The following is a 72089-nucleotide window of genomic DNA, read 5'->3' as shown; positions in this document are numbered from 1 at the left end:
TATATATATATATATATATATATATATATATATATATATATATATATATATATATATATATATATATGCCAGCGAATACGATGAATGACGGTGGTCGCCGACGCCGGCGGCGGCGAAATTCAGTCGAGAGCGTCCGTATAATTGCTATCGCAATAAAAAAAGGCGTAGTTGTACAGTTGAAAAAGGCGTGCATTCAGACGCATTCACGAAAAGCACACATCTTACAGTGACGAACAAAAAGCCTCAGCTGTAAAATCGACAACATGCAAATCCAACTTATACTATTCGTGAGTAGGAAATAAAGAGAGAATTAGAAAACACACCGGTACCACGCTGACTCACAAACATTTTCGAGTGATCGTTTCTATGAGACTTGTAGAATGGGCTGATCATGTACAAACGTTTGTGAATGCAAATTTTTTGTGACAGAATAAATGAAAAAAAAATAACTTTATTCGCGAAAAAATTTCTGCGCTGCTCGGAAGTTTTCATCCTAAGTCACTTTTAATGCAGGCTGGAGTTGAAGTTGCAATGGTCACTGACAAAGCATGCAACGTGGTTTCTTATGCATTAAAATTTATATATTAGAGTTTGACCATGAGGATCTCGTACTGGGCAAGCAGATTCAAGGATAAGTTGGACATTTGAAACATACAAAGCATTTTTCAGATTTTTTAGGGCAGACTTCAAATTACGTTTGATAAAATTTAACACACCATTGGCTTTGCCAGTTACGTAGCCTATATGCTTATTTCAAGATAAGTCTGCGGGCAATCATGCACCAAGGTATTTAAAATGTTCAACACTGTCAGGTTGTGCTCCTGAAAAACTAGAATGGATTTGCGTTTTCTGGTCAAACTAAGAAAACAACCCTCGTTTACATTCGAACGCATCTCCCCTTTCTCACACCAGTTCTCCACAGTGTGAGGATTACAATTTAAAGCACAGATATTGTCGATATTGTGTATTGATTGATGAATGATATAATCATCGGCGCACAGCCGCACGTTCAATCCTAGTGGATCTGACGAATATATAATACAAACCAGAAAGAGTAAAAAACCCAGCATCGAACCTTTCAACACCCTGGAAGTTACGCTTACGTATTAAGAAGAACCATTTGCTCGAACTGAGTGTTTGTTTTTTTTTGTAAGATAAATACTCCATCAAGAAACTAGGACCAGATGCGGGCAGACTCAAGAAAGATGACTTGTGAATTAAAAGAGCGTATGGAAGGGTGTCGAACACTTTTCGAAAGCCGGAATATACCGAATCGACTTTATAACTTTTAATACAAGAACTTAAAGCATTATGAAAAATTCGTGCAGTTGTGCTACATATGACAGGCCGGACATAAACGATGCTGAACTGTACAAAAAATACTTGTTTCCATGTGCTTTATAATACTGCTATTTATCACGTGTTCATTACTTTCATGGAATACACTGGTCAATTAAAGTGGCTGGCAACTGGCGACATTATTTTTCTTGCCAGACTTTGCCATTGGAGTAACACTTGTTATCTTCCAATGAGATCAATGTTTCTGACATTCAAGTAATTTTCAAAAATAAAACAGCCAGGAAGAACGCCAAAGCACTCGCACAGCTCTTCAATGCGTGATTAGAAATAGTATCAGGCCAAGGAGCCAAGTTAACAATATCATCTATAGATTGAAATCCTTGTGCTGTCATATAGTCAATGCAGGCTGCCTAACCTGCATTCGCCGAAAATGTTGCCTTGCCATCATTTATATCGGGAATGCCAACAGAATCCCCCTTATTTAATTTCATATACTTCCATACCTCATTGCGATAAGTAATAAGCTTTTCTTCCAAGAAAACAAAAAGCTATCTTTCGCTTTTTAATTGTTTCTTCAACATGCAACTTAACTCAGTGAGCTTTTTATGAACATAAGCAGGTCTTGATGAACGAAAACGTTTGAAAGTGTGATTATTCTATTCATAAACTTTCTTATCCATGCTGTAAGCCAAGGTTTGTCAGGTATTTGCTTTCAGGAAATAACCTTGAAGGTTACCACTACTGGCCAAACTAGCTAGCTCATTTTCAAGAAGTTACCAGACGGGGGATATTCATGATCGAAGAACACTCCTGGAACTTGGTGAAAAACAAAGATTGAATTATATATATCGCTTCATAGTTATCATAGTTACCGTTTTTAAGAAAAAAATATTGTTGGCGGTGGGGAAACTTCAGCTTTAGGTTGAAGGCCCCGCCTCCACTCAGGGGAATCAGTGAGCCGGAATTCGCAGGACACGTGCCAGCAACGCCGGGAACAAGAACGGCTTTTATTTCACAATTCAAAATAATCACAACCAGCTTGTCGGACTGGTATAACACGGCACTAACGTACTATCAGCGTCAAATGAAACCCGAACCGCAGCAAGCCTTCGTGATGCTATAGTGTGAGCCGTCCACTTATCACTACGAACAGGCACGCATATATGCGGAAAGCTGCTGAAAAGGATGCGCGCGACTGTCAATAATGATAACTGAACAGCACGCACTACACTATCACAAAGGCTTGCCTCTGTTCGGGTTTCATTTGGATGACAAAAAACCCGGAACGACCGATCCCCGCAGACTGGCGGTCAATGGAACATATGGTGCGAAACATAACGGCACGAAAGCACGCAACTCGTAGTGGAATACGAGCTATCCACTGACCTTAGCGGACGCCCCAAACCGGCGTGGCCTCTGCTCACAGCACTCGCGGAGAAAGAGGAAAATCGTAGTGTCTTGTGCGGCTGTCCTCGCATCCCATCGCCCAGCTGCCCAAAAGACCGTGGGCCTGTCTCACCCTCCTTCACATCGGCTAGCCATGTTCCAACCCTCGTGGCTTTTGCGACGCTGACGATCGTCACGCGGATGGACAATGCACATGTGTTCTCCTCGCCCTGCTTCCAAGGTGCGTGCTGCAGATAAGGGCCCATCTGCCCCATACTCCACGTCCCCTCAAGAATGGATACTCCAGTGAGTGTCATAGCCCACATACTACTAAAGGCAATAATAACCACCCCGAAAATAGAAGAGAGTAAACTCAGAAGCAGTGGCTGATCAGTCCACACAGTTCTTTGGGCCCCAAAGCACTTTGAAGTTAGTCGCATGTCCTTGTTAAGCGTTTTGTCAGGCACAACACATGCCCATCCGTCGCATGTATTTGCCCTTATGTTTACATGGAGCGGAGCCACCTCACACGTCACGTAACAATTTGTGACCTGTCATTGTTCCACCGATTGCACAGAATAGAACGTGCGTTCACAGCAGCACGGCGTTCACAGCAGCATCGGCGCTCACAGCAGCACGTGTCGGCGTTCCATGACGGTGTCTGCCTTGTGCTTTGTCGCGGACTTATTCACACTAAATTTGCTCTAGGGTTCTGCGAAAAGCAAGATTACTACGGCAGAACAACAACAACAAAAAACACCGTATCCCGCTAGAGAAACAACGCATTCGCAGGACAGCAATGCCGACGATAGTGGGGACATGTGTTCACGCGTTAGTGGGCGCTCGTAGTACGCTTTGAGGTAGCACGGGTTTACAGGGCCTGTTAGTCAGCCACTGCGTTTGTTTTTAGGACGGTATGCCAAACTGGAAATTTGCTTTACAATCACATAGGGACCATCCAATCGTGGTGCGAGAGAGGCAGTTGCTGAATCACTGAGTGAATGTGTGCGGCGGAACACTTCCTCACCGACCACGAACTCTAGAGGTCGCCTGCCCATGTTATAATGATTTCAATGTTCTAGGCGGGCTAGTCCCAAGTTCTAACTGGCTTTCCGCAAACTTTCGCTCCAGCGACTGGAACGATATTGCGCGAACGTCGCGTAGCGGCAGCGCAGTGATTCGGAGTCTTGTGTGAGCGCATGTTCGATAAGAAATTTGAGGGGACGACCCAATTAAATGACTGACAGAGTAAAGTCAGTTGAACGATTTAATATTGTTTGCGTGGCGACTGCCATATCCTGTACGCGGGCCTCCCAGTCTCTACACCGGTCAGTAAAAGGCACCAATATTGTTTTATTGTTGCTCTTGACGCGCTCAGTAATGTTGGCCTGAGGGTGGCGAAGGGTCGTTCTTTTGTGGTGTACACCAAGAACTTTGCGAGTGTATGTAAAGATTCTGCCTGTGAAATATGTGGCATTGTCAGTTATTGGCTGCTTTGGAAAACCGAAGTGAGTGAATGCCTGCAACAGACAATTTCAGAAGAGTTTTGAATCCAGCCGGCGTAACGGGTACAGCTCTACCCTGTTCGACAAATGATCAGTGACTACTCCAGTATCGACACCCCTTAGCTTATCTGGGTGACGGGCCCATTGCATCACAGGCAACGACTTCCCATGGGTACCTGCTTTCCACATATTTCATGAGGCCCGGTCATTTTATTTGATTAATATGTGGGGTTTCACATCCCAAAACCACAATATGTTTATGGGAGACGCCTTAGTGAAGGACTCCGAAAATTTCAACCACCTGGGGTTTTTAGTGTGCACCCAAATCTGAACACACGGGCCTACAGCTTTTTGCCTCCATCGAAAATGCAGCCGCCGCAGCCGCGATTTGATGCCGCGACCTGCGGGTCAGCAGACGAGTACCATCCACTATACCACAGCGGCGGGGACCCGGTGATTTGCCTCCCCTCGGTTGAGTGGTCTGGCAGGTAGGGAAAGTACGAACGTATGTTACGACGTCATTTCTCACGTGCGGCTATGTCACGCACACAACTTTTCAAAAATTCGCTTGCTATCATGTGACCAGCAAAGCGTGTGTCGTAAAACTACGCCAAGAATGTTTTGCGTAGAGTTCCAGGAATCAAAACGTAGAAGGGGGACTCGTCATCATGCGTCTCAAGTGAGGGTCCGTAACGCCAGAGCAGGCCATCATCGGCTTGCAAGTAGCTGCCATAGGCGTTAGCGGACCATGTGTTCCCGGTGGTACTGACCGCGCCCATGCAACTACATATGTTCTTGCACTTTTCGTCGCTTCTCTGAGCGTCAAGGATCCGCTGCCGTGAGACCAGTGTTCCCCAGACATCTTCAGGCACTGTCACAACCAGGAATTCGGTGGCTGGTTCCCCATCCCCAGACAACGGTGCTCGGGAAAGCACGTCAGCCCCTTTGTTGCTGGTGTCCTTGTACTCCACTCTGTAATTATACTTTTAAAGAGAATGGGTCCAGCGGGCCAGATGATCGGATGACTTTTGTAGCTTTAACGGCCATGAAAGCGCCTGGTGATCGGTTTGAATTGTAAAGGCAGCTTCATTAAGATACATGTCGAATTTCTTCAACGCGAATACGATTGCGACACATTCTTTCTATGTTATGGTGTAGTTCCTTTCTGCGCCTGAGAGCGTGTGGCTCGCAAATGCTAGCGGGTCGAGCATGCCTTGATATTCTTGGAGCAACGCTTCTCCAAGGCCATATTCCCTTACGCAGGTCTGCACAGTGCAGGGTCAGTTTAGGCCAGGGAGGCGCAGCCATGCTGCATCAGTGATAGTCGAGCTGTGCAACGCGGCACTGGCCACCCATGCTGCCCTCAGCTAACATGGCTCGCATCAAGGTGTTTCGGCCGCGTATTCTTAAATGGAACGTTCGTTCTCTCCGCTGCCGTCAGGCTGAGCTGTCTACCCAACTAATCTGACGCAAGTACGGTGTCTTGCTGCTGCAAGAAACCTATGCTTTCGCCGGAACCCTCAGCTTGCCCGGCTTTGTCGGCTATCACAGAACCACGCCGTGCGAACTTGAAAAGTGTTGCGCCGTCCGGTGCAGCACTCCCTCGCATCCTCCCGATACGTCACGGGCTTCGGTGTATGTGCGCACCGACCTCCCCCACTCTGCGGTGGACATCGAGGACATTTTCTGTGACAACCTCGAAGCCATCGCCTTGACTGTACGCATCGGGAACACAAACACCAGTGTCGCGAGCATGTACGTGCACACATGAAACTACTTGGCACGTGGGGACCCCAATTTCGTGTGCCGCTTCGCAGACCGCCTAAATCCCAACGTGGTCATCAGTGGAGACTTTACCTCTCCACACACCTTGTGGGTACGTTATGGGACTAACCACTATGGGCACGACCTCCTTAGTGCTGTGCAAAGGACCCTACTGCTCGTTCTAAACACGGGTAGCTGTACTCTCGCGCACCTTCGTGTGTCCGCAGTGCCATCTACCTGACTCTCGTGAGTGGTACGTGTAAATATGAGTGGCAACGTACACTGGACTCTCACTGCTCCGTCCACTACCCCATCGTGGTCAGACCTCTCTCAGCTAACATCAGGTGCACTCGGACCTACAGTGTTGTGAAGTGGACGCGCTTCAAAGAACTCTGTGCAACAGTGTCAGTCTCTGCAGACTTCTTCACCGCGCTGGTCGAGTACAACAACGCAGCTACCACCCGCTGCACCATGTTTGCGGGCCCCACCACACTGATCATGTGCCTCCTCAACCTTCATGCTCCGTGACGCGGGGCGCAGATTGTGGCGGTGCGATCACAAAGTCAGGAACATTGGCGAGTGTACAAGTGCATTAACGTTGTATGTCGTACGCACGCCAAACGTTGCCGCGATCAGAGGTGGGGGAGCCTCTGTTCTTCTCCGGATTACCCACAGAACAATCCTCACGCCTTTCGTATCTTTGAAGCCGTAGTCCACATTATAGAGCCACGCTGCCCGGCCCTCTGCGTTGTGGTTGCTATGAAAATTCCCACACCGGAGCTGGCTGAATTGCTGACGGACAAATTCACCCCTCCGGTCTGCCCAGTTTCACCCCAAAAGCTGCCTTTCTCCTCTCAAACAACGGGCCGGCGCTGTTTACTCCCGTGCGGTTTTCAACCACCGAGGGCATCCTCCTCGAGATGCGTGCACTGTGCACTGAGAATTTCCCACTTCGTGAGCTGAAGGTAGTGCTAAACATCCGCACGAAGCGATCTGCCCAGGAACAAACGGCATCACTTACCAGGGGCTACGGAATATTGATCATTCCACGTTGCCCCGACGGCTGCACGCCAACAACATGGTATGCCACTTTAGGAAGCTCCCTCCTCGCTGGCAAGAAGCGCTCGTGGTGCCTATCCCGAAGTGGAAGAAGCCGATGACGGAACTCTCTTTCTACCGACTGGCTTCACTCACTTCGGTTGCAGAAAAAGCCATGGAGGTCGTGGCACTACGGCGCCTTCGTTGGTTAACCACCGCGACACACAGCTTTCCACCCGAGCAGAGTGGTTTCCGGCAAAATCGCTGCACCTTTGACTCGTTCGCCGACGTGGTTGCCACCTTTTAGGAGGTCGAATTCCATGGCGAGTACCGCAATTTAGTGCTTCTAGATGTGAAGAACGCTTTCGGCACTCAGCCCCACGCATCGATTTTGGGCGCTCTGCGCAACCTCAGTGTGGGTGGGCGGATGCTATCCTACATTAAGGGATTTTCGAGCAACTGCTTCCTTCATGGTGGTGTGGGTTCCGTATTCAGAGGCCCTCATCTCATTACTTCGGGCGTACCAACGGGAAGCATACTCTGTCTCTTCCTGTTTAACCTGGTTCTGGCGAAGCTGCTGAATTTTATCGCGTGCGACACGCCCTGTAAAATGCGTGCGACAATTTACACTGATAACATTTCACTGTTTGCCTGCGACTCCGGCTTCAGGTCACCGTCGTCGCGGTTGACGCATTTCTCAGTGGAATCGGACTGATGCTCACCACCTCCGAAACTGAGGCTCTGCTCGTACACCGGTGAGCATCAACACCCTCCAGCACACCACGGCTCTCACTCCGGGAACTTCCTATCGAATGGAGCAAGACGGTGCACTACCTCGGAGTGATAATCGACAATCATCTCAGCTGGCAACCTGCTGTCGACGACCCGAGGAAGGACAACCGCAAGATACTCAGTGCAGCTCGTAGTCTGCTTGCGCGTGGCCGCGGATGCACCCTGGCTCTTGCCCTACGGGTCTACAACGCTGTCGCTTCAGCCCGGGTCTTATACCGCGCGCCGGTGGCTTTGCTAAGTGTCTGCGAGCTGGCTGCCTTGGACGCCGATTATCGGAACGCCGTACGGGAGTACTACGCACTCCCTCACAACTCCGAAGTGGGCCCTGTACCCTCGCTGAGGCAGGTGAAACGTCTTCTTGTCTGCGGATCACCGAAACAGCTCTCAACCACTTGTGGCACTTGAACAACATGGTGCCAGGGTGTCACCTGCTCCACCGGCTCCACTCTCTCCCTCACTCATCTCTAGGGCAGCAGGTGAGAGAATACATGTTGATCGTACCGGACATGCCTTGCAGCTGCTGGCCGGCCATCCTTTCGTACCGCCCCCCCTCCCTGGTCCTACACAAGATTCTCATGGGCATCAAGGAGAAGGCGCGCACCCACTAGCAGCAATGAGCGGCAGCCATTATCTGCGACTCCTGCGCAGCCTTGGCTGCCATCTCTCCGAAGGAGGACGGCAGTCTTCTGGTGCAGAGGGTAGCCAGGCAACTGCATGCCGTGAAGCGATATGAATGTGACCACTCACTGCACTGGGTCCCTTCTCACGTTGTTATGCCAGGGAACGAGGCAGCCGAGCGAGCTGCAAAGGGCACGCTCGACCCCAGCACCCACAAAGTGCGCGAGCTTCTCGGACATCGGTCGTCTCCTAATAGCCTGCTACGTACGCAAGTGACATCCAGATCCTCGCGTAGCAGCCGGTACGCCATCGCGCCTGCTCCTTCACAAGGGACTCTCGCGATGGGAACGCGGGTTCTTTTTCCGTCTCCGCACTGGGGACAACTACACCGCCGAGCACAAGCAATGGCACTCCGGGTGTGGCAATCCATACTGCATCGACTGTGGCGACTTGGAGACACTAGACCACCCACTGCTCGAGTGCCCAGCTAGTGACGCGAGCAGGCAGGTGATGCTCCCCGTTTACAGCCAGCTCGGATTTCCTCGTGCAACAGCGCAGCACCTTCTCTTTCCAGCGTACCGCGGCGACCACGCCAAGCGTACTCTTTTCGCCCTGCTGGAATTTGTTGATGGCAGTGGACTGCGTGAGCGCCTCTAATTAGTTCTCTTTTTGTTATAGTATCGGAAGACGATTTGGTGAACCCCCATCCCCTCTTTTTCTTCTCTACTGTCGCTCCTTCCTCTCCCCTTTCTAGCTCTACTCTTTTCTTTTACATCTCCCCTGTGCACTACTGCTGAGGTGTCCTAATAAATGGAGACAGTTGCGGGGTGCATTTTGCTCTTGATTTATTTCTTCTTTAAACAACCGCTCTCCGCCCCCCGACAGAGCTTAGAATGCTGCCTGCCTCGTGTTAGGCCAAGACCAACGGGCACCTTTGCACAGGAGTTGGTGAAGTGGTCTTGCCCGATCGGCGCCGTGAAGAATAAGGTGGTGGTAGAAGCCCACCAAACCCAAAAGCCATTATAGGCTTTTAACGCACGTTGGTGGGAGAAAATACAGGATGGCCTGAATTTTCTGTTTATCTGGACGTATTGTACCTTGATTGATTGATTAATATGTAGGGTTTAACGTCCCAAAACCACCATATGATGATGAGAGACGCCACAGTGTAGGGCTCCGGAAATTTCGACCACCTGGGGTTCTTTAACCTGCACCCGAATCTGAGCACATGGGCCTACAGCATTTCCGCCTCTATCGGAAATGCAGCCACCACAGCCGGGATTTGATTCCGTGACCTGCGGGTCAGCAGCCGAGTACCTTATCCACTAGACCATCGCGGCGGGGCACGTATTGTACCTTGCTTGACAATGAAACGCAAGAAATTGATTTTCATTGACACCAACTGAACTTTTCGGTGGTTGGTGGGGATTCTTGCGCCTTGCACGAGGTGGCGACCAGGCATGGCCTGTCAGCCCTCGCCACTTAGGAAACCGTCAGCTGCCTCAATAAAGTATTTCAGTACTACTCGCATTCATTATAGGAGAGTGGTTAAGTGGATCTGGTGCTCCTCAAATGTTAGTGAAAAGACTACCAAGTCGTCCATATAAGTCATTGTATAGCTGAATTTGGCATATCGAAACACAATGTTCATGACGCACTGAAATCTGGACAGTAAATCGCACAATCTCAAAGGTAGGCTCGGAAACTCGAACAATCTCCTGTGGCAGGTAAATGTCGTTTTCTGAGCATCGCGCTCTGCTAGAGGAATTTACAAAAATATAAGTGGTTATAACAGAAGAAAAGAAAAGTGCCGAACCGTAACTGTCTCTCCTTACAAGGACACCTCAACAGGTCAGCACAGGAATGGGGTATGGGGAATAAAAGATATTGGGAGGGAAAGATTGGAAAATAGAAAAAATAGAGAGGTGAGGGTCATTCGATCTGCTTCCCGCAACACACTCACAAGCCCCCACGTACCATGCGCAGCTGACTAGGAAAGCTGCCAAGGGCCGAAGAGGTATCGTCATCGAGAGGAGGACAACGGGTTGGATTGGCGCGTCCTAGAAAGCGCGTGAAGCACTCGCTGAAGCACGTAATCTCTGCATGGAAAAAAGTGTGGTCCGTAGCACTCACTAATAGGATTCCAGTGGACCTCGATGGGGTGGCACTAATGTTCCTTCAGGTTACAAGCGCTCAAATAGCGCAGAAGTCTTTAGGAAGGTGATGAGGGCAGATTGCGCGCACTTCACCAGGCATGCGTGCCCATGGAGAAAAAGAATCACATCAACAGTGCCGGTGGAGAATCTCAGTTTGGTGTAAGCATCGAATAGTGATATGCGCGCGTTCAAATACTCCTCATAATTGAAGATATAGTGATGGAGTGGTTTTGGCTGTGGGCAATGACGGCAGTTTTGGTCTCCCCGTCCCGACTGTCTGTGAATCCGTTCCGCCAGAAGCACGTGAGTCCGAGAGAATGGCAGCCGACGGAACTCTCAGTTGAAGGAAGGCATCGGCGGCGAGGTCAAGCGCGGTGAGTTCGGCTATCGTTGACGATGTCTCGCATGCGAGGCGGCACTGATTATGAAGCTCCAGCGAAGGCACCACACGCCGCCGCGGCACAACCGTCGTTCAACACTGAACCGTCAGTAAAGACGAGGAGTCGCCCCACGAGAAGTTCGTCGAAAGTGGCGGCAGTTTCGTGCCGAAGCGCACACTCTGGCGTCGTCCGCTTGCTTGCCACTCCCGGTAAGCGTGTCCGAATCTTCAGAGGGCGATGGTGGCAGGGCGGGGCACTATAGTCATTCACATCCGGTGAGCTCCGGAAGAGGGCGTAGAATGCCGCAGCGTATTGCCCCACCCGTGAGTTCAGAAGTGAGGAGAGCCAGAATACCAGCTGCTGTCCGAGGCGCGAGCGTTTCATACGCTCCATGTGATTTAGCGCTCGAAGATCGGCCCGGATTGACAGCGGCATGTCTCCCGTCTCAGCGAGTGTTGGGCCGATTTGAGAGGATCTGGGCAAGCTGAAAAACTGGCGAATCGCAATGCGTTCAGTGTCTCCCAGTTGGAACGCGTAAGCACCGCGAGAGGAAGGCCGTACAAATTGCGCGCCGAGCTAAGGACGGTGTGCATCTATTGCCGCGAGCAAGGAGCGCTCGAGCGGCGGGGGCGACCCTTCGCGCGTTTCGAAGCTGGTCGCTGATCGCTGGTGAGCAGTTGAGGCGTTGGTCCAGCTGCACTCCGAGGTAGGTCTCTCGCCTCTTCCAAGGGAAGCTGCACTACGAGGTAGGTCACCCGCCTCTTCCAAGGGAAGCTGCACTCCGAGGTAGGTCACTCGCCTCTTCCAAGGGATGGGGATTGTTTGGAGAGTGAACCTCGGTGTGTAGCTCTGGGCGCCATAACTTGGGTACAGCAGCATCGCTTCCGTCTTCGCCGGTGAATGACTCATCCCCTTGCCCGTGATAAACGCGTCAATAGAATCCCGGACGGTTTGGGCACTGGTACGTATACACCAGCCACTGGGCCCAGGTCCCGACGCGACCACCGCAATGTCGTGCACGTAGACCACCACGCGCACATCACAGGGAAGAGCACGGGGAATGTAATCGTCGATGACAGCCAGGGCGAGATTGAACAAGAAGGGGCTAAGTAAACTGCCCTGCGGAACACCGACACTCATAGGATGCGGCTCACTAAGGACTCCACCGAGGCGCACACGCATGGTTCTGCCGCCGACGAAAGCAGCGATGTACGTGAAGAGGAGACCAGTCACTCCGAGATCGCGCACCACGTTCAGGATGATGGGGTGTGGCAGAAAGTCGAATGCCGCCTTGATGTCTAACAGGATGAGGTACCCGGCCTCTCCTTTGTGCTGTGCCTCCTCTAGCGTTGCGATGACGTCGGCAAGGGTGTCGGCAGTGGTACGCGAAAGGCGGGAGCGACACGGCGAAGGCGAGAAAACATCCAGTGCCTTGGCAATTCATTCAAGTCTCTTCAGTGCCATGGCCACGAAGTGCTTGCCCGCTGCGGAGGTAAGGAAAACAGGGCGATAGGATACTGGCTCCGAGGCGGGTTTGCCCTTCTTGAGCACGGGGACGACGATGGCTTCACGCCACTTTTGCGGCACTATCTCCGTGTGCCACACGTCGTGGTAGGCGGCCAAGAGCACTATGAGCTGGGACTGATCGATGTTGCGAAGCATCTGGTATGTCACGCCGTGAGCGCCGGGTGCTGAGCGCCGTTTGCGCGATGCCAAAGCCAGGCGCAACTCCCTGAGAGTGAAATCCTCAGTGCATAAAGCGTCTATACTTGATCGCGCATGCCGGTGGTGAGGAAAAAGTGGCGAGGTTTGTACCACTCTCGGCGATGGTGCAGCGGGAGTTGAAGAACCTCGGGTAAGCTTTCGGGAGCACTGAGGCGGAGGGTGTCAGCCAATAGCTCGGCCAATTGCTGGTGAGACAATGTGCAACAGCAATGGCGAGGGCTGGGAAACGTAACTAAACGGGGCAGAAGACGGCACTGAATATCCTCCACGCTCGCGCAGAGCATCGCGGGTCGTCCAGCGTGACGCATGGACTGCCCCAGGATCGGTCGCGTCTTTGCCGTGCGTGTCGGCGACACACGGCGGCAAGGCGATTATAAAGTGCCCAGGGCTCCTTGCGGTCGCTTTTAGTCGCGCGGCGCTGGAGCCTCCGACGAGCCACGCGTAGATTGAGAAGTATTATGTCCGGAACTGGTGTTCCCACTGGCACTGTACACTTGCGCGAGTCGGCTTCGACGCAGCGGGGGACGTGCGAGAAGTAGGCGACACCGAAAGGTGGGGAGGCAGCCGAGAATTGCCGAAAATGCGGCCAGTCAGTAATATTGTATGTGCGCGTGCCCGCGCGGCACTGATGAAGTGGCTCTAGGGGGGGGGGGGAATAATGATCTGAATTTCACGTGTCTGCCTCCCTCTTTCATTGGTACCGGCAATGGTCACTCACAAGTGAGAGGCCTATGGCACTGCTCTTTACGCCGCGACGGATGAAAGTCGGACAGCCCGTGTTTATAATAAGCAAGCCTGTCCTAGCAATGGTATCCAACAGGTCTCTGCCTCTGCAGTCTATGTGGTCACTCCCCCAAGCCGCATGGTGCGAATTGAAGTCTCCACAAATTACACAGTCACCTTGTAGGCGTCGCACCAAACGGGTTTATGTCCACCTGTAGACAGGATGGACATAAACACACGCCACTGCCGTGTCGCACTGCCCGAGACGTACTTTAACCACCACACATTCAACCTCACAGCACAAGGTGTCAGAAACATCAACAGTGCAATGTTCTATTCCATTGCGCACGTAGATGGATGCATAAGAGCGGGCGGGAGGATGTGTGGGGTCGCAGCACACATCTAAGTCGCAATCGCGCACTTGACACCTCGCTGTACCATGGTAGCTCGAGTAACTAGTAAGCCTACATTCGCTTCCGCGTGCATAAGCCTCCTGTAGTGCGACGATGTCGTACTCGTTGAGCCGCAAGTACTCAGCGAGCTCACTGTGACGGTGGTGCAAAGAACGACAGTTCCCCTAAAGGATGCGCGGCCGCGGTACACAGTTTTTACTCGCCATGCTGTGTCAGAGCTTGTTGTGTAGCCAGCGCTGCTATGCAGAGCGGGCGAACCGGACAGTCGCGAGGGAGAAAGTCCAACGCGGCATGAACTGCGGCCGCAAGCACCGAGATCGCCGAGGCGTTGTCTGGAGCGGTGGCGGTGTTCGTTGACGCATGAGCTGTAAAGCCACCAGCGGCCACCCCATATGACAACCCCTCTCGAGTGGTGGAATTCTGTTCCCTGAGGTTATTCTTGCGAACAACTGCAAAGGCCTCGCGGCGTGTCATGGGGCGGGCCGATTCTACGCGGACCTCTAGTAGCTGACGCTCTTGTTACCAGCGAGGACAGCGGGGTTCTGTGGCCACATGGGTGGCGCCACAGAATATGCAACGCGGGCGCTGCGCGGTGCAATCGGCACGCGGATGTGGCCCGCCACTGCGCACACAACGTTAATGTGCGGTGCAGGTGATGTCCGTGCGGCCGTAGCGACCGCACTGTTCGTACTGCACAGGACGAGGGCAGCGAACACGGACCGGGTGTCGTTGTTTGTAAAGCTCGTTGTCTTGTGGAGGTTTCCATCCAGAGAACATCATGACGACATTGCGTCCGGATCACGTGCATTGCAGTACATGGAGCTGCGATGCGATGTCGTGTATTTCCTCCTCCGTGACGTTGTGGATTACTCCACTGCAGGTGTTCGTTGACGCCTGCCTGGCAGGCACGGGAATCTCGCAGATGTCGGAAACTGCGAGGAGGGGCGCGAGGGGTGCTCCCTCGGCAACGTCGACCGCAATAACATTGCCGCCGAAGTTAATTCGCACGCGTTGTGCTCCCTCAACTGCCGCTAATTGTGCGGAAATCGCCTCTTGTGTTACAGACCGAAAGGAGTTTTTCCTGGCGGTTGGCCTGTAGAGGATGGTCTCCAGCTGGAAGGTGGACCCAGGACTCGCAGGTAGCTGAGAGGGTTGGGTACACTTTTGGGTTGAAACCACAGGTTTTTGTACCCCCTGATTCTTCTGCCGTGTGTTGGTGGTAGAAACCTGTGGTTCGCCGAGTTCAGTGCTGTTTGGAGCACCTGTGGATGGCAGTGAAGGAAATGGTTCCCCGGGTGGCCCCAGGACACAGCTGTTGCGTGCAAGGGGGCGCGGCTGCGTTTCTTGAGATGCGCTGGATTTCTTTACATCCCGGCGTGGCTGAATAGACGGTCTTGAAAGAGGTGTAGTCGAGACCCAGAGGAAAACTTGTTTTTCTCCCTCGGCTTGTGGGGTAGAGAGGGCTGCCTTTTTAGGTGTCCATGTGTCGTCAGTCACCAAAGGGGAGAAGGAGCCCTGCTCCTTCTGTTCCGGGCTGCTCTCTTCTACAGAAATGTTGGGAGATGAGGCCGGCGTGTTGTGTGACCACGATGGGGATAGGTGGGGGACGACGTTTCAGTGATGGGGGAAGAACCACTGCTGGCTGCGTCGCTCTTCTGAGGGGAGGGAGACAGCTCACACTCTGTCTTTTCTGGGTAGCCAGCCTCATTACTGCTGCTGGCTTGAATTTCTGTCTCCTGGCATGGAGACCGGTTCTGCAGGATGGTGGGCGTCCCTAAAATGGTGGCGGCGGCTGTCTGCCTTTTTGTTACTGGGCGCTTTTTTGGTAAGAAGTTTTTCGCCTTGCGTGCCCGGAGCCTTGTACCAGCGTTGCTCGCACTCTGCTGCGGAGGTTTGAACAGCAGGCTCGTGGCTGCCTTGAGTCTCCCTGCCCTAGTACGGGCGCTGGAGGTAGGTGAGGGACGCGGTGGGCTTGATCGGCCGGCCGTTCCTGTGTGCAAGACCTGTGCCGCGGTTTTGAGCAGTAAGTCGCAGGCCTTGGCTCCTTCTGCCAAGTCGAGGGCAAAACCTGACGGGAAACCCACAGGCAGGCCGTCTGCTAAAAGCGATGGGATTGAGGGACTGTCCATAGTGGTGCCATAGAAATAAAGTAAACAATGATAAAAAAGAAAAGAAGGGGTATTGAGAAATCACATGCTAAATCTTGGAGCCCTAGAAAGGGCTGCACTCGAGAGTGCTATTCAAGGTTTAGACCAGAAATAAATACGCCCACGGGAGTGAGCAAAAACTTCCAAAATTGAAGGACTGGGGACGGGGAAAACACGTCTGCTCCGTGCGAGGCTCTCCGCCACTCGAATTTACAAAAAGCCTCTACTACAGTCAAGGGTAGTGAAGAATTCTGTGGCCCCACGAGCGTACATATTAGAGTCGATTGATGGAAAGGGGAACGAGTTTTGAGCCGTGACGGCGTTTAACCAATGGTAGTCAATGCACAACCGATCAGTGCCATTCTTTTTGAAGCTTAAACAACTGAAAACGTCCAGGGACGGTTGAATGCTCTTACAACACCAGTGGCGAGGTCAGCGTCCAGAAGTTCACGCTTGTGAACACTCAGGAGACGCGGATTGAAACAGATAGGGCAGATGTCACCTGTGTCGATCCTGTGTTTGAATACAATAATCTTGCAGGAGCCTCCATGAATATCACTGCAAAGGTCATTAGGGCTGTTCGAATTCTCGCTTTTGGTTTTGACGGCCCTTTCAAAGATTCGATAACAGTAGAGGAGCCCCTGGTATCAAAGAATGGATTCGCATTTGTTGGAACCAGATCAGACTGAGGTTGGAGCGAAGCAGCCAAAATTGTTAATGATTTTGCATTGATCCCATGGCTGTAGGCACTCGTACGTACATCAAACACGATACCCGACGTCGCTATAAAATTGCGTCCTAAAATCATGGGGCAGGAAAGTCCGGGTAGGTATAGGAAGCGTTGCCGAAGTTTTCGCCCATCGGGTGCAACCATTAAACGAGCTGCGAGTGTATAGCAGGGACAACATGAGCAGAGGCCACGCTCAGATTAGTGTTTACACTTCGTAAGGCTAAGAATTAAATCTCACAGGAGTTCTTGATGTGATCCCCAAAAAAAGAAACAGCTGAGCCACTATCTGCAAGAGCCGGGACCTTTACTCCAACCATAGAAATCATCACTAACGCTGCTTTATCAGCGTGTGAAACGGAGAGAGTGGATGTAGATTGAAGATCGCTCACCATATTGTCGAGCACCTCGTAGCTGTTACCGGGCGGGGAGCACTTGCGGAAGCGTTGGTTGGTTGTCCCTCTGGTAGTTGTCCGAGTGGGAAGAGATGCCGCTTAGTTCATTTCGGCATGTGTTGCTTTGTCGAAGTTTTCCTGCAGATGTTTTTCCTGGCGGCTGGATGATGTGAAGACCAAAAAACCCTGCGTCGAGGCCTCTGCGATGCGCCTGGCTCCTCTTGAAGACGAGCCGTAGCCCACGGACCAGCCGCAGTAGGTTTTCGAGGACCTGCTTAAAGTGAGTTGGCCGGTGTGTTGGCCGGCGATTGGCATGTGCTCACCATCGCCGGCACCGGTCATTTCCCCGGCGGCCAGGACGTGGTCTGCTTAGGCACTGGCTCCTGTAGTGGCCTCGACCTTCCCACTGGAAGCATAACGGAGGGTTCCTGCTTGTGCCTCCAGCACTAGAATCGGTGGCGGCCACTACGAGCTGGCCTCGAGTCACGGCGCCTGGTGTGGGTGTCCCACGTTCCTGGGTCGTTGGCGGGAAGGCGAACGTAGCAGACATATTGCGGCGGCTGAATGAGTCTAGAGCCCTTGGTGGGGCCGTTGGTGAGGCCATTGGGTTGGGCCGACCATGCCACGCACATAGCGCGAGGGTAGATTCGGGTGAGGTTGGAGGTTGATATGTGAGCTGCGCCAACATCGCGGCCTGAATATTAACCGCTGCATTAGCGAGGACATCGAGTGAAGGGAATGAACGACTTCTTAAGTACGCCTGAAAACACAGAAGCGACTGCCTAACTGCCCGAGTCACTCTTTCCGCTTAAGATGCTGAAGGGTCTGCACTGTCGTAAAGTTCTTGCATGGACCATATGTATTCTTAGAGGCTTTCATCCCCAGCCTGTGTACGGCTGCCAAGTTCATCTTTCATGCAAACGACGTAGTCGAGGGAAACAAATTTGGCGCAGAATAGCTGCTCGAAGTGGGACCAACTTTCAAATGACTGGCGATGACGCTAACGAGCGGCAGAGCCACACAGGGTGATGGGCAGAACGCGTAGCAGAAGTCTCATTTGTAAGGGCTAGCGCATCGTGATAATCCTGCAAAACTGCTGCAAAAAATCTGCTACCACTTTTTTGTCCGTTTGTCCTTCGTATGTGTTCACGGGCAGTAGTAAGTGAAAAATGTCGGCTGGTGTATCCTGGCGTTCTAGCAACGCGGTCAGCTGCTCGGCGATACGGTATCTGGCGCGGACGTGCCCTGCTTCGCCTTGTCGGGCACTATATAAGATTTCAGGTCCATAGGGTTTTGGCCTTCACGAGCTAAAGCCGGGATTCCATCCCTCGGCCTTCGAGTTAGCATTCGAGTGCTAGAACCACTAGACAGGCTACCGTAGCGGGGCTAGAAGTAACAAGAATCAAAACAGGAAATTAGAGAAAGACATAGAAACGTAGAAACCAAGAAAAAGAAGCAGAAAATTGAAGTAAATAAAAAGAAAATATAGAAAGACACAAAAAGAGATGTTGATCGACACGAAAGAGGGCAAAAAACAGATAGCAAGGCAAAAAAGAAAGAAAGAGAAACACTTTAAGAAGCAGACCGAGAGAAAGAAATAGTAAAGAAAATAGAGATAAAAACTGTGAGAAAGAGAACGAAAAAGAGACAGAAAGAAAGTAATAGATAGAAACATACAAAAAAGACATGAAAAAAGCCCAAAGAGAAAGGCAAGATGAAGAGAAAAAAATGAAGAGAAGCAAGGAAGGCTCCCCACCTGCCCGATTGCTTCGATCCTCAGGAATTGTACACCCTTCAACGAATCTGATCGAGGGGATTCTACCGAGCCCACTTTTGATCTGGTAGACTGATTTTGCGCCCTTTTTGAAGACTTCTCCGCCGGGAGTCCGCCCATGCCAACGGAATTGGCATCATGCCGGAGGTGATGGGGGTAGATGGGGATCTTTTTTCCCAGGAAGATGCTAACGCGCCTGGGTGGCAGACCACTTTAGGCGAGAATGAGCGTTCTCGCCGACAACACGCGTCTGCTTCTTCTAAAAGTAAAGGAACGGCTGGCTATCGCAAGGCCACCGCGCATGGCGTCGTTCAGCGCCTTGCAGCTGCATCGAGGCTTCCCCGATTGCCGAGGAACCATATTCGAGTCATAGTCCTACCAAAAGGAGGCCTGGATCTCAAGAAGGTTAGCCTGATTCGTCTAGCCCAAGTCCTGGAGATGGCAGAAAAACTGTCCCTGGAATAAAAACTGGAGGATATTGTCTGCCTGAACATAGCTCAGAATATCTCTACCCCAGCGTCCCACAACGCGGGTGCCTACGCGGCGCTGCGTATCTTCCGCCTCGGCTCGACTGAGTATCACGTTCCGGCCTACACGGCCATTTCTGACGATACCTTCAGAGGTGTCATCAGAGGCGTCAACGTGGACATCGACGAGCGACAGTTGGCGGCGATGATCGTCAACCAGCGCCACCCTAAAGTCATGTAGGTGCATCACATCAAGGAAACGACTACCATCGTCTTTCTCTTCAGTGGTCTCAAGGTACCCGACTATGTTATGTGTGGTACGTGCATGCTACGGTGTACTTTGTACAGGAGACAGACTGACGTTTGTTATGGATGTGGAGTTCTCGGCCATCGTGCCGATGTCTGCCCGACACCGACGAAGAAAGTGTGCCGCGGGTGTGCTGTCAGCGATCCTGCGAACAATCAACAATGCCAGCCGACATGTGCCCTTGTTCGGGGGGGGGGGGGGAGTACAATCCAACGGCCGACAAGTCCTGTTAGCATCGATTCCATGACCCCTACGTAAGGCGACGAAGACGGCGTAGAAGGCCCGCTAAGAAATGCAAGCAGTACCGAGAGGGTCTGGCGTCACGGGATTTCAGTATATATATGGTGGTCTTGCAGTCCCCAAGGACTGCAAAGCCACTATAAAGATTGGCGAATTAAAATCGGAAGCCTTCACCCTTGGGGCGAAGGGCACGCCGCCACAGAGAGCGGTAATTTCACCCATTTTGTTCAACATAGCCATGAAAGGCCTCTCGGAGCGCCTCTCTATTGTAGCCAATACCAACCATGTCTTATATGCCGACGACATTACAGTCTGGTGCATGGGTGGTTCAGATGCTGAAGTGGAGGACGCGCTTCAATCTACTTTGTCTACCACAGAACTTTTTTTGTAGGATACAGGGCTTCAGCTATCCTCCTCTAAACCTGAGTTGTTTCTATATCAGCTAGTTGAACCCGGAAGAAGGAACGAGTCCCCGCTTAATCAAGTGCAGATTATTATAACCACACGGGATGGGCAGTCGATTCTTAGAGTCAATTCTATTCGGGTGCTAGGCTTTCTTCTTGAATGCAACGGCGGAAATCAGCAGGTTTTGGCTCGCATTACCTTCAAAACGGAGAACAAGCTCAGACTAATATTAAGGGTTTCAAGCCGCAGGGCAGGGCTGAGGAATCTCCTTCGTCTCTTCGACGCATTCCTCATGAGCCACATTAATTACGTGGCATCCTCGCTAAATTGGTCTAAACTCCAGGAGAAAAAAAACTCCACACTTTAATGCATAGAAGTTGGCTCGAGGACTCGAGCAGAGGTGACAATGAGGTAAGGTGTCATGAGGATGATTCTCGGAATGTATGAAGGGGGAAATCAAGGTGCCCGTTTGGAGTCAGTGCCAAACGATTTGCTCAGTCTGGGACAGTGTGTTCTTCGCGAGAAAATCGAAGAATCGTATTTTGGAAGCGCTGCATTAGAAAGTCTCGATCTGTGCGGCGAAGGCGAACTAGCGCAACGAGGATGGATGGATGGATGTATCCGGCAATGCCCTTTAGATCGGGTGGTGGCTCACGTCACCTAGCCATAAAGTTAAGTACTATCATTGTGTGCTTGAAGATTAAATTTCACTAGCACCTCGATTGTAGCCACCAATCAGTTAGCCTCCTCCTGGTTGTTTCTACCCGTTTAAAGTCTATTTTGCCTTCACTGTCTTTAAACACAATGCTTTTAAAAATTCGGCGCCATTACCTTCAACTATAGGGCGAAGCCCTTTACAGAACATTATCAAATGTTCAGCCCTTTACTGCTCCTCTCCACATGCAATACATAACATATCTGTGCCTTCTTATTTTGTTCGGTACGTCTTGGTATGCAATACTCCCGTTTAAGCCTCGAAGAGCAGAGAACTACCCCGAGAATTATCATAGATCGTTTCCCTTTCAATTTTCTGCTTGAAAGTTCGGTAGGACTTCAGTGACGATTTCGTAAGCATTCCCATCTTCTACAAGTCCCTCTCTGTTTCCTTTACCTTCTTCTTCACCTATGTTTCCTTTTGGCTTGGTATTCCGCTGTTGTCTAAATACATGCTTGGCACTTTTCGAGTCCGCTTCTTTCATTTATTATAAACATTCTTCATGTACAAGTAGCTGAAAACTTTCCTAGCCCAACGCTCCTCTACCATTTTTCTCAATCGCTCCGCAAATTTCATCTTGCTTCTAGCTTCCCTGTGCTCAAACTATGTCCATCCGATGTCCCCTCGTGCCCCCTGATTTGGAGTATTCCCGTGTGCTCCCAAAGCAAGTCTACCTTTGCCACGTTGTTTAATTTACAATCTTGCTTGAACTTCGGATTTCATGCACAAGACCGCATTGCCGAACGTCAAACCCGAGTCTATGACACCGTTCCAAATCCCTCTGAAACGAAGTTTGAGAGGCTTTAAGATTAGTGCATCTGAAAATTCATGGCTATCGGAGGCACGTTGGACACTAACACCATCTGGCAGTTATCTTCAAAAACGAAAAAAGGCGTCAGCGCCCGCGGAGAAAAATGCGCGCCTGTCTCGAAAGCGATAAAGAGTAGAACGCAAAGCGGCCGGCAGGTGCCAACCCGGTGTCGTCATAGCAAAGCGTTGAAAACAATTGCCTTTTTGAGCATCGCGTTGCACTGTCAGCGCAGAGTTATAAACGCTGCGGTCCTTAGAATTGTTTGTGTGTGCCTTCTGTAATATAAAAGGCACACATACAAAACATCGACGTCCTGTTATGGTGCCTCAGATATGCGCAATAATTGTTTTTAATTGACGATCACACAAGTATGAACGCTGAAACTTGAGCAATATTGGTGGGCCCTGCGGATTGGGTTGGCAGTTTGAGGTACCGTTTAGTGCATTTAAGAAGAGCGTTTATGGCGGACAAGGAGACAGACAGGCAGGCAGACCAAAATTTTGGCGTTGAAGGTCCCCAAGAAAGACTATCGTCTTTTAAAAAGCGATATAACATACGTAAGAACAAAACAGCAAAAGTGTCACAAGAATCAAAAACTCTTGCAGTTAACTGCTTGTTCTTCAAAGCAAGACTAGGTAAATCCCCGGAAACGAAGTTTGAGAGGCTTTAAGATTAGGGCCTCTGAAAACTCAAGGCTATTGGCGAAAAATTGCCGATGGCAAGTATTCATACGTAGTGCGCAGAAACAGAGAAAAAAATCATTAGTCTTGTTTTGCTAAGTCTGCATCAAGCCAAAGTTAAAAGAGGACGTGGTTAATCGATTTTCCCGGTGACAGGGAAATCATTATGTACGTGGTAGAGAACAAGGACAGATGGCTGTAAAATTAGTGGTATAAAGCTACAGGTTCAGCCAAACGACAACATAAATTTCTTGGTAGAAATGAAAAAAAAAGGTAGGAATGGGAAGAAGGAAGCTTTTGTTGAAAAAGTCGGCATGTGTGCCGGACCTGACGTTTCGACGGATGGGCTTGGCTTCTTCAAGCCTTCAAGGCAGTCTATATACGGCAATATCAGAATCATTAAATGCTCCGGTAATATGAAGAGAGAGAGAAAGATAGAGAGGAAAGGCAGGGAGGTTAACCAAGCTTGGCTCGGTTGGCTACCCGGTAATATGAAGAGTTTTGTACACTGAAGCGGCCGGGATTCTTCAAGTAGTACCGGCATGACATTTGCCAATTTTCGTTTTCTGCGCTGAGTGATCACTCTAGATCTTTCAACAGCCGAAAAAGTATTTGCTCGCAAGCATTACCGAGCACAGGGTTCTACATCAGGCAGAAAGGGAAACGTCCACGTCAACGCATCTATCCCCTTTGAACAAGTTAGACGGAAACCAACATTTGCAATGATTGCCCATTATGCATGGCACGCTTCCAAGGCACGTGCATAATCATTTTTTTCTACTATACCACGCAGTTTTGTGCCATGCTGCTCTAATATACGTGAAATGAGGTGTCTCAGTGCGTTATTCCAGGTGCCGCTCAATAGTGCTAAGTCAAAGAACAATCAAGTTCGACAGGATGCATATGAATACGGGTAAACAAGGGAGAATGGGCTTTTTTTTTTCTTTACGTAAGACCGCGTGACAACTGTGGCATAGCAATAACCATCCACCTATTTACCATTATATACGTCAGGTAATGCATGTCTCTGCCGGAACTTTACATGCATGTCCGGTTATGCATATGTTTGCCGGAATTATTGTGATTAAGGCTCCAGCGCACCTGCGGTCGAGATCTAAGAACGTTGTACTGAACAACAGCACTACGCAGGAAGACTTCTTTATGCTCCAGTATCCGATGCGTCTCACCACATCACGGAATGCATAACTATAGCTATAGCTGTAAATAAAGTCTTGGCATTGCTCCGAAACTGTGCAGCTGAATCCACGACCTGCCACTTTTTAACTGGACAGTGTTTTATGCTGGGATCCACCAAGATTTTGGTGATGCATTTTCGTTATGTATATGACGTTGTAAAATGAACGCTACCAAACGACAAAGAAACGTTGCACACACGGGAGCCGAACCTCTGACTTTTTGGACCACGACGAAAAGCTCCTGGTGCTCTACCGCTTGAGCTATTTCTTATTCTTGACAACCGCACGAGCCGTCATCTATACAAGGTGTTCTCACCGGATACGGAATAGACGGTTGCGAGCTCGTCTCCACGCTGACGGTGCCGCGCAAGAACTCCCAGCGTTTGTAGTGCTCCCAGCGAGAGACGTAAATGCACGACGACGTTCGAGAGCTCTCTTCCTTCTTCATCTCCTTCACAAAGTAGTCACGCAGCGTCTTGATTTTGTCCTTCACGTTCACCACTGCGGAGAAGAGGAAAACTTTGGGGTTAGACCGCTCTCTGAATAAGCTACCAGCAGCAGCCCATCAAAGTATCACAGGGAACTTTCCTGGCACCGACAGACTGGTAACACTAAACACCGGGCTCTTGCTAAAGCGAATCAGCATTGTGAACCTTGACAAGTATGCAGAGTACCTGCACAGCTTTTTCACTGAGCAGAGCTGGTGCGCCTGATATAAAAGACACAGATATATATTTCCAAATCGAGGAGTCCGACAAGTACCAAAGACGCAAAGTGGCAGGTTGGTACACCCGGCCTGAAAGATTTCGTAATAGAAAACGTTGACGTAGGCAAATCAAGCTTTACATAGTTTACTGACTTCTACGAAGACAAAGAGTTTATGTGCGGTTGTGTACAAGCATGGAAATATATAGTGGGTGTATATCGCATTGTTTTCTGCCATTGTGATTCAAAGCGCGCGCTATTATCTGGATATGATGTCTGGATAGAAGTATATGACCTAGTATAAGGAGGTCGCTTTAGAAAGCAAATGGCTATCAACAGCTGTCGTTTAGGGATTACCACCCTCTGAAATAACGAAACAACACAATCAAGGAACCCTCACTTCATGCTTACGTTCACTGCCGGATGAAAACAAGTTCCCAGCAATTTTCACTCACCATTTCTTGCTTGTCTTTAGGAACGCACTTTTAATTCAATGATATTGCCAAAGTGAGAACTTATTTAGCGGCTCAATTCCACACAATCAAGGGTTTCTAGGGGTGTTACCAAATCTCGTGTACACTGCATCGTGCTTTCTGGTGGGCTGTCAAAATAAGTGTCTCCTTTTTTTTCTACAATTATACAGCGCTTCTGTGGCCCACTTGGATCGGCAAGAAAATTAGAGGTGCACGCGTCTCTAGCCCCGGTCGGCCTAGAAGCACGACACACACGTTTACTCCCAAGCCCGGCCGTTATCCGGCCCACTCCTACTCGCGAGCACGCGCCTTTAAAAGTGTGACGCGCGCTTCAGACCAGCCGTAAAGGGCCGTGGATTACCTCAACGTCGACTAACTACACTTCATTTCATAGATCAAGCGCAACGCTGTGAAAGCTGTAGAAGAACTTCAGCCAGTGAAATGAGTGAAAGAACTGGCGTCTTGTTCGAGTCGTAGTAAGCGCTCGTGCGAGCCGAGCGCGAGACCACGTGTGACGAGTCTATAGACTGCTTACACCAAAGTGCGAGGAGAGTCGCTTAGTGGTCCATAACAACCTCTTATACTGGTATAATAGGGTTTTTATTATCTATTAAGTATACTGATTTATTACTAATCCTATGAAGAAGAAAAGGGATTATGTTACCAGTGATGAAATCATATAGACTATTTCTTGATACGAATGCATCTACTAAAAGAGGTGTCTCTAGCTTTCACAGCGCTCTATCCAATGTATGAAACGGAAGAAGCGCGCGTCATGTTTGCCTAGCGCTGGTTGGCCTCTAGACAACGTCACCTAAAGAACTCGAGGCTGGGAAACTCCTCGAGTGGCGGGTGACTAGTGGGCTGGCACTTGACTCGTGTGCGCGTCGTAAGCTGCTATGCTAGCCGCTTATGTCGTGCTGTCATGACAGTTTAAAGGGATGTATACAAAGAAACAGCATGTCATGACTGTATGGGGAAACTGACAAGCCGTGTACTTATTGTATATATCAGATTATACGCTTCATTTGCCTGGTACGTAACGAATTTGCATGCATATATCAATGACGAACATGCAGTAGTGAACTACATGGCACGACATGAACGCCTTTACTTTCCTCATAGACAAATGAAGCAATGTATCCAACTCTTTGCTGACTACTACGCATTACATTGACTACCAGTGCACGTCAAATCAGCCGTGTTTTTACTTTCGATGGCCAATACTGTTATTTACGTGGTAAACGTTCTAGTACTGAAAAACAACGTGTGCTTCGAACTACAAATAATCCGCACACACGAAAGGCGTTTGGTCACTTGATTCCCGGCAATAATTCGTCCGTGTAATTTACTTCTTGCAGTATATCGTCAGAACTGAAATGTTTTTCGCACACATGCGAATTACAATAAAAAAACAAGAATTACGCTTAGAGTTGCTGTTATTGACCTAAACGCACTTTGAAACGCGTGCATGGGATAAAAGTGACACGTAATAACACGAGATAAGGTGTAATGCCATACAGGAAACGAAAGAAAAACAGCGCATTTACCTCTGCATGTTTTGTCAGGCTGAAATTATCCCTTGATTTACCTCTGAATGTTTTGTCAGGCTGAAATTATCCCTTGATTTACCTCTGCATGCTTTATCAGGCTGAAATAATCTCCTGGGATAGCATGTATACGTCACGTAGGCTCCCTAATTTACATGCCTTCCGCGCGCCTTCTTCTGCTGGAAATCTTATTACGTACACTCTCGGATCAGATTCGTGGTTTCCACAGCAACGTGAAAAGCCACACTTCCTTGGAACTGCAGCTTCTCAAATTCTGGTTACTCACCGACGACCATACGCATAAACACAAGCCGCACACATCACAACTTCGAAAAGCCCGACGGTGCACAGAAAACGATGCAACATTTGTTTTTAAATGCGAAGCATTTCTTAGCGAACTTCAGCGACTGTCTGTCTATCTATCTATCTATCTATCTATCTATCTATCTATCTATCTATCTATCTGTCTATCTATCTATCTATCTATCTATCTGTCTGCCTACGATATTTAGATCTTCTGGCCGTTTCGATATTGGTATCTATACCAAACTTGGTATGGCATAACATGACTGTATGAAGAACATGTTTGACTATTCATAACATGAAAATCATGACATGTATGTCATGAATGTCATGATTTACATTTCACGGTCCTGCAGCTCTTATGGTGGTTTCGTTCACATGACACGTTGAAAAACTGGTATAGTATGACATGATTGCATGGCGAACACAAGCGACAAACCCTAACATGAAAATCATGACATGCATGTCATGTAACAACATGTAGCCAAGCTCATGATGCGCTCACGACTGTTTCGCTAACGTCACATATACCAAATTTAGTATTACGGTACATAAATGGATGATGAAGGCGTGTGCCTTGTGCAAACATGATAATCATGAGATATGCGTGTCATATAACAACATGAATACGTGCCACGCTAATGTGCGCTGGTGGCCGTTTCGCTAGCTTCACTTATACAAAATTTGGTATTACGGAACGTGACTGGATGACGAAGGTATGATACTGGCGCAAACATGATAAACATGAGATGCGGGTCATGTAACAACATGACTAGAAGCTACGCTCATGATGTGCTCCTGACCGTTTCGCTAGCATACCAAACTCGGTATTACGGGACGCGAACGGACGACATATGTAAATGACAGATACAAACATGATAATCACGACATGCGTGTCATGTAACAACGTGACTACATGCCACACACATGATGTGCCCGTGGCCGTTTCGCTAGCTTCACACATGCCGAATTCGGTATTACGTGACGTCAATGGATGACGAATGTTTGTGACTAGCGCAAACATGATAATCATGAGATGTATGTCATGTGAAACAGGACTACATGCCACAGTCAAGGCGACAATATATTTCGACGTGACACGATGCGCATGCTCGCCGACGTTCTTTTCAACGCGCCACGCCGGCGTTGCGACGCCAGGCGCCAGTTCTGCCATATACTCGCAGGCGCGTGCCGCGCTGCGTTGCTTTGACGCATGCGCGTTTCAGCGCGTCCGGCATCCCTTTGTCACGAAAAGAGGGAAACGCGGTGTTGTCTGGGTAACGCATCGGCGCGAAATGCAGCATGTCGCATATCGCACGCTTGCTGTCGGGCTGTGCTGACGGACGCTGGTCGCGCCAGTCCCGCCCGGAGTCATGATCATAGAGTTCTCGTGTTTTGCTAACGTAGCGTCACTGTGACCAGCGTGCGCGCGCGTCAATACTACATTGGAGTACATGATGTGCTCGCGGCCATTTTGCTAGCTACACATATACCAAATTTGGTGTTAAGTGACAACAATGGATGACGAAAGTATATGACTGGTGCAAACATGATAATCATGACACGCGTGTCATGTATGAACATGACAACATACCACGTTCATGATGCGCTCGCGGGTGTTTCGCTTGCTCCACATATACTAAATTTGGTATCAGGTGACGTGAATAGATGACTAAAGTAAATGACACGTCCAAACATGATTATCATGATACGGAAGCCATGTGCAGCACAATTCACCTCTGCCCTGTAACGCCGTTTTAAACTGACCTTCCTCATTCGTGCTTCGCATATCATCAATTCCCACTGTAGTTGGGATCTGCCGATTTTCTTATCGCACTGCTTACTGCTGTGAACTCAGCATGGGGTACCCGCCGGCTCACGAAGTCTGATACAAGGGCTACGTCGAAGCCCGCTAATGCTGCGGTGTCCGAAATGCCAATGTGATCGCGCCGCCGAACGCTGGCGTCGGTGAAGAGCCGCCACCAAGCACAGCGCGCAACACAACCAGCGTCGAGACCGCGTGCGCGCCATCGTTCGCAGACCGAAAGCGCTGCACGCGCGGAGTGTCTGTTGCGCTCACTGGCGGAAAATCACGTTCGCTGGTTTGAAGGGACAGCGCAGAAAGGAACAAAAAGGCGAGGAAGGCTGATCTGCCTCCGTTACGTATGCGTTCGTATACTCGCGCTTTGCGCATTGTGCAGACGGCATCCTCGTTCTAGCACTCATAGAGCTCATTTTCCTCACGCTTGAAGGAGACACGCCACAACTGCATCGCGCCAGAGAGCTTCGATGGCGGCGACGGCGATGGTGGGGTGCTGGACTGATGAACTTTGCCACTAAAGAATGCTGGAGTGGGACCTATCACGGTGCATTACCGGCAACGATGAAGCCACAGATAGCCACTGGTTTGCCTCGAAAACACGCTCTTTTCGTCCTTTTGATGTATACGCTAAGCTGATCATGAAGTAACTTTAGTTGTTCCTTGCAAAAGTTGACTATCGAGAAGAGCATTCATGGATTGATATCCAATAAAATATATTTATATATTGAGGCATTCTAAAGGAACATGTAAGGCAAACGCGCACGCCAAGCACTACGTGTCCCAGATAAAGTACACTGTTTCATACCCTAGTTCCAGCAAAATTACCTGTAATAAAATGATAGGGCATGTGTGAAAAACACTGCTTTTTTCTGACTTCCCTACCACTCACCCGCGTATAGAGGCGCGAAATGCGCGTTGAAGATTTTTTTTTGCGTTTCTGTGCGCGTTTGGCTATAGGGTCAATGAAGTCCTAAAGAAACGCCACGTGTCGCAGTTGGTCATATGCTTGGCGGTATTCTTGCATCGTTGAACCGATCAGTGAGCTGGGCCGCGTACTCAGCTGCTTCTTTAATGAGGGCTGCTATGCGGACCCTGGGCCGACTATTATGTTTTCGTTTGCGTTTAGAGTTCACTGAGGGCGTGGGGCAAGGGCTACCCCAGCCAAGCCGCTCACCTGAGATCCTCGTGAGACGCGGTCGGCCCAGGATGAATCTCCCTAAGTGGCGGGTTGGAGTCTTTGCAACGATGGTTTCGGGTTGTTGGGGCGGGTGAAGCCTGCCCCGCAGTAGACCTCCTGGCCGAAGGTTCAGCCGTAGTTATGCCTTGTCGTGAAGGCCCGGGAGCCACCACTCCAGGGAGTGGGGGTGCGACAGGGTTGATTACAGCGGGCTGAGCCACCTGCGACTACGACCGAGAGCCCAATTTTCGTCGTTGCCGACGTCTTCTTTTCTTGCGGTCGGCTTTACCTACCGATGTAAAAGGGGGTGGCTCGGACGGCGACGTCCTGTAGCATTCTTCACAGCACCTGTCCCTGGTGACGTGGAATCCAGCACATAGAGCGCACCTGGACGCACACAGATTAGATGCAGGAGCTCCATCATTGAGCGGCACTGCCTTTCCGCAAATGCCACAAAAGTCTGGTTTTGGGCGGGGACAGGCGTTGGTTGATGCCCAATGGAACCTCAGTGACTGCAGGCTGGAACAGCTCTTTGTGCCGCTCCACTGGGTTGAGCCGGGCGTCTTAAGAAAAGTATTTCGGCTTCACCTTGCTAGAAAAGGTGAGCCGCACCTTATTCGAGATGTCCAGTCGCAGCACGTGTAAAACCACATCTTCGGGCCAATTACGGCTCTCGCGCAGAGAAGCTTCGGTGTCGGAGTTTCGCATTGTCCCTCTATGCTCCATAACAGGAGTCTTGAGTGTCCGCGTGCAAGCATTTCAAACAAGGGCACTAGTCCAGCGGTTTAGAGAACTGCAGACTCACCGATAAATTTGTCCGCTATGTGCGGGTGCGAGGTGTAGACTAAGATCAGATTTTGTTAACACACCATCACAACAGTGATTAGCCATGTCGCAGCCCCTCCGAGGTGAGCGATGAGCACGCGTCCGGTTTCGTTCTCGGGGAACCCGTTGGCGAGGGACAGCCGAGTCCGGGGTTCAAGCACAACAACTAAGTCCGTTGTTGTCGGCTTCGGCAGGGGTTTAGGCCACCACAAAGGCTTTCTGTGCCCCCGATGAAGGTTCACGAAGCGCGGCGCAGGCAACAAAACTATTGAGGAGCAGGCGCCAACGTCCACGTCGGCAGCTGCGGCCAGGGACGCCACGTCGGCGGAGGCCGCAGCGAGTGCGTTCCACGCCTGCTTTCGGCGAGCGACCGCAGCAGGAAGTGTTGCGTTATTGAAGGATTCGGGCTGCTGTCGATTGTCCGAAGACGGGACGCTCGTCCATACCTTGCCGTGAGGATCATATCCGGTTTGGGTGTCCGCCACGGTTGCGGCTGCGGTGTGAAGCCAGCCGCGCGTTCTATACTGGGAGCTGCCATGGCCGTTAAGCATATAGCGAAGCCACCGCCGGCGTGGTCAAGACGTCATTCGCCCGTAAGAATCATAGAAGAGGCCAACCTGCCGAAATGTGGTATCCAAATAAACCACGTCACATTCTGGTGATGGTAATGAGACGTTCTCGGAGGTTCGATGAGGTAATTCATGGTTCAGAACTAAAATCGTCGGAGCCGATGCGCTGCACATCCCATACGGTCACGCGCTCGCAGTGCCTCTCAGGCGTTCCTGTTAAGTCGAGCTTTCCAGTCTGACTGCAACGCTAGAATGCATAGCCTAACGGATAAAAAAGGCAACATCGAGACAGCCTCAATGCAAACGGAACGCGACGCGCGCGTTTCGCGCCCTGCATATGTCGGTGGTCTGTGGCCTGGATGCATGGGGGACGCGAGCACGCGCCTATTTTTCGCGTGCCCCTTTGGGCCGTCCAGCAGGCCCACAGAGCGGCCGATGGGCTTGGCCTAACGGTCCCGACGTGGGAATCACCCGCTGCGCGCTGACGCGTGCCTTGCAGGACTACAATAAAGTTTCGGAACCAACCAACCTACCCTAACGGCGACTGTCACAGGCTTTGAGACGGGGTATTGTGAGCAACGCAGCTCCATCTGGTCAGTGTGCGGTGCCTATAAGGAACCGTTCTGAAAGGATTAAGCATTTAATTTCTACCACGAGCTCCTCTTTTACCGACGCAGCTTAGGGCGCTGCCTTAGAGAAGAAAAGTGGTCGCTAACGCCACCGCTACCGTAGGCATCAGCGACCACTGCTTCGCATCTACAGACGGTTCCCTATAAAAAGAAATGGTGTAATATTTTTAATCGAGTGGCCATGGCTTCAGCCACAACTCCCTAATTATTCTTTCTCGAGTAGCATTTTACCGTCTCTCCAATGGAAAAGCAGCAGAAGCTACAACGAATGTTGTATGGTACCACCATGTGCCGCCACTTTGAGGGTCTCCTAAGTGGCTTCTACGAAATCAGAACACAGGTCAAATGCGGAACCGTAGTTGTCCGCCGGCGCCCCTGGTGTCCATAACCAATATAAAAAACAAGAAAAAACTTAGCAAATAAAGAAAACAATGGACACAATAGAATTCGAACACGGGTCCACTGTGGGCCAAACCAGTATTCTTCCACTGAGCCACGCTAATTTCTTTTTATTGCATAGTATTTAGTACAAATGCGGCTTACGTATATAAATAGTGTGCAATATACATAGGGTCAAGTCGACAAATGCACAATGGACGTTGCAAAGCAAATATCATACAACACAATGTCTAATGGGGTATTTCAGTAGCACGCTTCATGAACTCAGCATACCAGTCCAGCTGAAATTGCAGATGGTCAGTGCTTCGAACTCGCTTCCAAACTTGCCTCAGGCAGGCTTGATGTCGAGAAAACAGTTTCGCTCATGTGAGTAATAAAGCGTTTTAGAACATCAAAGGAACAACCAGGCGCCACAAAATGCGAATTGCGTAAAGAGTGGGTCGTCCAATGATTCCACTCAATACAAAAGCTTGTTCTTGTTCACCTATTCACTGTGGCGCATACACACTTCATGCATAATTCTTTATCGTCGTCAGCAACTGCATAAAAATCTTGCACAATATTTCTAGCAAGTGTGTAGCGGATACCACGCTTCTCCGAAGAATGATGAATAGCATAGTGAATGCCAGCCTTTTGCACAAAAATTATGATTATTCATGGCATAGGCGGTACCCAGCAAGTGTGTTTATAGCAGTTACTCAAATAGTGCTAAGAAAAATTAAAAAAACTCTGAAAGGCCGCTCCTTGAGTTTTCTCTGTAACAGTGCTGCGCGTTCCGCGCAAACTGGGCGTTTTCTGTAAGTCGCCAGTTTTTTATACCTATTCTTACTGTTTACGCTTCCATTTCACCTGAGCTCATCAAATACACGCAGCAGTTCGAGCTCGGCAATCTTACCAACGTAAGATCTTCCAGTTGATGAGCGAATCAAAGCCAACGTGAAATCTCATGGCATAGACGTGGCTATAGTGGCTGTGTTTCTCGGAAGGTTGTGCATCAGGCCAATATGCAAGAAGCTAGAGAGATCAAAGCAACAGAAGTTAACATCAGCTGGCCTCACTCACCGTCGAACTCACTGCCCATGGAATCGGCGATGGCCCTCATGGCGTTCTTGCGTTGGTCCCTCTTGTAGTAGTCCGGGTGACGGTGGTCCCACAGGAGCCGGAACTTTTCATACAGCGCGATGAGACGTGTCTCCTTCTCGCTGGTCCACGAGTTTTTGCGCCTCTTGCCGCCGCTCGCCTTGCCGGCTGCTTCCAAGTTCATCCCAGAATACATGAAGATGTCGCACGCCGCTATGACACGATCGTCCAATCCGCGAGGGCGAAGTAAAACACTACCGCGGGCGTCGCTAAAACCAAAGCGCGTCTCGCGGACGAATAAGAAATTCAGCGGGTAAGGTCCAATAGTGACTTGGCAGTTAAAAAAATTAAAAAACAGAACGCTGCGTACGTTGCCGCTCACGCAGTGTGCAAGTGACGCCGAGCGCTGTGAACCAATGCTCCCACTGCTTGGGCAGAACGCGCGCACGCGAAGGCGACCTTGGTTGCTTGCTTGTTTCTCGATTATGGCTCCTACCCACCACGGGCCATTGACCGTGAAATCGGTGGATTATATAAAGAAAATTTTAAATGCGAACTATTTCTTTGCGAAGTGCGGCGAATTTCACCGCATCTATCTGTCTATTTATCTAGCTAAATAGCTGCGTGTGACTTCCTGCTCTCCTGGCCATTTTGGTCATCATCATCATCATCATCAGCCTGACTACATCCACTGCAGGACAAAGGCCTTTCCCATGTTCCGCCAGTTAACCCGGTCTTGTGCTTGCTGCTGCCAATTTATACCCGCAAACTTCTTAATCTCATCTGCCCACCTAACCTTCTGTCTCCCCCTAACCCGCTTCCCTTCTCTGGGAATCCAGTTAGTTACCCTTAATGAGCAGCGGTTATCCGGTCTACGCGCTACATGCCCGGCCCATGTCCATTTCCTCTTCTTTATTTCAACTATGATATCCTTAACCCCCGTTTGTCCCCTAAACCACTCTGCTCTCTTCTTGTCTCTTAAGGTTACACCTACCATTTTTCTTTCCATTGCTCGCTGCGTCGTCCTCAATTTAAGCTGAACCCTCTTTGTAAGTCTGCAGGTTTCTGCTCCGTACCAAAGTACCGGCAAGATGCAGCTGTTATATACCTTCCTCTTGAGGGATAGTGGCAATCTACCTGTCATAATTTGAGAGTGCTTGCCGAATGTGCTCCACCCCATTCTTATTCTAGTTACTTCAATTTGGTAATGCCATTTTGGTAATGGTATCTAAACCAAAAGTGGTATGGCATAACATGACTGTATGACGAGCATAAGTAACAAGTCATAACATCAATATCAGTACATGCATGTCATGAATGTTATGATTCATATTTCATGGTCTTGCTGCTCTTGTGGTTGTTTCCTTCAGATGACATATTGCAAAACCAATATGGGACATGACTGAATGGTGAACATAAGTGACAGACTGTAACGTGGAAATTGTGACATACATGTCATGTAAGTCATGACAACATGCCACGTTCATGATACGCTCGCGGTCGTTTGGCTAGCTTCACATATACGAAATTTCGCTTTACGGGACGTAAATGGATGACGAAGGAATATGACAGGTCCAAACATGATAATCATGATATGTGTGTCATGAAAAACCTCGCTACAAACTACGCTCATAGCGTGCTCACGGCCGTTTTACTATTCCACATATACCAAATTTGGTATTACGCAACGCGGATGTATGGCCAACACAAACACCAGGCGTAAACACGATACTTATGACATGGAGGCATGTACGGCATAGTTTACATCCGCCTCCTAACGTTGTGCTGATTTTAAAGTGACATATCAACCTTCCTCATTTGTGCTTCGGACATCATCCATTCCCACTGAACGTGGCATTTGCCGATTTCTTTTTACATGCGGAGCATGTTATACTAGGGGCTAGTCATGCGCTGTCACCGTCCGCAGCTTCCCCTCCTCCTCCGCCAGCCATCCGTCCATCCCTTCCTCCTCTCAACACCGCGCGCGCTGCGCTCGCTTCTCCCCTCCACGCGCCGCGCGACCTTTACTTTTATTGCGCCAGCTGTATGCTAACACGCGCATGCCAAGGCCAGGGCCGGCGCTTGCTATAAATAACCGAGTGTCAGGGCGCGCCCAGAGAACACCTACCAGAACACCTCCTCGTTCGAACACACGCATGAGTGCGCCCAATTCGGAGGTCGTAGGTTCGATTCCTGCTAACAGCAAGTTATTTTTTCACCTTCTTTTTTTCATCCTATTTACTTTACATTGGTTCTAATAGGTTCATTTATACATACTTTGGCATTATTGCCTGTTAGATCTCATTATATTGTGTCAAAACAGAAAAACGAGCCCTTATGTGTGTACACTTCTTTCCCGTATATATATATATATATATATATATATATATATATATATATATATATATATATATATATATATATATATATATATATATATATATATATATATATATATATATATATATATATATATATATATCAATCCCCCTTTGTGGGTGTGTGCCAGTATTATGAGGATAATGATCCTCATAATCAGTCCACTCACCCTTTCTGCGACGAGTTCAGCTGCGCACTGCAGTGCTGCCACATCATCTGGAGGAAGAAACGTTTTGACATAACCAATGGCGGATGGCTGTTAAAGCATTATTTTGTGTGGTATCAGGACTACACCCACAGTATAGTGGTTATTTCACAAATTGCACGCCATTGCTGTGGCACAGCTGTTATTTCTCGCTATTGCTACTTCCTGTATTTTTTAACATGTAGATTCGTCCATGCTAGACGATCAAACATCGGTAAAAATTCATTTATGAAATGCTTCGTTGATTTTTGTGGTTTATTCGGCTAAGGGCGTGACGAACCAGACATGAAATAGAAGTGGACATGAAACACCGCAGTCTTATCAACTTCTATTCTATGTCTGGGCATTCGCGTTTTCATTCACAATGAGTAGAGCTATTACCACAAGTAACAATACATTACACGGGCTATTTTTTTAGCAGTACTAATTTTTTCTTCAAAAAATTGGCAGAACCCACGTACATAGGGAATCAACGATATGCGAAGCACAAAGGAGAAAGGTTGATATGTCACTTCGAAATCAGCACAATGTTATGAGGTGGAGGTAAATGATGCCCTACTTGACTTCCGTGTCATGATTTTTATGTTTTGATGTGTCGTTTACCTTCATCATCTATCCACGTCACGTGATACCAAGTTTAGTGTATGCCGCGCTAGCGAAACGACCGTGAGCACGCTATGAGCGTAGTATGTTGTCATTTTCTCACATGACACGCGTGTCTGGATTATTATGTTCGCACCAGTCTTATACTTTCGTCATCAGTTGCCGTCACGTAATACCAAGTTTGGTATATGTCGCGCTAGCAAAACGGCGCTAGTGCATCATGAAGGGCCCAATATGCAACAATGTAGCGTTGAAGTCCGCGCACGCTGGGCCCAGCGACGCTACGTTAGCAAAACGCGAGCACACTATAGTCTCCCACCACGCGCGACCAGCGTCCGTCGGCACGGCCCAAAGGCAACTGACGCGAAACATAGAGAAATAAAAAAAATGGTTTAGAGTGGACACTCCCGTAGACCCCAGCGGCCCAATCGACCCTAGCACACCTGGTGGTTGGTGAGAGCAAGTGGCGTGCGCTTCCTGTTTCGGTTTCAATGGCGCAAATTTTGAATTACTTTGCGTAACCGACGTTTGGCTATGACGAAAGTTCATGATTTCAGACCACTTTTCATCGCCCAAATGGATAGTTTTTGTAGGTCATTTTGATTTAGCGATTTCCTGATTTAATTCGTTCAGTGGTTCGTGCGAATTGGTCGTGACATAATTTTTATTTCGATTAAGTTATAATAAAAAGGGTGCAGGTAATGATAATTCACTACGGTTTTATTCATCGTGCTTGTGTTTTTCTTTTGGAACAAGTGATCAATGTATATATCAGTCAAAGAGACAGAGTATTCGCACTGTTTTATTCACAGGCAAGGTAGAGTCTGAGAATATACAAACCACAATATGACAAAGGTAGACAACAAATGCATCTCGCCTTACATATAAATTGGAACAAATATTGTAACAAATACAGAGAGAACACGGACAACGCACCCATCACTAGAGTTGGCAAAAGCTGAGAAGCTGGTGAAGTATGACCCACCAGGCCAGTGGGTAGCTAAGGATCTATGGCAAAAACACAGCGCACAATGCTGACGAAGAAGGAAGAAGTGACATATACACAGCAATGAAGTCGCGAATCACGCCTGGGGTTAACCGAAATAATGCATAGAAAAAAAGAGCGCACAGAAACCACACGACACAATATAGCAAAAAGGCAAAGGTGCAGTGTGCTGGCTGTGCTCAAGAACAGCTAGCCCAAAATAAAAAAAAAGCAGACTTGATGCCTGCTTATCCTCAGAAAGGTATGGCTTTGCAGCTTGCTCACTACGTGAAAGACAAACTTTATGCTACAACACTGGCAGGTCTTGTGGCTCTTCTTATGCGTCGCCTTCATCAAAAACTTAAGATGCCAAGTGATTTGCGTCTGGGTGTTGCTGTGACGCTTGCGAGCTAAAATAGATTGTAGTCATCACTTATCCAGAATTTTGGACCTTAATTGGTGCTACGAGAGCGGTATTACAGGGCTAATAAATAGCAGAAGGAAACCACTTTGGCTCATTATTTTTCCCAAAGGCTCTACATCGTACGTTATCCCTCACAAGCTATATAAAGATAAAATGGCAGTGTCCGCAGCCCCATCAAACGCTACAAGTCTGGGTATTTTTTGAAAATTTTGATGGGCGAGATGAGGAGGTTGATGAGAAGCTAAAATACGAAAAGCGTGATAACGTGAACCGTGCCCACTTCTTGTGTTCCTTACCCGCTCGAAGACATTTCAACAAGCGGTTTTGTTATCGATATATTACTTTAGCTGAAGAGATAAAGCATACACAATGACCAAGCGACCCACAGTAAAGTGTACAGTTCGCCCGCATTTGCTACAAAAATACAGACAGGATACCCAACATTCTTTTTAAGGTTATGCAAATCACTTCGATCGAACACACAGTGTCCCTACTCCTCATAGCGGGTAACCAAAACAATGTATGCAACGAAGAAGTGGTTAGTCCAGTTGAACTGAATATAAGCATATAAGACCATAATGAAGTCTGCTTTAACGAAGTAATAACATAACAAAGCTATTGCAGGATTTGGATCACCTTGAATACTTTAGAGTAAACCCGCCGCTAATTGCTAACCTTTGAACTTGTCAAGCTGTATGCCTGAGATTGAAGACTGGAACCTAACTCTATCTAACTTTTGGTTCACAAAACGCACATGCCAACGTAAACGAACCCGGGAAAACATTTTCAGAAACTTCGCGCGACACCCAGCAGAGCAGAAATGAAAATCACCAACACTTCACAGATGGTGATACAAAACTTCGCACACTTTCAGGTGATGTGAAGTGGCCTCAATCATGGCAAGAAAGTGAGATTCAAGTTGTTGTACGTATGCAAAAGCTGCTTCTGATGGCACAGTGAGATTCCCAAAAAGTTTTCTGATGAAGTGGTATGCTTTGAGCATTGTGAAATACTGGTGGGTACCCTTAAGCGTCTCACTGTCGTCTTTCAGTAACTGTGGGCAACTGCAACCGTCACATGCATTCCGAAGGTAGTGTTTGATGAGAACACCAGCTACATAATATGCAGCGGAGTCATCGGTAATATGGGAGTGAATGTTGGTCGCAAGTTCAGAGAGATCGTCTAGAGCGGGAAAGTCGTCAGGCTGTGATTGTGCACACTCCTCATTATCCACAAGAGACGCACTGGTGAGAGAGAATGGCGAGAGCTGCTCCTGGAGGAGGTCACATTCATCATCCTCGACATTTCCGTATTCTGACAGCTTGAAGAGTTTTCTTATGCAGATGTGCTTCAGGCCACAAATAAATTGTGCTACATTGGGGTGGTGTTGCAACCCTGTTTTTGCCTAATGTGGCCAAATATGTTCTCCAGAGGATCCTGTTGAAGCCTGCGTGTTAACAGGTATTCAAAATTGTAATTTTTGGAGAGGTCGTTCCATAGTTGACAAATAGCCTGAATTGTAAATTGCCAACCTACGATGGTTTGTGGTTGACATCTGCCAACAAACAGCCATGATGCAATCCAGGGAAGCTGCCCTCGGAGGAAGTCAATCAGCTCTGAATCATTTTTCATGATTGCATGCCACAGCTTTTGCGAAGTTCTTTTTTTACTCGAGCTGTTCAAGGCATCGAAAATCCTGTCCATACGATCACAAAATTGAGCTGTATTGATGGCCGAGGCAGGCAGCACCTTCGCATACACCATTGCCGTGATAGCAATCGAAACTGATGCACTGATGACCTGAGTTGCTCTGCTGATCTTCATATTAGAAAAAGGTTTCTGATGAACGTGCCGTTCAGTCTAGTTTGGAGCCAATCGCAACCGCTACTCATGTGAAGATTGGTAAAGGCTTACAATGTGCGACCAGTTAACGATGTCATCCCCAATGTATGACTTGTGTGCTTGGACATTATTGCGCGTTGTTTTAATTCAATGCGGAACATCAAAAAGGTAATACACCCGCTCACCATTAACTTCAAAAAAAGGCTTTGCTACAGTCACTCTTAGTTGGTTAGCGAGACTTACATTTGAACTGCCCTGGCCACAAATGACTGCTTTCACTGCAATATTAATGCTCATAAGCTCCAAAATGAGTGACACCAGCAAGTTAGGCATAACAGATAAATGTGTTGATGTGTGCCCTACTAGTAAAAGCAACCGGTTGAGCCCACTTTCTCGAAACACCAACAAAAAGAAAAACCAGTGATCGATCAGCGATGGTTGAAGTGCGATGAGTGCCATCATCTGTAAAACCCTGGCCAACGTCTCTTGCAGCATCATAGTACAAACTCTTTTTGAGTGCTATTTCGTCGAAAACTAAAGCGCACACTCGGTCCCGTTCATTCCAAGCTTGAGTATTTGTTGCAATGGAAGAAAGGATTCCTGGAATTATGCCTGGAGTCATCTTTACATTAGCTAGCCACCTCCTTAATGAACGCCGGGAGGGCAAAAAAAATATGGAGCGAGAAATCGGTATGCTCGCGGACCTCGGAAGTTTAGGTGAAGAGCGAATTTCTTGAACCACATGGGAAACCGCTTGCCCTTGCGTTTGGGCCTCAAGAGAACATGTGCAGAAAGAAGTTTAAAAACCTCCTCGGTGACATGCGGTCGGATAACTCTAAGGGCCTTTGAAGTCGATGACTGTGCTTCGTGAGGCTGTCTCCACAGTCTTTTGGTAGCTTTCCGCTGTGCTGCTACTTTGGCTTGCAGATGTTTAATGGTTTGCTTCTACTTCATTGATAGAGACATTGTCGCTGGCACACAGGAACGCACTGCAATAAACAAAAAAATGGATGTAAAAGCGAAGAACAACTAATCCCATACGACCACTTTCCTCGCTCTTTCAGACTCAAGGTGCACAACTTTCTGTGGTGCTAAGTTTTCGATTCCACTACCTAGAAACAAACCATTCACAATGTTGACAATGCACAAAAAAATGAAAATCACCGAGAGCCCACCCTTACATTTTGTAAGTGCACACGTAGTGTCCTTTTGAGGATAGTTTCCTCAGAATGTCCTAAACATAAAATAGCACAATAAAAACAGCTGCAATAAAAGCACTGTCACCATTTTTTCTAGGGCACTCAGGCGTGGAGCTGTTGGCGGAGACGTCTTCTGGAGGGTCTTGTGAAGCTTGTTCAGTGTCTCGGACAGTGCTGTCGGAACAATCTTGCGAGTGGCCTGCGGAAGTCTCTATATCAATCCACTCTGGTGTTGAAGTGAACATACAGCTTACCGGTCACACAAGTTCCTTTTGTGACAGCTGAACGACTGGTTAAGGTTTTCTCCGGCAAGACGAAGTCAGCAGAAATTCTTTCACCAGCTACAAGGGAGCTGCCACCTGCAGAGATTTGGTCAACAGTCAATTTGGGTAAAAAAAAAGAAATCGCGACAATGAACGCACCTTGCTCATCGGGGCACCTCAATGTGTGGGAGCCGCTTTTTGAAGCCTCTACCGCAGGTCCTGAAGAAATGAAATTACGACAATGTGTCAGTAAGAGGCTTAAAATAACACAAACTGAAGCTTATCCGCACCTTGCAGTGCAGCTTCTGCAGTCATGTCACAGTCACTATTTGAAGCGACGCTCAGAGAACCTGCATATATGTGCAGTTCGTACAAGTTACAAAGCTTGTAGCATGGGGAAACTTAAACAGCTCTTTCAAACGCATAAATTGGTCAAACGTGGAAGAAAAGAGAAGGCACCAACTAGGAAACAAGTAATTTGTGATTTTTGGAATTATCAACAGTGCCAGCTTTCACTGATGAAAGGTATATGTACATGTGCACTCAGGCTTGAAGAGAACGTAAAGTAGCCCTTTAAAGTCTTTCAAAACAAGTTGCGCAAGTCAAGAGCATCAAAAAATGACAGAATTGTAAAGCTGCTGTTAGGAAGGTAATAGCCCACAATTCACAACATTTAAGACTTTCCAAGTGTTACTTCTATAGTAGGTTTCTCCATCGGCTACAAAGATCTTCGCGGTTAACTGTCGCCACTGATTCAATACAAGTGGCTGCTATTGCGCATATTTGAGTTTCAGTCAATTACTTACATGGTACAGCTGGTTGCACACTGGGAACAGCCATTCTTGTAAGCCTTGTGTGGCCAGGGTCCATGAAACTTTGAGCAGTAAAATGGTAGCTACGAACCCTGTAGGGTGCGTACAATAGGCTGGCCGGCTTACTCAGGAGATCATCGCGTCCAGCATACTGCATCCATGCTTTCATCCTGCATTGGCAATGAACTATCAGCTGAAAGGGGAAGTGCTTGAATAGTGACTTTTTATTGTTACCCTCACTGAGCAAGTACGAACAGTAAGCCTAATGACATGCCAATCATACAAAAGCTTCAACACACCTGCCGTCCCGTGGTATGCGGAAGAAACTCGTCCCAGGCTTCTTGTGGGTTCTGCCATTGTTGAAGCACCACGATACACAGCAGTAGCTGCCGTATATTGGACCGCCTGATGGCATGGCATCAGCGCGGTCTGCAAATGTTAGTAAGTGGATGCTTCGCTGTCAAATTACGAAAAAGATATGTGCACGTCATACGTGTACCAGCAAACCCCTTTGAATGATTAGCTAATCAATGCACAATACAAAACCAGTGATACATCTCTGACCCATAAAACTCTGACTTACAAAGATAGACGTCAAGACCACGTACAAAGATCTTCAGAAGTTTCCAGGCCGCTATCCCTTGTAATGCGATGGTATCGTGGCCTGGGAACTTTAGAACACCTTCGTGCGTACGCAGTATCAGCAGTACATTGGGAAGAAAAATCGTAGTTGAAATTTGTGCGGTAAAATTATATTGAAAACGTCAAAAAAATTTGTGGGCAGCTTGCACTAGTGGCACAAAGCTAGCGAAGAAACGAAGATGGCCATTTGGCTAGTCCAGATTTGCCTCCAGCACACCAAGAATTATTCGTGTTTCGAGCCTTCGGGAAACGCCTCGTGAAGCATGCGAGACCCAGCGAATGCTTCTCAATATTTTGCACTGAGCCTATGACCTAGCTGCCCAGCTATGCTCAGCGCATACACGCTCGCGTCCGTGCCAGACGCAGCACGCGTCGCCTCGGCTTGACGCCGTGCCGCCTTTGCTATACTGCATACGTTGCACAATGTTCCCGTCTAGCCACCGCATAGAGCCACAAACTTTCTTTTTAGTGAACCTCGCCGTCCTTACAAGCTTCAGAAAAAGGTTACAACTGCGTGAATGAGACGTCACATAAGAAACAAACTCGCACACACGAAGCGCAACGTGTGTGTGTGCATCTTTCTATGTTTGTTGCATGGTGTCTTATTCGCGCAGGTGTAACCGTTTTTTTAAAAAAAATGACCCAACAAGCCAAACAACATGTCATTCAACAAGCTTCGCTTGAAAACGTGCCTCACCTGTTATCTCACGCACGAAAACGCCGAGACAGCCGACGTTGACGAGAGCGACGAAAGCTTTCCGCTTTCAGTCATGCATGGGCTTGTCGCTGGGGGATGGTGTTTATGACAGTACGGCTGAAGAAAAGTAATCGCGTAAGGTGTGTTGAATAAATTGTTTTTATGTATAAAAACATACCAAATTTGGGCTTATAATTATAATATTGTGAAAGCAATTCTGTTGCATTGATTATAATTATTTTTTTGCGCTTGCATCCTCTGACGTTTGGTGAGAGCACTAGTTCGGTACGTAGCCACACGGAGCGTAGTCGTAACGCACTTCCTGTCCTGAGGCCAGGTTTCGCGGAGTGTTTTTTTTTTTTGTTTTGTTTTGTTTCCCTGGGAGGTTGGCTCATACCCACTCAGGGGGATCGGCCAAGAAAGTGTAGTGCAGTTTTTCTGTGATCATTTTAACTATGTGTAATGAATTGGTATTATAATAAGACTAATGTAAAAATAAAAACAACATAAAAAGAGCAAACGAAAAAAAATCAAGTTGAGCAATTTTGAGATTTGAGGTGTTATGATTACCACTCAGCTGCGTTTACTTCACTCTGCCCTGGGGAGTAATAAATAATTTTTGAAGATCACAAAGGTATACGCTTGGTTGCCTGAATATAATCGCAAACGGCATTGAAAGCCTCCCTGTGGCAATGTCCCAAAGCTGAGGCGCCAAAGCTTAGCGCCGTTTCCGCCGTCAATCTAAGGCCTATTTTCCGAAATGGCATAACTAGTAACCTTTTTCTAAGTATCTCGTAGCGGCGACAATACAAAAAATAATGATCTAGTGATTCCATTTCTCCGCAGAATGCGCAGAGGGGTGATGTTGTCTGACCAGCTCTGTGTAGATACAGGTTTAGGGGGGGGACACGACATCGAAATTTAGTAATTAAGACTTCGAGCTTCGCGGAGTGTTCTCTCTTGTCTTTTTCTCTCTCTATGAGCGCCTAGTGGTGATGATGATAACGTAAATTGAAGATTATTATGACCGCGCAAAAATTTACTAAGTTTGCTGCTTTTATTATTAACTAAAAAAATTATTACATTTAAAAATATACGCTGCTGTGCAAAGCAGAGAGCCTAAATATTTGGCTCACAACTCGCTGTGCATTGCCGCTGAGGTTAGCGAGTTCACATGCTGGGAACGTTGGGACTTCGCTTGTAACTTCTGACCAATCAACAACTGCGGTTGTCCGCTCAAATTTGAACCGTTTGAAACGTCAGAAGCTGGCAGCTAGTTTGCGTCGTTGTTAGTAAGCCAGATGGAAGTCGCGATGCAGGACGGAGAGAAGAATGTCGAGGAAAGCGCGGACGCAACCGGCACTCGTAAGCGACGCTTCTACAAGTTCGGCGAACGCGTCAGCATGGAGGAAGGTCAACGCATTGAATTCAAGGCACACAAGCTCATGGCAATCGAAGAGCTGCCGCCGGCTTGCCAGGACCAGCACTCTAAGCAGACCATCTCAAGGTAATACATTAGTCATTTAATTTGAATGACTTGCCGACACACGTATTCCGTGAGGGCGACGCGCAACGCCGCACTTACTAGCTCGATATCGTGACTTATTGCAGAGAATGCTCAATTTCATGAACCACAAAAGAAACATACGCAATTTATTATGGTGCATTTACAACGACAAATGTGTAACGGTTACGCTATATAGGGGACTCCATTGATTGTCCGTTCGGTCAGAAAAGGACATTGCATAAGAGCTACTGAGATAAAAAAAAATATGGTGCTAAGTTAATAAGCTCATCAGACTTTTTATTAAAGATGTTCAGGCGCTGAATTATTCATTTGTAGCCTTAGTGCACCGTCAAGAACACGTGACAATAGCAAGTTTTATTATAGCGTTCCGCGAGTCCTTGCGGTGCGGTTTCTGCCACTGCGCATGCGTCGTAACGCGAGCCGCCGTTTGCGTTCGCGGCCCACCGGCAGAAAATCCGAAATAGCGGGCGGTATGTGTGGCTCCCAAACGCTGGTTTCGAGGCTACGGTGCCGCTGCGATTGTGCGTTACGGTTTGCAGGAGGGCAAACGCTATTCTTAAGCTCATATGACGCCCGCAGTGCCTGCAAACGTTATTCTAAAACTGCCTAATGTAGTTACAAAGTGGTAACGTTTCCCCTGCTCTCGGTTGTAGTGCACAAACACATGGTGTGGTTTTAAGTCTGTTAGTGCATGTGTTAAATGCGGAAGTGAGGGAATTCGTAACGTGTTACAACTATAGTACATGTACTTCAGTGAATTTTTTGTTAAAATTTTCACCTGTTCAGGAAAATTCTAGCTACGGAATTAAATATTTTGAGTGTGTTTTAGTATTGTGGCTCACGATAGCTTAATTAGTATTAGGTTCAATTTCAACACATCAGCTGATAGAATACCTACATGTGCACATGCCAACTGTTAAAATTGTTGAAATTCACACTTGCCATATGAAGTTGACTTTATGGATTCTTATCCGATTTATGTTTTTAAAGAATTTGACTGCAACTGATTCATATAAACTCTATGTCACTGTGTTTAATTGACATCACGCAGAACTATCTGTGCCTTCTTGAACACTGGAAAAGGTGGGACTATTTTTCTGGGAATCCTTGACAATGGTGATGTCAACGGTCTCCATCTCACAGAATACCAAGTGAGTCAGTGAAGGACTGTGTATAGCCTATGACTTATTGCTTTTGCGAGATCGCAAAGCTTGCAGCAGGGCTCTGCACCTCGTTTTATTGCTTTGTCGTTCTAGAGGCAAGATAACTGCATGAGCTTGTTCGAATGTGATAGTCAATAACTGGGCGTGTTGGTACTCCATGATTCGAAATAGAAAGTGCAAAGAAGACAACGTACAAAAAGGAGACGCACAAAGAGCGCCACTTGTAACAATGTTTATTCCAAGAAAAATGAATATACTTATGCAGACTGTCGCATTTCATTGCTGCGCAGTCACATTGAGATATCGCAACTCTTTCTGAGATAAAAGTACGAATTCCACACCAGCACAATTATTCCCGGCTTTAATTATCTTTTTGTCTGAGATATTAGTTTGTTCCACTTGTCACGACTCTTGGCAATCGCAGATAAGCAAAAAACCGGTACACCCTTTCAATCTGTGCATTGTATTGCAAGGTGATCCTCTCTGACATTTCTAACATTGTTACAATACTGTAGGAGCCTGTCGTTAAGCATTGCTCAGTTTGGCCTACGTACTTGCCACAAGACAAAGGAATATCGTAGACCACACCAGTCTGGCATTCGGCATATTTACTTTCGTGGTTTTCATACAGGCTGTTGCTTTTTCAAGGCAAGGGTTTGTCATTTCGCAAAGTTTAGACATTTTCAAAGGTGCAGAGACGATCACCTTTACATCTACTTGCTTAGCAATCTTCGAGTTATGGGACACACTATGAACATATGGTATCACGGCTTTGTTTGCTTTTTACACTAGTTGACTCTCGGTCCACTTGGCGGGTTCGTGATTGATTTTTTAAAGATTGTTTCAGCTACACAGCGCCTGTGTGTTCATGTCTTCTCTCTTGTGAGTGTGTTTGCAGAGACATTGTAGAGATTGAAAGTGTGTACCAGATTTTTGCAAAAACTTCATGATTGCCATGAGTTGAGACAAGTAGGACAGATTAATAATTGACGCAAAAAAGAAATCGTTGCACGTGGCCTCCGTATCTTTATTGCAGAAAGAGTTGCAATATCTTAATGTGACTGTGCAGCTATGAATTGCGACAACACTGTCCTCAGGAATAGCAACAGCTTTTCTTGGAATAAACTCTGTTGTAAGCGGCGGCACCCTCTGTGTGTCTCCCTTTTTGTCCATCGTCTTCTTTGCGCCTTCAATTTTGAAAATTGTTGCAATAATAAAAATACCACAGTGATTAAGCTGTCTCTATATGTGAGGCAAATTGCTGTGTACATTGCTGCGTATCTATGGTCGCGTAATTGAACTCTGTTTTGTGAGGCCACTTGAGGCATCACTAAGTTTTACTGGCCACGTACCAAGAGATTGTAAACTGCACTGTAAGTATTTTTATGCATGCTTCTAGAGGGAAAAACGGTAAGCCGTCTCTGACGTGATGCTCCCGATTCCTTTTTTTTTTCAGAAAGACCACTTGCTTTGGAATCTTCAAATGTTGATGCTAAGGTACAAGCCACCTGTCCCAAAACACATGTACGAGCTGCAGTTAGTTCCAGTCATCTCTGAGGGTGTGCCATTGCGAACAAATGAAAGTTGCGATGCTCAAGCTATGTTTTGTCATATGTAAGACATTCTTTTTTTTTCCACTATATATGAAAGGCAGTGGAAGTGCTTGGTAGTGTGAAAGGGTCTCCACTCGTTCATTGTTGCGTGTCAGTCAAGAATCTTGGGTGGTAGTCACTGCAAAGTATACTGTGAGTGTATACTGTGACCACCCTTGTTTTTCCTCCCCTTATAACAATAGTGAGTTATTTCTTGTTTAGCTCTATTCGTAACTTCATATTTAAGCAAGTTTTTTTCTTGGCATGTTGTCTTCCTCGGTGCCCGATCCCGAGTAGTGCAGCACAATATCCAAGTTAATGTGAAGATGTGTAATGTAATTTTTCGTTTTTTTTGCCTGCCTATTAACCCGTTGCACTGAGAGAAACATGCGCTCTTGTTTTTGCAGACGTGAGATGAACAGCGAGGAGAGGTTCAAGCCACACCAATTGCAGTGTTCGGGGCCATGCTGGTGTGATAATGAAGCTACTGCTCAGGTTAGTGTTGTAAGCCCCAGCCATATTGCTACCCAGTGCACATTTTTTACTTACTCTGCCTTTTGTAGTGGCTTCTACGAGAAACTGTGCATGATTATGCATGTTATTATTAGGTGCTGGTACATGGACAACTCAAATTAAATGCTAATACAGTATTTCCATAATTGTCTAAGAAATCATTATACTGGTCATCCAAACACTGTTAAACATGAATGGACAGTATGCTGAATCAAGTGTAATGAGTTTCATAGTTGACATTACCTCTAATATAAAAGGACTAATAAGTGTTTGATGCAAACAACCCTGTCTATGCCTATACGACTTCATTTCTTTTAGCTTTGTGAACATAAGCACTACCAGCAGATAAAATACTGTGCAATTCGAAGCACATCCTTGATTTCTAAATGCGTTATAGATGAAAAGTGAATCACTGTTCACAAGCATGTTCAGAGCCCAACAACTATCTTTTAGGTTGAGGGTGACAGCTTGGTGAAGGACACTCAAATTTGTGTAGATTTGTGGTTAAAATTAAATATTTACATTCTATGAAATGGGGCGAGTCAAGCGAGGCCTCCGGGTGAATAAGCATTTCACTCCACTGAGCTAAGTTCTGAGCAAAGCCTACGTGCGTGGCAATACAAACAGGATTGATTTTTAAGAAAAGTGCTCATGTGTTTTTAAATAAAACACGTAAATGTCTCACCAGAATGACCCAGACAATATTTCCTTTAGGTATAGTGCATGTTATATATTTTTTTAAATTCAAGAGACACTTAAATGACCACAGCATAAAATTAAAGACAAAGCTGTCCTCGTTGCGGTGGCATGCCCTCTAATTTTCAATGCTATAACAATAGTTACTTATCAATGGTGATGCAAGTGAAAACATCTGCTTTATGTTGGCCGCTGCACTTACAATTGCATTTTTTCTGTATTTTAGCCACTGCATTAATGTTATACTGCTAGTTAGTTTTTTATAGTGCTGTTTTTTATGCATTGGTTTGTGGCTTAGCCGTTGTGCATATCGTTCGATTCACTATATTTCTTGCATTCATTGATTTTTTTCGTCCTGCATAAACCAGGGCGGATCGGTGATGCGGTATGTTGTTGAGATTAAGGTATCAGCATGGGACAGTTCTGACCCGAGAAACAGTGCGTTTAATAAGAGCAAGATGGGCATCCACCCCATGTTTGACAACGAAGAGGATCTCTGCTTTGTGCGCCTTCAGGGCAGCAACATGCGGGTAATTTCACATCTATGCCTTCACATCTGGCGGCTTGAACTCACTCAGAGTGCTAATGGTTTCAAGTTGCTTGCTCAGAAGTTTATTTGAGACTACTAGATTTATTTACTTGGGTGGGTGTCGAGGCATGCTGATTGATACAATTTATTAGAATACATGGCACTTTACAAACACACATACACAGCGCAAGAACAAGGATGGGCGCTGTTCTTGCTCTTGCCCTATGTATCCTAATGTATTCGTGCATCATTGTCAAAATTCAATGCCTTTGCACAATATGTTCCTTTTTTGAGAACTAGATAATGTTGCTTATTATAAAGGCTGCTTAACATGTTTTGTGTGGTGGTTTTTGGCACAGTAAAGGGAGGAGTTGAAACGTCCACGGTGCAAGGAAGTGTCATTGTTACCAGTACGACCCCTCCCTCGTTCTACGTCAATGGAGTATTAACAAATATTTTCAATACCACATGCGTTATGCACATTTCAATTTAATACAGAGCTTGACTATGAAATTCAGACCTCTCATCATTACCATCATTGTGACATATAACACATTGCAATAAGATTTGCTGATCCCATCCAGAAGTATACCAAGCATGATGATGATGCTAATAGATAAAGTAATAATACTTAACGAGTGATGTGGACATTTCTTCTGGCTTTTGCACTTGCCCACAGCATCTGATACCAATCACACGAACAGAGCACACCAGTGTATTATGACATCACGAAGGCCTTAATTTGGATACCACAGACTAAAATGTGCTGTCTCCACCATTGCATGAAATACTAGGCCTGTCTTCATAATTTGATGAAGACCTGGGCTTTCGTTGTATATAGCAGTCAAGTGCATGGAGAATGGAAGAAATGTCACAGTGTGTCATTGTTTAGCTCTGAAAGCACTTGAAGTGGTTAGGCTTTGTTTCAAATAGAAACTTTTGCTGCATTGCTGGTCATAGTGGCTTGTTTTGAATATATGTGCTCATCGCAGTAAAGTAAGCAGCTTCACAGGAGGTCAGTCTTTATTTTTGAATAATTTGAAATTCTGCAAAATAAACTGCAGCATGCATTTTATGTTGGATTGATTGATATGTGTTGTTTAGTGTGCCAAAACCACCATACAATTATCAGAGGTGCCGTACAGGAGGGCTCCGGAGATTTAGACCACCTGGGGTTCTTTAACCTGCACCCAAATCTGAGCACCTGAGCCTACAGCATTTTCACCTCTATAGAAAACGCAACCGGTATTTGATCCCGCGACCTGCTGGTCAGCAGCCGAGTACCTTAGCCACTAGACCACTGCGGCGGGGCATTGCATCTTACACTAAGAATAGCAATAACTATAATTAGCTAGTAGAAAGAGTAAACACAATTTACAAAGAATAGTCATCAAGAAATTTGCCTCATGTAATAAATTACATCTAGTGACATTTGCCTTTACAGCGCTGAAATTGCATGCTTCGATTTGTTGCCGTTATCAGTTTCTGAAGGCATCTTCCCCCTCCCCCCCCCCGTTTTTTTGTGCGTGTGTATTAGTGCACCATGCAAGATGTCATTGACATGATCCGTCAAGAAGTTAGGAGTTACTACTACTCCAAGTAAGTTATATTGCTTGTCAAAAATGCTGCTTGATTTTTTTTTTATGTACTAATTTCCTGCTTACGATTATTCCAGGACAGGCATTCAGAAGCCCCTAGAGTAAACCTTGACGGGCACCGCATAGCATTAAGTAATACGTTGCATTGCCAGTAGAGCTTGACATGCCCCACCAGACATTGTTTTCTGAGGCATCGAATGTTGTGCTGCTTTGCATTTTTAAATTGCATTCCATTGTATATGTTCCTTGGCACCAGTCTGACCCGGTGACCTCAGACTCGTTAATGTATTGATATTAAGAGGTAGCTCTGTGACATTTTGACTTAAGTATAAGAAATTACGTGTATGATTACTAAAACCAATAAGGAAGTGTATATCACAGTGTGCGACCAGTGTCGCCACAAGCTAGTCGTGCCTAGTCAATGGTACTCTTTCAGTTGTGAAATTCTAGTCTTGGGTACCTTAGCATATTATAGATTTTCGAAACCTATGCTGTTCACATGCAAAAAAAAAATAACACCACGTCTTCATGCTTCCAGGAGTATTTTCTACATTGCTAACTTGCTCATTTTCGTGTTGTGATGATGGAAGTAGCTTGCAAAGGGCAGTTTTATTAAAAAGTTTGAAATTTTCCCAAAATGCATATCAAATTTTAACGTACAATCCCTTTAACATAAATTTGGCATATCTTATTTTCACATTAAACATTTTACCTCTTGTGCAAGGTTGTGCTATGCGAGATGTATATCCTGGTTTGCTTTAAAAAGACCGTTCACTTGTAAACCAACATGAGACCTGCAAATTTATACCCCTTATATATAAATGCACAGCATTTAGAATAATTATTTTGCAAACCATAGCTATTTTGATTTAAGGCAAAAGGAATTTTGTGTGTTTACAAGTACAACCTCTTATTAAACCTCGCAGCTCTACTTCTCCAACAGTCTAGATTATTCAGATCCTCTCCACAAAATCAACAATGTGAGATTTGTATATTGTACAGTTGACTTTAGCTGGAACTTCAGTGCAAGTGCCTGATGACAGTGCTTTGGCAGTATAAGGTATACATTATTAGTAAATACTAAACATATTGTGTACTTCTTCCATCACCTTGAGATTCCTGCAGTGTCTGCAGTACTGCGGACTCACCTTTTCCTCAGCATCTCCATTACGTAGTCCTTCCCCCGACTTTCTCTTGCCACTGAACAACCCCAAGGATCACCTTGGGGTTGTCTGCCATTGCCGCCAAAGAACGAGTTCACTTGGAACGTGTTCATGAACATCTTAAAGAACTAAAGAGTTGTGCATCAAAATGAGATCACAGGTGTGAAATAAAATAATGTTTTGTGTGTACGCACTGCTTTTTTGTGTTTCTTGCATCCGTTTTGGTGCACAGAACTATATTGCCACTGAAAGCATTTATCAGACGTATACTTTCCACACAGCATAAGGAAAATAACTTTTTTAATATATGGGACGCTGGGTAAGAAATGAACAGGTAAGCCTCGCCACTGCAATTTCTGTGCCTCTTGCCTCTGAAATTTATAGCTCATTGTCAAAGATGCGATGCTTGAGCTTGGGAGCAGTTATATGCCGAACTAAACGGCTGAATGAGGCGAAACTCCTGTTTGCAATACTTTAAATAATGACACATTCTAAACATTGAGTGCGCCCAACAGTATGTGCTGTTAATTGTACATTCCAGTGCGGAAGTAGGCGAAAGTAATAGCAAAATCACTTCATGACCGAGTTTTATTGTACAAGTAATTGGCTGTTAAATAGAATTAGCTGTAAAGATGCTGCATATGTTACACCAGCCGCACCTCTAAAAACAGGAATTTAAGTGAAACCATCGTTATTCTTTAGGTAAGACGGAACAGTAGGACAATACTAAACCACCGTTACATGTAAGTAAGTTCAGTAAGCAGCATTGTGTGAAGAAAATGCAATGCGAGAAGGAAGGAGTGGTATATCTTTGCCATCGCTCTTACCAACATCGCGGTGAAGCTGCCTTTTTTATGTATGACAAGAAATACGTGCAACTAGCCATCACCTGCTTGAGGTCGCACAGTAGTCGGCATAGCAAGAGTTTGGTGTAGATGATCACTCACTATTTAGTGGAAGGTGTCAGTCCTTTCTTTGCGACTCGGTGAATTGGTCAGTACAAAAACCCAGAACCAGCACAGCGTTGAACCACGAAAACTAGCATGGAAACCAGGAGCCCATGTGAAGTGCAGCTGCACACCATGGTCCCCTCTTCCGCAATAAGCATTGTGTTTGAAGTCCAGCGCTTGTTCTCCTTTACCGTCTTTCGTGGATTTCTTCTTTCGAATATTACGACGCAAATCGCACAGCAAGCTGCGTTAGTGATGTCCTGTTTCAAGCATCGTTGTGACAAATCAGCATCTAGATCTAGTTGGATATAAAAAACGGGCGAAGCAAGGCGCAGATTATACTGTTTTATTGTCTGGCGAGTGCATGACAAAGCAGAGGAAACATAAGACATCACACTCCCACAGTGCTTTGTTTGCATGCATTCGTGTTCTGTGCAGTACTTCACACGAATTTTATGGCGATCCCAATCTTGCCCAATTGTCAACCTTGATGAACCTGCCAACTGGATCGTTTATTTGATACATAATTCATTTGTTGTGTTTGCCCCTTCTTTCATTAAAGGCTGTGCTCCAATTCTTTGACTTATTCTAAATATGTATGCCGCAAACAGCTGGCACTTTCTCGTTTAGACCATAGTTTCCTAAAATTAACTAGAGGGGACTCCAGTGCTTCGATCGTTCCCTTAGTTATTCGCCTTAGTTGTTTTAAACTAGCTGATTGAGTGCTATGCACCCATTTATTTGAATTTACTTTCCTCAGCTATATGCAACCTGAAGCAACAAGTCATTTTCATGCAGCATTCACGCGAAAATCAATCATTTTTTCTCGAATTTATTTTAAAAATTCACTTCTGGCAATGTTTCGCAATAAATTTTGAATGTACATGTTCTGGTATAGATACATTATTTGTAATTGTGCATACATATATAATTTTTGTCCACTAGCACAGTGGTATTCTCCTAATATTTTAATTATTGGTATATATGATCTATATATCATGTTAACATATATGTGTGGATCTGTTCGATTTATCAGAGCACTGTTTTATTTCCACATAGAAATTATCAAGTTTTTTTTGTATATATGCGCGCGCCTTTTTATCCTCCTGCACATATCTTACCTTTGATGATCTAAAGATCAACACAGACATTTGTCTTGACATTGTCATGTTAAAATAACCAATATTGTTTCTTGCCATTCTTGGGTAGACGAACTGTCAATCACCTGTGGCACATAACCGCATACTGTAATATATGTGTGCCACACATCTTGAAGAAAGGGTTTTTATTTATTTATTTATTTATTTGCAATACTGTCGACTCCAATGTTGGAGTCATTACAGAGGGCACATTGCAGGTAGTATACATTCATGAAGAACAAACAATAACATTCCAACTGACATACATAAGCCTCACCCAGTACCTTCTGGCCTACTACAGTGCGCCGTGCAAAAAAGAAAAAGAAAGGAGGAAAATAGCAAAGGTATGTGAAGCATTGAAGCACTACTGTAGATTACGCATGGTTTCTAACACTGCGGTGAATGTGGGTAGTGTGTCGGCATTAGTAGCATTTGCATTCAGTTTATTCCATTCGCGTATTGTTAGTGGGAAAAACGATTTTCCAGACGTCATTGTTTGAGGAATATTCTTGCAGACTGTATTTGTGCTTATGACGAGTAGGGCGTGACTGTGAAAATGTGACGTACTTAGACACATCTACCTTGTAGTGGCCATGTAACAACTGGTACAAGAACCTCAGGCGTGCCTCTTTTGCCCTAGTAGCTAGTTTTTCAATGCCAGAAGAAGCCAGAAGGTTAGTGGGAGAATCTGTACGTTTGAACTTGTGTACACACCGTATGGCTTTGCGTTGTACTGCCTCTAATTTACTAATACCACTTAGCGTATAAGGAAACCAAACTACGTTGGCATATTCTAATACTGGTCTTATGAACATGGTATAAGCCAAGAGTTTTGCGGGCGCTGGTGCAATTCTAAGTCGTCTTTTTAGGTAGAAAAGTTTATGCAGTGCGGCCGCAGTGACGTTAGCTATGTGTGTATCCCATCTCAGGTCAGACGTTAATGTAATGCCTAAGTACTTATGCTGCACAACATTAGTCAGTGGTGAACCATGAATGGTGTAGATGAATCGCGATGGATTCTGCTTACGTGTTACCGTCATAGCTGCGGATTTTTTCACATTGATGGACTTTTTCCACTTAGCGCACCAATCTGCTAACTTGGTTAGACATTCATTGAGATTAATGTGGTCTGTGTAGCTGGTTACCTCCTTATAAATAATGCAGTCATCTGCAAACAGTTTGATATTACAGTTGATGTTTGACGTGAGGTCATTTATGAAAATTAAAAATAATAGTGGTCCTAAGACGGAACCTTGAGGGACCCCAGAAGTTACGGGGACTATGTTTGATATATGACCTTCATACTGCACGAACTGTGAGCGATTTGTAAGGAAATTTTCTATCCAAGAAAACTATAACCCCTCTCCTATCGCACTTTTTAGTTTAATTAGTAACTTTCTGTGACATACACAATCGAAAGCCTTAGAGAAATCAAGTAAAATTATGTCTGTTTGGCCACGATTATTTATGGTAGAAGCTAGATCATGAACTACCTCCGTTAGCTGCCTAACAGTGGACAGGCCACTACGAAATCCGTGTTGACTAGGAGACAAAAATTTTATTTTCTCGAGAAAAACAGTTATGTGTTTGAGGATGATATGCTCTAGTAGCTTACATGAAATGCTAGTGAGGGATATCGGCCGGTAATTTGAAACCAATGACTGTTCTCCTGATTTATGAATAGGTATTATTTTTGCAATCTTCCAGTCATCTGGCAGCTGGGATGAAGTAAGCGGCTTTCGAAAGATTAACCCAAGAAACTTGCTACACCATTTCGCGTACCTCTTAAGGAACTCGTTAGGAATATCATCTGGATCACTCGATTTTTTAGGATCTAAGTTAAGAAGCAAGTTCTGTATTCCTGTATCTGTGACTTCTAGGTGATCGATGCTTGGCGAATCGAGGGACAATACTGGAGGAGTGGCACCATTATCAGTCGTGAACACTGATTGGAAAAAAATGTTGTATTCGTTAGCCTTTTCCGTTCTTTCCTCTGAATCCGTGTGCGACTGTGTATAATTGCTAGCGCGAAGGTATCTCCGAAATTTGCTTGGATTGCTTTTAATAAAGCTTGGAAGTGTAACACTAAAATAATATTGTCTGGCAGTTTTCTTTTTTTGCTTAAACTCTGATTTTGCACACTGCAGCTTCTGTTGAATGGATGATTTACACTTATGGTTTTTCGCAGCCACACGCAACCTTTTTAACCTACGCTTGGCCTGGATAACCTCACGTCTTATCCAAGGATTATTCCCTGGAGCTTTCTTGTGTTTCTTTGGTATGAAGTTAGTGACACAGTACATAACAGTAGATTTGAAACTTAGCCAAAGTAGATTAGTATCACTGGATGCGTCAAAAGCTAGCGGCAAAAAGTTTTCGAACTCATGTGCGAGATGGGTTAATACGCTGCTATCGTCAGCTTTTTCGAAATCGATTACAGTTGATCCACGCTGCTCACATGCAATACTGGAGTCAAGCGGCAGCAAGCATATGACTATGTGATGGTCTGATATGCCGTCAACTACGTCACTGCGAACACGGTCTTCCGGGAAGTGCTGACTAATCAGTATCAGATCTAATATGCTCTCGGCAGTGTTTTGTAAGCGGGTTGGAGATAACACGATTTGCTGAAGGCTAAAGTTCAACATTATGTTTATAAGAGCGTCGGAGGCAGATGATGTGTGGTTTAGCGTAATCCAGTCAATGTCTGGGAGATTAAAATCTCCCATAAGCAGGACACGAGAGTTGCGAACATGATGCTGCATAAAGTCATGAACTGCAGTTATGCATTTGTGTCCGGATGACGGACCTCGATAAACGCATCCAACGAATATAGAAGTGCTATCGCAAAGAATCCGGCAGAAAATTGCCTCAGCATCTGTTACAGCTGGAAGCGATACATATGAATGGCATTTCTTTATGAGTAGAGCGACGCCCCCGCCACGAGAAGGTCTATCCTTACGGATAACGTAATAATTTGGAGGAACAACTTCACTATCGTATATCTCGGAAGAAAGCCATGTTTCAGTGACACCTACTATATCAGGACTGTATTCTAGTAGAAAATTTTCGAGAGCATCTATTTTGTTTAGAACACTTCTTGCGTTAACATTCAATATAGGTTTGACGACAAAAGCGATGAGATTGCGGAATTATTAATGACCATGCGTGCAATCATATTCGTGAAAGCATCTTACTCTCCCATACTAATTTAGTTTACCCAAAGCTAAGAGATAGATAGATAGATAGATAGATAGATAGATAGATAGATAGATAGATAGATAGATAGATAGATAGATAGATAGATAGATAGATAGATAGATAGATAGATAGATAGATAGATAGATAGATAGATAGATAGATAGATAGATAGATAGATAGATAGATAGATAGATAGATAGATAGATAGATAGATAGATAGATAGATAGATAGATAGATAGATAGATAGATAGATAGATAGATAGATAGATAGATAGATAGATAGATAGATAGATAGATAGATAGATAGATAGATAGATAGATAGATAGATAGATAGATAGATAGATAGATAGATAGATAGATAGATAGATATAGACAGACCATTGAAGTTAATTTTTCCTTAGCCAAATGAACGCTTAGTTAATTGAATTTTTATAATGTTATCAACTCAATTTCCCGCCCTGCTCGGTTATAGGTGTACATATAAATTAATAAAACGGCAGTAATTATTTGTACTGAAAGGTGCATGCAATGCAATATATCTCTTAATTCAAATTCAAAATAAACTTCCCTTATCGAGATGGAAAGCACAGCTGGAGCTACAGATATTGTCACAATCATAGAATAGCACCGCGGTCATTACACAAGTACATATCCACACATGGGGAAGGGCCGATCGTATATGCATTTGAAAACAACATACCATTTGTTTGGCTTCACTGCACAATAAAAGTGTCACACGGTGAAGCTTATTTGCTTTGCGGTAAAGCATACTTGTTGTGAGCATACCGAAAGCGGAGCTCCCTGATGTATACAACTTGTAGGAGCTTCTTGCGCAAGCTCCCACTAAACTGAAACAGCGCGATTGAATGCGGACAGAAGAGAACAAGCACATACACCCACACAGAATAAACTTCCTTGCTGCACGATTAAATCGAAGGTGTGCCTGCCAAAAAATCTAACTATATATGTAACGAAAGGTATCCGACCTCTTGGGTTGCTCATGGCAAGCAGACTAATAAGAGTTAACATCTCTTGTGCATCAAATTGATATCTCCGTATGCTTTTACAGGTGTGAATGCACACACAAACACACGGATTGTAACCTGAGAATTCAGGGCCAAGTAACGCACATTTTTTCGTTTCCACCGTTTTCAACTCTGGTCACAACGACGCAATTTTGACTCAAAGGAGTAGATCAAAGTCAACATTATCTCTAGAGATCATATTCGTGATTACATGAGGTGATTATCTCAAGCTATCGAGCATACAAGTATGATAAACAAACTAGCCTGCCAACGCACTTCAGCTAGCTCACATACTTTATATATAGTTCGATGTACATATACATCATTCGTCAGACATTCAGAACCGCTTCTCATCTGACGATCTAATTCGTGCAGTATCGATTGCCATGTGTGTTCATGACAGTATACCGTTTTATGAGAAAGGTGGCCATATAAGCTGACGTTTAAAGGAGAAACGAGCGTTATCGCGGAGGCTCACGTTGGGAGCACAGTTATAAAAACTGTGTTAGTAACCTGACTCCTAGTACCCATCATACACACAAATAGTCTAAAACAATCTAGAAGTTTCTCAAACATTCTTGCACTGCCTGCACCGATATATTTTTCATGGTTATATCGATCATATAAAAAGAAATGAGCGAGCTTGGAATATCACCGCTACTGTATACAACCAAATCTCTTTCAACGACTCACTCACAACTTTTCTACATGTAGCCACCGGGAAAATAAACCATAAAAATTAAGTCGTAAAATAAACTCGGCTGTTATAATTAATACAGTTGTGATAGTCATGTTGGTTTTACAACATCATGCTGTTAATTATCGCCTGTACTTATTCGATCCTTGCAAAACTTGTTTCATTTGCAGTACAAGTTCGTTTTGCAACAATATGTCTGGATGTAAAGTTCATCTTCGGTTCTCTCGAGAGAACCCAATATGCACTAAGCATGCAGTTTATGTAGCTGCAATTAATACAAAAAACTTGGTTCCCTCATTCATCAACTGCAATAACTTTTGTTGTGCAGTGACGGTGCACATGTATGTGCACATTACACGTTAAGAGATATGTGACCATACTTGAAGTCATCTGCAGTATTAACTAAACATATACTACTGCAGTTCTCTGCAAACCTGATTCTTTTTGAAATGTATATTGAAAGTTTTTTACCAATTAAATACCTAGCATTTAAAAGATTTTACTTTCTGAAAAGACAGAAGTGTATACCTATGGGCTCGTTTTTCTGTGTTTTGACACAATATTAATGTAATCTAACAGACAATTATATATATATATATATATATATATATATATATATATATATATGAGATCTAACAGACAATATTGCCAAGGAATGTATAGGGGGAGTTATTAGAACCAATGAAATGTAAATAAGAAGAAAAAAAAATGGGCGAAAAAATAATGTGCCGTGAGCAGGAATCAAACCTACGGCCTTCGAATAACCTGTTCGATGGTCTAACCACTGAGCTATCACAGCGGCTATCCCCACATCCACTTTATTTGGTTTATATGTGAATTTTAACGTTGGAGTGTCAGTCAGCATCTGTAGCCCTAGTGACGAGTGTGGAACACCCTTTTCTGAGCCTGTGTGTTGTCACGTAGCATGTGAACTTATTACGAGCGGGCAGCTGATCAATAGCCCCTCGTATACAACATAAAGGCACCAAGTCTGCCAGTACGAGACCATCGTTAATGAACAAGGGAAAGAAGTGTATACCTAAGGGCACTTCTTCCCTTGCTAGCCACAGGGGCCTTAGTTCCTTTTCTGCTATTTCGATGCACTGCGTCAGTGAGAACAGATTGTCTTCCAACCTCCTGTGTTTCCGAAACCCATTCTGTAGTTCTCCCAGCACCCCCTCATCCTCTATCCATGCCTGCATCGCCAACCTGAAGACCACTGATGTCACTGTTATAGGACGGTAGTTGCTTATGTCAGCTTTGTCCCCCTTTCCTTTATAGATCATGCTCATTCTGCTAAGCTTCCATCCAACGGGGACTTCACCATCGATTATTGTTCTGCTTACTGCCTCTCTCAGTCTGTTTAGACTTCGGACCCAATGTCTATATAAACATAATTGGAATGCCAAATGGGCCTGTTGATGTACTACTTGGAACCCTCTTCTCAGCCCTTTCCCACTCTCGTTGTGAAAATGAAGCCATTGCACCACAAGATCTATTCTCGTCTATTCTGGTGCATGAGGCACTTCTTTGTTGAAATTTTTATGTCACCCTTGTTCGTATATATACAATAGCTTCGTCCCCTTCTAGCCTAGCACCGCGAGCTGTAGTTATAAACCTCTGCTCTAGACTTGTTTCATTTCTTAGGGAGTTTAGATGGTTCCAAAATTTCGCAGCTGCCTTTCTGTCCTTTTTATGTACTTCTGCCAGCCACTGAGAACCCTTTCTTCAAATATTTCCATTGACCAGGAGGAATGCTTCCCTTATAGAGCTTAGAAAGATGTCCCATTTTCTTTCAACATCGTCTATCGGTTCACCCCATCGCTTAGCATGTCTGTGTTCCCTAGAATCTTCCCGACGTTTCGCTATAGCTCTCTTAACTTCCTCATCCCACCAACTCTTGGGCTTGTGTCTTCTTTTCTGGGGTGACTTGTCACGTGCCTTAGCAAGCTCTAGCTAAAACAGTCTGATCAGATTTGTGTATGTCCACACTGTTTTATTATCCTCAGTGATTACTTTCTCAATTTGTTTAGTAGCAATTGCTATTTGCCTTTCTGAATGAAAATTTTCCTGTAGTTGCTCATCTTGTCTCCTTCCCACTTTCACTGCTCTTCCAAAACTTAGCTTGATAGGTTTGTGATCACTACCCAGACTTCTGGAGCCACCTTCGTCTATGTGCATTCCCCTGAGCTTATCATAATCCTACGTGACATCAGTGCGTAATCTGTCGTCGACTGCAGCCTTCCTACGTCCCAAGTTATTTGCCCTTCACACTTCTCAGTACTGTTGCAAATGATCAAATCATGCCTTTCACACATATCTATGATAATTTTGCCTTTTGAGTCAGTATACCCATCAATGTCTTTTATGTGCGCATCCATATCTCCTAGTATAATTATCTCGCACTCTCCTCCTAATTCCTGAATGTCATTTGATATACACTCTACCATTGCCTGGTTTTCCTCTCTGGCCTTTGCTCCCGTCCACAAGTACACGAAACAAAGGAGTGTCATTTGCCCTGCCACTTTCCCTTTTAGCCGTAAATGTTCCTTGCATCCCTGCTTGATTCTTTGCCAACCCATGCTCTTATGAATGAATGCCCCAATACCACCCCCTTTTTTGCTGCCTTCTGTGCTGTTACAATATTCCCATACGTAGTCCGGATTGCAAGGTGGTTGCTCCATGTCCCGAAGATGTGTCTGCACAACCCTATATACCATCAGTTCCTCCTGCCTCAACTGCCCTTCTATCTCTTCCCACTTCAACCTATTCCTGCCACCCGGCATATTAATATAGCCCATGTCTGTCTTAGCTCGGCCCTTGTGCTTACGTCGATTTATTCTCCCACGGGCTTCGTGTGGCTCGAATATTTGTGCCCCTTTAGAACCGTTTTCGCCTACACTGTTGGCCTCAGAGCTCTGGGCCCCCCCTAAAAAAGCTGTGGCTTGACGACCCATCCTATTACCAACCCTCCTGCCCGTCGCACCACTGTCCTGAATGCCATCCTGTGCAAAGGAGCGAGCGCTGGGCTCGTAGACGTCTTGGTTCACTTTCATTACGCTGTATCCGAGTTGCCGGCTCATACCCTTGATCACACAATTGGCCTCCACTACCCTCCTTTCAATCCCACGAGACTGCCCCCAGACCTCTGGAACTGTGCATACGGTCACAGGTCACATGCACACTTCCAGAGGCTTCTCGGAGCTTACGCATCCCATCCTTTAACTGTCTTTGAAGGTTCTGATCCTTGCCCTTCAGTACATCATTGAGCCCAGCATGAATAATGACGAGAATTTCGCCCTCGATGCTGTTTTCTACAACCTCCTGAGCTTTGGCCAGTGCATCCACCACGCCCTTCCCTGACTGGCTCTCCACCCTCACTCTCCCATCTTCCTTCACTGTTAGACGCCACCCCTAACCCTGGCCACGTTAGAGTCCCCCACCACCGGGACCTTTCTACGCTCCAGTCGCTGGCTTCCTGTTTGTGATGGCGCCCCTGTTTGCTTCACCTGTTTCTCTCTCTGCCGTCTGTCCTGTATTCCTGCCCTGCTCGAAGACTGCCGCACCACCGAGCTGCATGTTGTCGGGGCTTCTGTGCTGTGGCCAGACACTGTGGCCCCCTGACCTCCCTTCTACCCTGTTCCTTCCCGCCTGTCACCTTCTCCGCTACCCATGCCTTCCGCCTGACAACGCTCGGGGCCGGGGCAAAGCGCCATCAGCTCTTTTACCCGCTGCTCGAGCTCGGTCCGCCCTTCCTGTTCTTTTTGAAGGTCGCCCTTCATTTGCTCTAATAGGCTGGCGGTAGCCTCCTCCCGCTCACGCGACGCTCCGAGCTGTTTTATCCTCTGCTCCTAGCTGTTCTATCCTCTGCTCCCGTTCCGTCCTAAGCTCCCCCTGAAGCCCCTCAATGCTAGCCTCCGTGCGCTGCAGGGCCGCCTTCAGTGCCTCGCACAGCCTGCACACGAAGCTCGCCTTCTGCGCGTCGGCCAAACTCGTGAATGCTGTCTCATCTAAGTAGCACCAGCACTTGCATTCTTCGCACTACACCAGCTCACTCTCGCTCGTGGTTTTCCTAGCCTCTTTAGTCATCGCCCGCCCGACCATCGGACCCCCGCTATCCAGCCGCCTCCGTTAACTCTTCTGCCTCAACAACTGTGTGAAGCTGCCACCTACACCAAAAAAATACGTGTTCAATTTCGCTAGTAGCCTCTCACTAGGTCCTCTTCGTGTTCGGCTCTAGCTGTTTACCAACTAATTAAATAAATTGTGACAAATATTGTAACAAATACAAAGAGAACACAGACAACGCACACATCGCTAGAGTTGGCAGAAGCCGAGAAGCTGGTGAAGTATGACACACCGGGCCAGTGGTTAAGAAAGGATCTATGGCAAAAACACAGCGCACAATGCTGATGAAGAAGGAAGAAGTGATATATACACAGCAATGAAGTCGCGAATCACGCCTGGGGTTAACCGAAATAATGCATAGAAAAAAAGAGTGCACAGAAACCACACGACACAATATAGCAGAAAGGCAAAGGTGCAGTGTGCTGGCTGTGCTTAAGAACAGCTAGCCCAAAATGAAAAAAAGCAGACTTGATGCCTGCTTGTCCTCAGGAAGGTAGGGCTTTGCAGCTTGCTCACTACGTGAAAGACAAACTTTATGCTACAACACTGGCAGGTCTTGTGGCTCTTCTTATGCGTCGCCTTCATCAAAAACTTAAGATCTCAAATGATTTGTGTCTGGGTGTTGCTGTGACGCTTGCGAGCTAAAATAGATCGTAGTCATCACTTATCCAGAATTGTGGACCTTAATTGGCGCTGCGAGAGCGGTATTACAGGGCTAATAAATAGCAGAAGAAAACCACTTTGGCTCATTGTTTTTCACAAAGGCTCTACATCGTACGTTATCACTCGCAAGCTATATAAAAATAAAATGGCAGCGTCCGCAGCCCCATCAAACACTACAAGTTTGAGTATTCTTTTGAAAATTTTGATCGGCGAGATGAGGAGGTTGATGAGAAGCTAAAATACGAAACGCGTGATAACGTGAACCGTGCCCACTTCATACTGTGTTCCTTACCCGCTCGAAGACATTTCAACAAGCGGTTTTGTTATCGATATATTACTTGAGCTGGAGAGATAAAGCATACACAATGACCAAGCGACCCACAGTAAAGTGTACAGTTCACCCGCATTTGCTACAAAAATACAGAAGGGATACCCAACATTCTTTTTAAGGTTATGCAAATCACTTTGAGCGAATACACAGTGTCCCTACTCCTCATAGCGGGTAACCAAAACAATGTATGCAACGAAGGAGTGGTTAGTCCAGTTGAACTGAATGTAAGCATATAGGACCATAATGAAGTCTGCTGTAACGAAATAATAACATAACAAAGCTATTGCAGGATTCGGCTCAACTCGAATACGTTAGTGTAAACCCACCGCTAATTGATAACCTTTGAACTTGTCAAGCTGTATGCCTGAGATATAAGACTGGAACCTAACCCTATCTAAGTTTCGGTTCACAAAACGCACATGCCAACATAAACGAACCCGGCAAAACATTTTCAGAAACTTCGCGCGACACCCTGAGAGCAGAAATGAAGATCGCCAACACTTGACAGATGGTGATACAAAACATCGCACACTTTCAGGTGATGTGCAGTGGCCTCAATCATGGCAAGAAAGCGAGATTCAAGTTGTATGTATGCAAAAGCTGCTTCTGATGGCACAGTGAGATTCCCGAAAAGTTTGCTGGGGACGTGGTATGCTTTGAGCATAGTGAAATACTGGTGGGTACCCTTAAGCGTCTCACTGTCGTCTTTCAGTAACTGTGGGCAACTGCAACCGTCCCAAGCATTCCAAAGGAAGTGTTTGATGAGAAAACCAGCTACATAATATGCAGCAGAGTCATCGATATTATGAGAGTGAATGTTGGTCGCAAGTTCAGAGAGATCGTCTAGAGCGGGAAAGTCGTCAGGCTGTGGCTGTGCACACTCCTCATTATCCACAAGAGACTCACTGGGGAGGGAGAATGGCGAGAGCTGCTCCTAGAGGAGGTCACATTCATCATCCTCCACATTTCCGTATTCTGACAGCTTGAAGAGTTTTCTTATGCAGATGTGCTTCAGGCCACAAATAAATTGTGCGACATTGGGGTTGGTGTTGCAACCCTGTTTTTGCCTAATGTGGCCAAATATGTTCTCCAGAGGATCCTGTTGAAGCCTGCGTGTTAACAGGTATTCAAAATTGTAATTTTTGGAGAGGTCGTCCCATAGTTGACAAATAGCCTGAATTGTAATTTGCCAACCTACGATGGTTTGTGGTTGCTGTCTGCCAACAAACTGCCATGATGCAATCCAGGGAAGCTGGCCTCGGAGGAAGTCAATCGGCTCTGAATCATTTTTCATGATTGCATGCCGCAGCTTTTGCGAATCTCTTTTTTTACTCGAGCTGTTCAAGGCATCGAAAATCCTGTCCATACGATCACAAAATCGAGCTGCAGTGATGGTCGAGGCAGGCAGCCCCTTCGCATACACCATTGCCGTGATAGCAATCGAAACTGATGCACTGAGGACCTGAGTTGCTCTGCTAACCTTCCTATTAGAAAAAGGTTTTTGATGAACGTGCCATTCAGTCAACATTGAAGCCAATCGCAACCGCAACTCATGTGAGGATTGGTAAAGGCTTACAATGTGCGACCAGTTAACGATGTCATCTCCAATGTATAACTTGTGTGCTTGGACATTATTGCGCGTTGTTTTAATGAAATGCGGAATATCCAAAATGTAATACACCCGCTCACCATTAACTTCAAAAAAGGCTTTCCTACAGTCAGTCTTAGTTGGTTAGTGAGACTTACATTTGAACTGCCCTGGTCACAAATGACTGCTTTCACTGCAATATTAATGCTCCTAAGCCCCAAAATGAGTGACATCAGCAAGTTATGCATAACAGATGATGGTGTTGATGTGTGCCCTGTAGTAAAAGCAACCGGTTGAACCCACTTTCTCGAAACACCAACAAGAAGAAAAACCAGTGCTCGATCAGCGATGGTTGAAGTGCGATGAGTGCCGTCATCTGTAAAACCCTGGCCAACGTCTCTTGCAGCATCATAGTACAAACTCTTTTTGAGTGCTATTTCGTCGAAAACTAAAGCGCACACTCGGTCCCGTTCATTCCAAGCTTGAGTATTTGTTGCAATGGAAGAAAGGATTCCTGGAATTATGCCTGGAGTCATCTTTACATTAGCTACCCATCTCCCTAATGAACGCCGGGAGGGCAAAGAAAAATATGGAGCCAGAAATCGGTATGCTCGCGGACCTCGGATGTTTAAGTGAAGAGCGAATTTCTTGAACCACACGGCAAACCGTTTGCCCTTGCGTTTGGGCCTCAAGCGAACATGTGCAGAAAAAATTTAAAAACCTCCTCGGTGACGTGCGGTCGGATAACTCAAAGGGCCTTTGAAGTGAATGACGATGCTTGGTGATGCTGTCTCCGCCGTCTTTTGATAGTTTTCCGATGTGCTGCTACTTTGGCTTGCAGATGTTTAATGGTTTGCTTGTACTTCATTGATGGAGACTAGTCGCTGGTACACAGGAACGCCTTGCAATAAACAAAAAATGGATGTAAAAGCGAAGAACAACTAATCCCATACGACCACTTTTCTCGCTCTTTCAGACCCAAGGTGCACAACTTTCTGTGGTGCAAAGTTTTCGATTACACTACCTAGAAACAAACCATTCACAATGTTGACAATGCACAAAAAAATGAAAATCACCCAGAGCCCACCCTTACATTTTGTAAGTGCACACGTAGTGTCCTTTTGAGGATAGTTTCCTCAGAATGTCCTAAACATAAAATAGCACAATAAAAACAGCTGCAATAAAAGCACTGTCACCATTTTTTCTAGGGCACTCAGGCGTGGACCTGTTGGCGGAGACGTCTTCTGGAGGGTCTTGTGAAGCTTGTTCAGTGCCTCGGACAGTGCTGTCGGAACAATCTTGCGAGTGGCCTGCGGAAGTCTCTATATCAATCCACTCTGGTGTTGAAGGGAACGTACAACTTACCGGTCACACAAGTTCCTTTTGTGACAGCTGAACGACTGGTTAAGGTTTTCTTCGGCAAGACGAAGTCAGCAGAAATTCTTTCACCAGCTACAAGGGAGCTGCCACTGGCAGAGATTTGGTCAATAGTCAATTTGGGTAAAAAAAACGAAATCGCGACACTGAACGCACCCTGCTCATCGGGGCACCTCAATGTGTGGGAGCCGCTTTTTGAAGCCTCTACCACAGGTCCTGAAGAAATGAAATTACGACAATGTGTCAGTAAGAGGTTTAAAATAACACAAACTGAAGCTCATCCGCACCTTGCAGTGCAGCTTCTGCAGTCATGTCACAGTCACTATTTGAAACGCCGCTCAGAGAACCTGCTATATGTGCAGTTGGTACAAGTTACAAAGCTTGTAGCATAGGGAAACTTAAAAAGCTCTTTCAAACGCATAAATTGGTCAAACGTGGAAGAAAAGAGAAGGCACCAACTAGGAAACAAGTAATTTGTGATTTTTGGAATTATCAACAGTGCCAGCTTTCACTGATGAAAGGTATATGTACACGTGCACTCAGGCTTGAAGATAACGTAAAGTAGCCCTTTAAAGTCTTTCAAAACAAGTTGCGCAAGTCAAGAGCATCAAAAAAATTGCCCGCAGCTTCCCTCGGGGGAACACTGAGGAGGATGCGGACCATATAATTGGTTAACGGGGTGTTAAAGTGCGACTTACTTGGGTCGATGGCTAAATTAGTTAACGTGGTTGTGAAATGGGGTGTTAAATTGCGACTTACTTGGGTCGATGGCTAAATTGGTTAACGTGGTTGTAGGAGGGGGTGTTAAATGAGTGAACACGTACACACGTATGCGAAAGGGCGGCGCTGGTCGAAGGGACGTCGATCATTGTGTTTGTGGATTCGTTGGAATTCATTTCACCGCGACCTTGGACGTCGACGCGCCGTACAAACCAACCGACGAGCGGCAACTGAGCGAGCGAGCGCCGACCTTGAGTATATACACAGCACGACGGCGCATGCACTGTCAGCTGTTGAATGTTCTCGAAGCGCGACGCCACATGCGCGTCCACTGGAGAATCAGGAGAATTGTAGATGTCGAACGCGGTGCGTAGAGGAGGAAGGGTGCACAGATGGTGGAGGAGTGAAGCGCGCGCGGTGTGTAGAGGAGGAAGGGATGCACAGATGGTGGAAGAGTGGGCGACGGCGCGACGGCGCATGCGCGCGCGTCAGCTGTCGAATGTTCGAGAAGCGGTGCGGACGGCGCACTACAAGGCGCGAGTATAAGATGCTCCGCATCTAAAATTACAGAATTGTAAAGCTGCTGTTAGGAAGGTAATAGCCCACAATTCACAAAATTTAAGACTTTCCAAGTGTTACTTCTATAGTAGGTTTCTCCATCGGCTACAAAGATCTCCGCGGTTAACTGTCGCCACTGATTCAATACAAGTGGCTGCTATTGCACATGTTTGAGTTTCAGTCAATCACTTACATGGTGCAGCTGGTTGCACACTGGCAACAGCCATTCTTGTAAGCCTTGTGTGTCCAGGGTTCATGAAACTTTGAGCAGTAAGATGGTAGCTACAAACCCTGTACGTTGCGTACAATAGGCTGGCCGGCTTACTCAGGAGATCATCGCGTCCAGCATACTGCATCCATGCTTTCATCCTGCATTGGCAATGAACTATCAGCTGAAAGGGGAAGTGCTTGAATAGTGACTTTTTATTGTTACCCTCACTGAGCAAGTACGAACAGTAAGCCTAAAGACATGCCAACGATACAAAAGCTTTAACACACCTGCCGTCCCGTGGTATGCGGAAGAAACTCGTCCCAGGCTTCTTGTGGGTTCTGCCATTGTTGAAGCACCATGATACACAGCAGTAGCTGCCGTATATTGGACCGCCGGATGGCATGGCATCAGCGCGGTCTGAAAATGTTAGTAAGTGGATGCTTCGCTGTCAAATTACGAAAAAGATATGTGCACGTCATAAGTGTACCAGCAAACCCCTTTGAATGATTAGCTAATCAATGCACAATACAAAACCAGTGATACATCTCTGACCCATAAAACTCTGACTTACAAAGATAGACGTCAAGACCACGTACAAAGATCTTCAGAAGTTTCCAGGCCGCTATCCCTTATAATGCAATGGTATCGCGGCCTGGGAACTTTAGAACACCTTCGTGCGTACGCAGTATCAGCAGTACATTGGGAAGAAAAATCGTAGTTGAAATTTGTGCGGTAAAATTATATTGGAAACGTCAAAAAAAATTGTGGGCAGCTTGCACTAGTGGCACAAGGCTAGCGAAGAAACGAAGATGGCCACTTGGCTAGTCCAGATTTGCCTCCGGCACACCAAGAATTATTCGTGTTCCGAGCCTTCGGGAAATGCGTCGTGAAGCATGCGAGGCCCAGCGAACGCTTCTCAATATTTTGCACCGAGCCTATGACCTAGCTGCCCAGCTATGCTCAGCGCACACACGCTCGCGTCCGTGGCAGACGGAGCACGCGTCGCCTCGGCTTGACGCCGTGTCGCCTTTGCTATACTGCATACGCTGCACAATGTTCCCGTCTAGCCGCCGCATAGAGCCACAAACTTTCTTTTTAGCGAACCTCCCCGTCCTTACAAGCTTCAGAAAAATGTTACAACTGCGTGAATGAGACGTCACATAAGAAACAAACTCGCACACACGAAGCGCAACGTGTGTGTGTGCATCTTTCTATGTTTGTTGCATGGTGTCTTATTCGCGTAGGTGTAACCGTTTTCTGAAAAAATGACCCAACAAGCCCAACAACATGTCATTCAACAAGCTTCGCTTGAAAACGTGCCTCACCTGTTATCTCACGCACGAAAACGCCGACGCAGCCGACGTTGACGAGAGCGACGAAAGCTTCCCGCTGTCAGTCATGCATGGGCTTGTCGCTTGGTGGATGGTGTTTATGACGGTACGGCTGAAGAAAAATAATTGCGTAAGGTGTGTTGAATAAATTATTTTTATGTATAAAAAACATACCAGATTTGGGCGTATAATTATAATTTTGTAAAAACAATTCTGTTGCATTGATTATAACTGTTTTTTTTGCGCTTGCGTCCTCTGACGTTTGGTGAGAGCACTAGTTCGTTACGTAGTCGTGACGCACTTCCTGAGGCCAGGTTTCGCGGAGTGTCCTCTCTTGTCTTTTTCTTTCTCTATGCGCGAAATGCGGCATGCTGCATTTCGCGCCGATGCCCTCCCTTTTTTTCGTGACGGAGGGACTCCGGACGCGCTGAAACGCGCATGCGTCAAAGCAACGCAGCGCGGCCTGCTCCTGCGAGTATATAGCAGGACCGGTGAATGGCATGGCAACGCCGGCGTGACCCGACGAAATGAACATCGTTGAGCACGCGCACCGCGTCACGTCGAAATGTATTGGTACCTTGGCGGTGGCTTGTAGTCATGTTCTCACATGAAACGCATATTATGATTATCATGCTTGCACCAGTCACATACCTTCGTCAACCATTGATGTCATGTAATACCAAATTTGGCATATGTAAAGGTAGCGACACGGCCACGAGCGTCTCATGAGTGTGGCATGTAGTCATGTTGTTACATGACACGCATGTTGTGATTATCATGTTTGTATGTGTCACTTACCTATGTCGTCCGTTCACATCGTGTAATATCGAGTTTGGTACACGTTAAGCTATCGAAACAGCCACGAGCGCATCATGAGCGTAGCATGTAGTCATGTTACACGACAGGCACATCATGCTTAGCATGTTTGCACCAGTCGCATACGTTTATCATTCATTTACGTACCGTTATACGAATTTCGTATATATGTGACGCTCGCGAAGCGCCCGTGAGCATATCATCAGGTTGGCATGTAGTCATTTTGTAACATGACACTGCCACACAGTCCCGTTAATTAGGGAGGCGATCGCCGGGCTAATTCCAAGGGCCGAAGTATCGGCCCCCCGAACCGCACCACGAAAGCGTGGACAATTTAGAAGTGGTCCTTTTTGGCGCGCCAGCGGACGTCGGCCGTGGCCCAAAGAACAAGTCAGAGCCGAGAGTTGATAAAAACCCAAAAATTATATTCTCAGTAATGGCAGATCGAAAAGAATACACAAGAATGCACACTACCGAATAGTTGCATACAATATGTCACCAATCAAACAACGTACTACACAGTACAATCAGCCACACTCGAAACAACGGACACAGACAACAGTATGCACTACAATGCAGTCGCATGCATTGAACAACCAAAACACTTAAAGACTAATTAGATAGAAAACCTATTCAGTCCAAAGTTCTTGGAACAAAAGTCTAGATGTTACTCTTCCGAGAATCACTCACTCAAAGTCCAGCGTTGTTGTCGTTCCGCGCCCCCGACGTTTCTCTTCCAGGAAACCTCGCGTCTTCAATTGGCCACTCTCCAAGCTTCAAACTTCTTCGCCGGAAACACGTCCGCTTCACACACGCAGCTGTTGCCACGCATCTTCGCTCGATAGCGGTAAACACACACTCTTGCCTGTAGCTCGAGTCGTCACCCCTCAGGTGGAAATCATCTTCTTCTCCCGCTTTGTCTCTACGGACAAAACCTTCGCCGACTACACGGCGGTATACCCTACGCGCTCTGGCGCTAACTTCCGTCTTCTCCTGATCTCTCGTCTCCGCTGCTCGGTTAAATACCTTCCACACGACATTCCAGAAAGTTCTCGTCATTTCGTCTCGCGCGATACGCAGTGAAGGCTGGGGAGAGGCGAGACGTTTCGAATGCCCTCCGCGTCGGATGACTCAACCCGGCGTGACCACACCTCTTTCGTTCTAGAAATTTCGCGGGCTTGCTTGGCCGCCGATGTTGGGTGAGGAGGTTCGTCGGCGAAGCCACGCTTCCGAGGGGAGAGCGCGCGCCCGGGGAGCCTTGGATGTTTGTTTTCTTCTTTTTTTTTTCTTTTGCCCTCCCGGCGCCTCTCCCGTGCGTTATCGC

At 46.5% G+C, this 72089-nt stretch overlaps 1 protein-coding gene and 1 long non-coding RNA gene across 2 annotated transcripts; one reads left to right on the top strand and one right to left on the bottom strand.

Annotated features, from left to right (window-relative positions):
* Positions 1-41251: 41251 nt before the first annotated feature.
* On the bottom strand, positions 41252-42081 carry LOC142776916 (uncharacterized). Its single transcript, XR_012887871.1, has 3 exons — positions 42034-42081; positions 41386-41445; positions 41252-41314 (listed from the first exon to the last, which is right to left on the bottom strand). It is a non-coding gene; the product is annotated as an uncharacterized LOC142776916 (long non-coding RNA).
* A 2325-nt stretch (positions 42082-44406) lies between these two features.
* LOC119176952 (schlafen-like protein 2) lies at positions 44407-47555 on the top strand. Its single transcript, XM_075876384.1, has 3 exons — positions 44407-44753; positions 45826-45925; positions 47394-47555. The coding sequence occupies exons 1-3, from the start codon at positions 44548-44550 to the stop codon at positions 47553-47555; spliced, it is 468 nt and encodes a 155-aa protein (XP_075732499.1). The 5' UTR covers positions 44407-44547.
* Positions 47556-72089: the final 24534 nt, after the last annotated feature.

This window comes from Rhipicephalus microplus, chromosome X, assembly GCF_043290135.1.
Source record: "Rhipicephalus microplus isolate Deutch F79 chromosome X, USDA_Rmic, whole genome shotgun sequence".
Taxonomy (NCBI): Eukaryota; Metazoa; Arthropoda; class Arachnida; order Ixodida; family Ixodidae; genus Rhipicephalus; species Rhipicephalus microplus.
This window is presented reverse-complemented; position numbering and strand designations above follow the sequence as displayed.

Coding starts and splice junctions, on each gene's coding strand:
- LOC119176952 (XM_075876384.1), top strand. CDS start 44,548: ATGGAAGTCGCGATGCAGGACGGAGAGAAGAATGTCGAGGAAAGCGCG. Junction 44,754..45,825: donor TCTAAGCAGACCATCTCAAG/GTAATACATTAG, acceptor GACATCACGCAG/AACTATCTGTGCCTTCTTGA. Junction 45,926..47,393: donor TCCATCTCACAGAATACCAA/GTGAGTCAGTGA, acceptor TTTTTTTTTCAG/AAAGACCACTTGCTTTGGAA.